Source organism: Coregonus clupeaformis, chromosome 1 (genome assembly GCF_020615455.1).
Source record: "Coregonus clupeaformis isolate EN_2021a chromosome 1, ASM2061545v1, whole genome shotgun sequence".
NCBI lineage: Eukaryota > Metazoa > Chordata > Actinopteri > Salmoniformes > Salmonidae > Coregonus > Coregonus clupeaformis.
Window position 1 is genome coordinate 49,772,723 of NC_059192.1, and position 52,786 is coordinate 49,825,508.

Genomic DNA, 52,786 nt, shown 5'->3' on the forward strand with positions numbered 1-52,786 from the left:
TGTTTCTTGCTTTCTCAAGGGACTCCATTTACCTTCCTACACTTATTCATTGCGCTTTCGATAAAATATGAGCAATAAACTTCCCTGCTTCCTCCTGTTTTCTACTGCTGTTGCTTGGGTCCCCTCTGTCATGTTGAAAGAACAAATTATCTGTCGGCATTTATAAAATTGTACCTGAAACTAGGCTACATGTCTTTTTTTTTAAAATAAGGTATGACTTTACTAGCCTACTGGCATAACACTGTGGATGGAATAGAAACGTGGTTAGTGAATGTAAAAGGAACCGCAGAAGAGTTTTTAAATATGCCTCACCCCCTTTGAATCAGCTTTTGTTTTGTTAGAGAAAAACATGCACTACTTATTATTTTATCTCACTTTTTTTTTGCACAATTAATTTAATTAGTTTTGATCACTTTACACATTTATTTTGGGATAGATCCCTGTAAATGTCATTTGCCTAATGAAGCGCGAGTTATGGAGAAGGAACATATCGTTTCAAGCAGGAGCATTTCCCTCCACGTTCACTCTCCTCGATCACCTAATGTCTATGACCGGAACCCTGGTTCCTTGTTTTCTAAGAGGAAGAGTCCGATCCCAAGTTTCTCACTTGGGAGGTATCAGAATCAACGAATAGCAAGTTCTATGGTCTATACCAGGGGTGTCAAACGTACGGCCCGCGGGCCGGATCAGGCCCGCAAACGGGTTTAATCCGGCCCGGGAGATGATTTTGAAAAACATAAATAAAAAAATAAAAAAATAAAAAATTGTAAAGTATAAAAATGCGCTGCAATTTTTCAATTAAATAAACTGCTGTTCCAATTGCGTCCACTGGATGGCGCAATAGCAATTGTGTTAAGCAAGCAAACTGTTTATACCGGGGCAGAGCAAGTAGGTCAAGCACGTGCAGCCAATGAGCTACTTTGTTTTTCCCGCGATATTTATTAAGGCTTCTACTTTTAACATTATGTGCTTTGGCATCCTCATTGCCCCAATATGTCTCTGTCAAAAAAGAGAAAAGTGGACGCAGAGTGCAGAGTGTTCCAAGAAAAATGGTCGTCCTATTTAATCACGGAATTGAATGGGAAAGCATGATGTTTGGTGTGTTCAGAGCATGTTGCAGTGCTGAAAGAATATAACCTTCGTCGCCACTATGTGAGTCTTCATGCCGACAAATATGACAACTTTCAAGGACAGCGGAGATGAGAGAAGGTGAATGAACTGTTGGCGGGTCTGAAGAAACAGCAGTCTGTGTTTACTCACAGCCGAGACATCAGTGACGCTGCAGTGAAAGCTAGCTACCTCATTGCTAATGAAATCGCAGTGGCTTCAAAACCATTTAGTGAGGGTGAATTTGTAAAAACATGCATGATGAAGGCAGCGGAGATTGTGTGCCCTGAAAAGCGGCAGGCTTTTGCAAATATCAGCCTGACAAGAAACACTGTTGCAGACAGGATTTCCGATCTTTCAGTGGATTTGGACAGCCAGTTGAAGCAAAAAGTAAAGTCATTTATTGCGTTTTCGGTTGCAATTGATGAAAGCACGGACATTACAGATGTTGCACAACTGGCCATTTTTTCATCCGCGGAGTTGATGACACATTGACCGTCACCGAGGAGTTCGTGGAGTTGGTGCCGATGACAGATACAACGACAGCAGCTGATATTTTTACTGCACTCGTCGGCGCGCTGGACAGGGTCGGAGTGGACTGGTCCCGCGCTGTCAGCCTGGCTACAGATGGTGCGCCCTCAATGATCGGGAAAAAAGCAGGCGTTGTGACAAAGTTCAGAGAGAAAGTGCAATCTGCAAATGGAGGACGTGATTTTTTGACTTTTCACTGTATTTTGCACCAGGAGGCTTTGTGTTGCAAGTGGTCATCCAAACTGTTAATTTCATCCGATCCAGAAGCCTGAATCACTGTCAGTTTGACAGCCTTCTCAGAGAGAAAGACCACATCTATGGCCTGCCATACCACACTGAGGTAAGATGGTTAAGCCGAGGTGCTGTACTGAGGCGTTTCTTTGATTTACGAGAAGAAATTGAACAGTTCATGGAAGAAAAGGGCAAACCAGTGTTAGAATTTCATTCCGCAGAATGGATGCTGGACCTTGCATTTATGGTGGATGTTACAGAGCACCTGAATAACTTGAACAAACAGCTGCAAGGGCGCAACAAAGTTGTCACGCAGTATTATGACAGCATACGTTCTTTCAAGTTGAAGCTGTCATTGTGGGAGACGCAACTTGCCGGTGGTGATGCAGCTCACTTCCCCTGTCTGAAAAATGTGTGCGCGACCCAACATGTGGCAGACATGAAGCGGTTCAAAGATAAAATAACGGGACTGTTACGGGAGTTTGAGCAACGCTTTCAGATTTATGTTTATATGTTTTTATGTTGATGTGCTATTGTTTTTAATTGTTTTAATTTTATTTGTATATTTAACCTATTCTTGACTCTGTGGTTCTTGCACTTGTTTGGGGAACAGGATTTCATTATTTTTATCTACATTTCTGCCTGAGAAATGACACCCTGATATAGTTCTGTGATCTGTGATATACTTCTGTGAATCACTGAGGCGTTGTGTGTTTGTGTGTTCTTTGTCCTCAGAACTTTCAAATAACTTGAGGTGTTTTATGATTAATAGTGATGTTGTGCTTTTGGACACTGTCCTCAGGCTCCAGCTTTATGTTTATATGTTTTTATGTTGATGGGCTATTGTTTTTAATTGATTTTATTTTATTTGTATATTTAACCTATTCTTGACTCTGTGGTTCTTGCACTTGTTTGGGGAACAGGATTTCATTATTTTTATCTACATTTCTGCCTGAGAAATGACACCCTGATATAGTTCTGTGATCTGTGAAACAGTTCTGTTAATCACTGAGGCATTGTGTGTTTGTGTGTTCTTTGTCCTCAGAACTTTCAAATAACTTGAGGTGTTTTATGATTAATAGTGATGTTGTGCTTTTGGACACTGTCCTCAGGCTCCAGCTTTATGTTTATATGTTTTTATGTTGATGTGCTATTGTTTTTAATTGATTTTATTTTATTTGTATATTTAACCTATTCTTGACTCTGTGGTTCTTGCACTTGTTTGGGGAACAGGATTTCATTATTTTTATCTACATTTCTGCCTGAGAAATGACACCCTGATATAGTTATGTGATCTGTGAAACAGTTCTGTTAATCACTGAGGCATTGTGTGTTTGTGTGTTCTTTGTCCTCAGAACTTTCAAATAACTTGAGGTGTTTTATGATTAATAGTGATGTTGTGCTTTTGGACACTGTCCTCAGGCTCCAGCTTTATGTTTATATGTTTTTATGTTGATGTGCTATTGTTTTTAATTGATTTTATTTTATTTGTATATTTAACCTATTCTTGACTCTGTGGTTCTTGCACTTGTTTGGGGAACAGGATTTCATTATTTTTATCTACATTTCTGCCTGAGAAATGACACCCTGATATAGTTCTGTGATCTGTGAAACAGTTCTGTTAATCACTGAGGCATTGTGTGTTTGTGTGTTCTTTTTCTTTAGAATTTTCAAATAAACTTGACGTGTTTTCTGATTAATAGTGATGTTGTGCTTGTACTATTTTGGACACACTGTCCTCAGGCTCCAGCTTTATGTTGTATGTTGATCGTATTAAAACAAAGAAAACAATCTGAAGTTGTTGTTTTTAAGTTATATATATACCATGATTTTTCCGGTCCGGCCCACTTGGGAATAGATTTTCCTCCATGTGGCCCCTGAGCTAAAATGAGTTTGACACCCCTGGTCTATACAAATAACTTACATTCATTTGAACTGGTAGGTACCGGGTTTCCGACATGACGTGAACGTGGCGAAATTCCTACCTGTCACGTGCGCACCCCATACCAAACGCTGCCTAAAAACTATTTCCAGGTTGGGAAACGACATATTACAACTGGGAAGAAACGCTATCGATAGAGGAGCGGTAAAACAGTGAAAAGGGGGAAACCCTGTAACACTAGAGGTAAGAGTTATCAGGCCGCATTATTTCAGCTATCCGCAGCCCGCTAGCTAGCTACTGAGCGAGGCAGGCTCCGTTGTTGGCAAGCTAGTTAGTTGAGGCAGGCTTGCCATGTCAAAACGGGCCCCTGCTGATAATGAGGTAGTCTGTAGGTAAACTTGTTGTGTTGGAGTTAATCAGCGACATTGGCAGCCACAACTGTTCACAGTAAATATGAGGAAAACTTTCGTGTTTAAAAAGTAGAGCTGACTAACCTCCCAACTGATGCAATCAGATGTTTCAAGTTCAAAGTTAGCTAACGTTAACATGCTAGCTAACGGCAGCAGCAGCCAGCGTTTACATTTGCTCTACCGTCGTTAGCATTTGGAACTGCTAGCGAACTAGCTAGCTAACTGTCACTCAATCGCTTATGCAAATGATTCAAACGATGTTCGTAACTAGCTAACATTATTTAGATAGCTGGTTTAGCTAACAAAATACTTAACGGTCTACGTATGTGTTGATAGTCGATATTATTGTTCAACACGTGACTTGCTGAGGTGGCTAGCTACAGTAACCAGCTAGCTGGCTTTAATGTGGCGTCATTTCGCTAGCTACCTTCGCCTTGAAAAAGGGCCGTTCAAATAACTCATAGTTAAAATGAAAGTTTATGGAAATATATAGCTGTCTATAGTTGTCCATACACCAATGGCTTTATGTCTCTCCTCAACAAGGATAAATGTTAAATGCATCTCTCAACAACTAAGCCTTCATTGGCTGATTACAGTATTTGCCCATCCAGTATCTCACTCTGATTTGCATAGTCTTAATGGCTGACTCAAAATTACTTTACAGGTGCACAACTAACAACGTACAGCCAGCATAATCTCCCCCCTCTTTTATATGCAAAGTATCACCAGCGAAAGTATATTACAATGAGGTCTGACGAGGCCTAGTGGAGCTGAGACTAAGGCTGCATTTCCACAATGTCTCCATTGGTGCATCTCGATACAGTGTAGCTCAGTTGGTAGAGTATGGCGCTTGCAACGCCAGGGTTGTGGGTTTGATTCCCACGGGGGACCAGTATGAAAATGTATGCATTCACTACTGTAAGTCGCTCTGGATAAGAGCGTCTGCTAAATGACTCCAATGTAAATGTAAATATATTGATATTATTCATTCTTTATATTTTCCTTACAGTGATCATGGTAGGCGAACGCCGCAATGGGAACCTACTTGTCCAGCTGGGCACAAAGCTGCAGGCCTATCCAGAGGAGTTGATCAGGCAGCGGCGGACTCACGATGGCCAGACAGAGTACTTGATCCGCTGGTGCCTGCTGGCCATAGACAACGGTAGTGGCTCTGGTGGAGGGGGCAACGAGGCAGGAGGAGGTGGGGGAAGCAGTTCAGGGGTGGGTGGCTCCAGCGGCTCAACTTCAGGCGAGAGCAAGACGGAGAACATCCTGATGTGGATGTCAACGGAGGATGTCTACGCCAACTGCCCCACGCTACTGGGCAAACGCAAGGCAGACACCCAGCGGCCCCTCCAGGAGGAGGAGAGGCCCAGTGGAGAGTTCCCTACTAATGTCACCTTTGACGAGGTGGAGCTCTCAGACATGAAGGACGATGTTAAGAACTTGGTCACGAGGGCCCGCAAGCAGATGGCCAAGAAGAGCGACTTTGCCATCAGCATCACACACACCATCCACGTGCTTAGTGCCTACGCCAGCATCGGCTCACTGGTGGGCGTCTTCAAGGAGACTGGTGCCCTGGACCTGCTCATGGAGCTGCTCTGCAACAAGGAGCGACAAACCCGCCGAAGTGCTGGGAAGATGCTTCGGGCTCTGGCCTCTCATGACGCAGGTATGGGTTTTTTATAGTTTCATTCTTAGACTGTCCCAGTGTCAGCCATATAGGAAACGACAGAGTAGAGAGACTGAGGCTGTGATAAGTGGTTTTAACACATTTCCTACTGATCACCTTCTTTTCAAGATCACTGACTGGACAGAAAAAGCAGCCTTACTGGTAGGCTAGGCAGGGTTTCTGCCCTGTTGCTTTCACGTAGACTATCCTTTACTAGGGTCCTATAAAATCTGTAATTCAACTATATTAAAACATTTATTGAACTTAGTAGGAAATCAATTAAATGTATTGAACTTATTAGAACATTAATTAATTTGACCAACTTTCTGAAACAGCACAGGAATGTGTGTTGCACGTGTATGTCTACATTATGTAGCCTTTACCGATGATGCTAATGAGCACCTTCTGGTAAAGATGGAAAGGCTTTCTCAATTAAATGTTAACTACACTGAACAAAAATATATAAACGCAACATGTAAAGTGTTGGTCCCTTGTTTCATGAGCTGAAATAAAAGATCCCTGAAATGTTTTGGGTGCACAAATTTGTTTACATCTCTAAGTATTTCTCCTTTGCAAAATAATCCATCCACCTGACAGGTGTTGCATATTGAGAAGCGGATTACAGTATGATCATTACACAGGTGCACCTTGTGCTGGGGACAAAAGGCCACTCTAAAATGTGCAGTTTTGTCACACAACACAATGCCACAGATGTCTCAAGTTTTGCGAGAGCATGCAATTGGCATGCTGACTGCAGGAATGTCCACCAGAGCTGTTGCCAGATAATTTAATGTTAATTTCTCTACCATAAGCCGCCTCCATCATCATTTAAAAGAATTTGTCAGTATGTCCAACTGGCCTCACAACCGCAGACCATGTGTATGGCGTTGTGTGGGTGAGAGGTTTGCTGATGTCAACGTTGTGAACAGAGTGCCCCATGGTGGGGTTATGGTATGGGCAGGCATAAGCTACGAACTCAATTGCATTTTATCGATGGCAATTTGAATGCACAGAGATACCGTCTTCCGCTAGTAAAAGACTAATCAGATTCAATATTCAGGGGTCGCGTTAATGCAGGACTGCCTATCTTGCTGCGCTTTTGTAAATGCAGATCTAAAAGGCTGCTTATTGCAAATTCTGCTCGGCTTCAGTTAGGGTTCACTCGAAATCATGAATGTAGAAGGACTAATTTCATGCTTCAGTTGCAGTTCTCCACTTGGATGAAAATATATTTGCACTCTTCATTGGATCTCCAGACAGCACTCTGACTGTGTAGGCTACTTTTTTACAGTACCTTCCTCCTGTGTAGTTTTTCTCTGGTTGCAAGTTAAAATTAACTTCAAGCTAGATATTAGGAAATGTAGCTGGCTAAATTCTTTCTAATTATAAACATTAGAAATATGAATGCCATGCATTGTTTTTGGAAAAATACCTTGCTCTAATTTACTTGTGTGGCTGTTAGCTAAATAGCGTTGCACTTCTGCTGTCATCTGATAAATGATTTTCTGTCAAATGTGTTGCACTAATGTATTTTGTGTGAAGAAATACTAGTTGAATGCCCCTTATCAGTCTATTGAAGCCAAAAAACACTGACTGTCAATATGAAACGCCGGTGAAATGGTTTAAAAACATATATTTTTTTTTTTATGGTCTGCGTTTTTGAATAGGCATGTTTCTCAATGCTAATGAGACCCCTGGTATTTGTGGAATGGAGGGGACTAAGTTGCCGTAACTTCCGAGAACACAAACACTTCCATCTTACATAGCGTGCTAGTGAGGGACGGAGAGGGGGGGGGGGAAATATAGTAGGGCTGGCCCCAACAAAAAAAAAAATCTTGGTTGACAGTCGTCTGTTCTTTCGCACAATTGATAGGTCAACATTTTATTACCTATTTTTCCATATAGACACACCCTATGTTTTTAATAAAATCAACTATGTAAACTACTGCGCTTGTATGATGCTTTAAGCGTTATGATTAAAAATGAAGACACAAATTACTCAATGGGGAGCCAGAGATCAATATAGCCTAACCAGAAGAAAAAACCCTGTTCCTGACCCCTCGCCCGCTGCTGCTTGCCTTCTGTCGTTTAGTCTCCTGAAGTTGCCGGTAATAGGCTACACCAGCGGTCGACAACCTTTTCCATTTGGAGGGCCAATTTATCATACCATTTCTACTGATATCTGTGCCAGTTATGATTTTCATATTCACATTTTCATGGAACAGTTTCATTTTAATTTATAATAGTCTTCAGTACAGTAGAATATTTTTTCCAGAAAATCACATTGTAGGATTTTTAATGAATTTATTTGCAAATTATGGTGGAAAATAAGTATTTGGTCAATAACAAAAGTTTCTCAATACTTTGTTATATACCATTTGTTGGCAATGACACAGGTCAAACGTTTTCTGTAAGTTTTCACACACTGTTGCTGGTATTTTGGCCCATTCCTCCATGCAGATCTCCTCTAGAGCAGTGATGTTTTGGGGCTGTCGCTGGGCAACACACTTTCAACTCCCTCCAAAGATTTTCTATGGGGTTGAGATCTGGAGACTGGCTAGGCCACTCCAGGACCTTGAAATGCTTCTTACGAAGCCACTCCTTCGTTGCCCAGGCGGTGTGTTTGGGATCATTGTCATGCTGAAAGACCCAGCCACGTTTCATCTTCAATGCCCTTGCTGATGGAAGGAGGTTTTCACTCAAAATCTCACGATACATGGTCCCATTCATTCTTTCCTTTACACGGATCAGTCGTCCTGGTCCCTTTGCAGAAAAACAGCCCCAAAGCATGATGTTTCCACCCCCATGCTTCACAGTAGGTATGGTGTTCTTTGGATGCAACTCAGCATTCTTTGTCCTCCAAACACGACGAGTTGAGTTTTTACCAAAAAGTTCTATTTTGGTTTCATCTGACCATATGACATTCTCCCAATCCTCTTCTGGATCATCCAAATGCACTCTAGCAAACTTCAGACGGGCCTGGACATGTACTGGCTTAAGCAGGGGGACACGTCTTTGTTACTTTGGTCCCAGCTCTCTGCAGGTCATTCACTAGGTTCCCCCGTGTGGTTCTGGGATTTTTGCTCACCGTTCTTGTGATAATTTTGACCCCACGGGGTGAGCTCTTGCGTGGAGCCCCAGATCGAGGGAGATTATCAGTGGTCTTGTATGTCTTCCATTTCCTAATAATTGCTCCCACAGTTGATTTCTTCAAACCAAGCTGCTTACCTATTGCAGATTCAGTCTTCCCAGCCTGGTGCAGGTCTACAATTTTGTTTCTGGTGTCCTTTGACAGCTCTTTGGTCTTGGCCATAGTAGAGTTTGGAGTGTGACTGTTTGAGGTTGTGGACAGGTGTCTTTTATACTGATAACAAGTTCAAACCGGTGCCATTAATACAGGTAACGAGTGGAGGACAGAGGAGCCTCTTAAAGAAGAAGTTACAGGTCTGTGAGAGCCAGAAATCTTGCTTGTTTGTAGGTGACCAAATACTTATTTTCCACCATAATTTGCAAAAAAATTCATTAAAAATCCTACAATGTGATTTTCTGGATTTTTTCCCCCTCAATTTCTGTCATAGTTGACGTGTACCTATGATGAAAATTACAGGCCTCTCTCATCTTTAAGTGGGAGAACTTGCACAATTGGTGGCTGACTAAATACTTTTTTCCCCCCACTGTATACTTGGGGTCATTTTCTATTTGGAAGACCCATTTGCGACCAAGCTTCAACTTCCTGACTGTCTTGAGATTTTGCTTCAATTTATCCACATAATTTTCCTTCCTCATGCTGCCATCTATTTTGTGAAGTGCACCAGTCCCTCCTGCAGCAAAGCACCCCCACTGCATGAAGCTGCCACCCCCGTGCTTCACGGTTGGGATGGTGTTCTTCGGCTTGCAAGCATTCCCCTTTTTCCTCCAAACGTAACGAAGGTCATTATGGCCAAACAGTCTATTTCTGTTTCATCAGACCAGAGGACATTTCTCCAAAAAGTACGATCTTTGTCCCCATGTGCAGTTGCAAACCGTAGTCTGGCTTTTTTATGGCGGTTTGGAGCAGTGGCTTCTTCCTTGCTAAGCGGCCTTTCAGGTTATGTCGAAATAGGACTCGTTTTACTGTGGATATAGATACTTTTGTACCTGTTTCCTCCAGCATCTTCACAAGGTCCTTTTGTTGTTCTGGGATTGATTTGCACCAAAGTACGTTAATCTCTAGGAGACAGAACGCATCTCCTTCCTGAGCGGGAGAACGGCTGCGTGGTCCCGTGGTGTTTATACTTGCGTACTATTGTTTGTACAGATGAACGTGGTACCTTCAGGCGTTTGGAAATTGCTCCCAAGGATGAACCAGACTTGTGGAGGTCTACAATTTTTTTCTGAGGTCTTGGCTGATTTCTTTTGATTTTCCCATGATGTCAAGCAAAGAGGCACTGAATTTGAAGGTAGGCCTTGAAATACATCCACAGGTACACCTCCAATTGACTCATGATGTCAGTTAGCCTAGCAGAAGCTTCTAAAGCCATGACATCATTTTCTGGAATTTTCCAAGCTCTTTAAAGGCACAGTCAACTTAGTGTATTTAAACTTCTGACCCACTGGAATTGTGATACAGTGAAATAATCTGTCTGTAAACAATTGTTGGAAAAATAACTTGTCATGCACAAAATATATGTCCTAACCGACTTGCCAAAACTATAGTTTGTTAACAAGAAATTTGTAGAGTGGTTGAAAAATAAGTTTTAATGACTCCAACCTAGGTGTATTTAAACTTCCGACTTCAACTGTACATTCATATTATTAATTTTAGCTCTCTGTGTACATCCAAGGGTCAGCCGTGCTGCCCTGTTCTGAGTCAATTGCAACTTTCCTAAGTCATTTTTTTGTGGCACCTTACCACGCGACTGAACAGTAGTCCAGGTGTGACAAAACTAGGGCCATTAGGACCTGCCTGGTTGATAGTGCTGTTAAGAAGGTAGAGCAGCGCTCTATTATTAAATACTTCTCCCCATCTTAGCTACTGTTGTATCAATATGTTTTGACCATGACAGTTTACAATCCAGGGTAACTCCAAGCAGTTTAGTCACCTCAACTTGCTCAATTTCCACATTATTTATTACAGTATTTAGTTGAGGTTTAGTGAATGATTTGTCCCAAATACAATGCTTTTAGTTTTAGTCTTAAATAATTCTAACTTATTCCTTGCCACCCACTCTGAAACTAACTGCAACTCTTTAAGTGTTGCAGTCATTTCAGTCGCTGTAGTAGCTGACATGTATAGTGTTGAGTCATCCGCATACATGGACACTATTGCTTTACTCAAAGCCAGTGGCATGTCATTAGTAAAGATTGAAAAAAGTAATGGGCCTAGACAGCTGCCCTGGGGAATTCCTGATTCTATCTGGATTATGTTGGAGAGGCTTCCATTAAAGAACACCCTCTGTGTTCTGTTAGACATATAACTCTGTAGCCACAATATAGCAGGTGGAGTAAAGCCATAACACACGTTTTTCCAGCAGCAGACTATGGTCGATAATGTCAAAAGCTGCACTGAAGTCTAACACAACAGTCCCCATAATCTTTTTATCATCAATTTCTCTCAGCCAATCATCAGTCATTTGTGTAAGTGCTGTTCTTGTTGAATGTCCTTCTCTATTAGCATGCTGAGAGTTTGTCAATTTGTTTACTGTAAAATAGCATTGTATCTGGTCAAACACCCTTTTTTCCAAAACTTTACTAAGGGTTGGTAACAGGCTAATTGGTCGGCTATTTGAGCCAGTAAACGGGGCTTTACTATTTTTAGGTAGCGGAATGACTTTTGCTTCCCTCCAAGCCTGGGGGCACACACATTCTAGTAGGCTTAAATTGAAAATATGGCAAAGGAGTGGCAATATCGTCCGCTATTATCCTCAGTAATTTTCCATCCAAGTTGTCAGACCCTCATGGCTTGTCATTGTTGACAATACATTTTTCACCTCTTCCACACTCACTTTACGGAATTCAAAATTACAATGCTTGTCTTTCATATTTGGTCAGATATACTTGGATGTGTAGTGTCAGCAATTGTTTCTGGCATGTCATGCCTAAGTTTGCTAATCTTGCCAATGAAAAAATCATTGAAGTAGTTGGAAATATCAGTTGTGTTTGTGATGAATGAGCCATCTGATTCAATGAATGATGGAGCGGAGTTTGCCTCTTTTCCCAATTTTCATTAAAGGTGCTCCAAAGCTTTTTACTATCATTCTTTGTCATTTATCTTTGTTTCATGGTGTAGTTTCTTCTTTTTATTCAGTTTAGTCACATGATTTCTCAATTTGCAATATGTTTGCCAATCGGTTGTGCAGCCAGACTTATTTTTCATTCCTTTTGCCTCATCCCTCTCAACCATACAATTTTTCAATTCCTCATCAATCCACGGGGATTTCATTTTTTGGTGATTTTCTTAATGGGTGCGTGCTTATTAGTAACTGGAATAAGCAATTTCATAAATGTGTCAAGTGCAGTGTCTGTTTGCTCCTCATTACACACCACGGACCAACATATTCTTTACATCAACAACATAGGAATCACTACAAAACTTATTGTATGACCTCCCTTATACACAATATTAGGCCCAGCCTTTGAAACTTTGGTTTTCCAAGATATGGCTACTACATTGTGATCACTACATCCAATGGATTTTGATACTGCTTTCAAACAAATGTCTGCAGCATTAGTAAAGATATGATCAATACATGTTGATGATTTAATTCCTGTATTGTTTGTAACTACCCTGGTAGGTTGACTGATAACCTGAACCAGGTTGCAGGCACTAGTTACAGTTTGAAGCTTTCTCTTGAGTGGGCAGCCTGATGAAAGCCAGTCAAAATTTAAATCACCCAGGAAGTATACCTCTCTATTGAAATCACATTAATTTCACACATGTTATCCAGATACTGACTGTTAGCAGTTGGTCTATAGCAGCATCCCACCAGAATGGGCTTTAGGTGAGGCAGATAAACCTGTAGCCATATTACTTCAACAGTATTTAACATGAGATCCTCTCTAATCTTCACAGGAATGTGGTTCTGAATATAAACACCACCATTGGCATTTCTATCTTTTCTGTAAATGTTATAACCTTGTATTGCTACCACTGTATCATCAAAGGTATTATCTAAGTGAGTTTCAGAGAGAGTCATAATATGAATGTCATCTGTTACTAGCAAATTATTGATTTCATGAACCTCGTTTCATAAGCTACATATGTTAACGTGGGCTATTTTGAGCACTTTTCTTCTGGGATGCTTACTTGTTTTTATTGCTTTACTGGGAAGCTTAGCAGCAGTAGATGTGCTCATGTTCTTTATCTTAGTGCAGGGTGAGCTGTACACAGTGGACTTCCTCCTCGGGCACACCGGCTCAGTGCTAACAGTATAACTCTGGTTCTTAGGCACATGATTACTGCATACAATAGCTGTAGATCAGCAGAGGCATTCAGGGCAGTTAGAGGGACATAGTGTAGACATTACTGTGAATTGCTTACTTACAGTGCATTTATTTTTAATAAAAAAAGTAAAACAACAACAAAAAAGGGTTGAGAAAAAAAGAGCAGAAGAAAAATAACAGTAGGAAGGCTATATATAGGGGGGTACTGGTGCAGAGTCAATGTGCAGGGGCACCGGCTAGTTGAGGTAATTAACAGAGTAGCAGCAGCGTAAAAAGATGGGGTGGGGGAGCAAATAGTCCGGGTAGCCATGATTAGCTGTTCAGGAGTCTTATGGCTTGGGGGTAGAAGCTGTAGAGAAGCCTTTTGGACCTAAACTTGGCGCTCCGGTACCACTTGCAGTGCGGTAGCAGAGAGAACAGTCTATGACTAGGGTGGCAATTTTTAGGGCCTTTCTCTGATACCGCCTGGTATAGAGGTCCTGGATGGCAGGAAGCTTGGCCCCAGTGATGTACTGGGCCGTACGCACTACCCTCTGTAGTCAGGATGCTCTCGATGGTGCAGCTTTATAATTTTTTGAGGATCTGAGGACCCATGCCAAATCTTTTCAGTCTCCTGAGGGGGAATAGGCTTTGTCGTGCCCTCTTCACGACTGTCTTGGTGTGTTTGGACCATGATAGTTCGTTGGTGATGTGGACACCAAGGAACTTGAAGCTCTCAACCTGTTCCACTAAAGCCCCGTCGACGAGAATGGGGGCGTGCTCAGTCCTCTTTTTTTTCCTGTAGTCCACAATCATCTCCTTTGATTAAAACCCACATGGACTACGATATAATCGATTTCAATGTCCTCACTTAGTAGATTTGGGAGCAGCTTAGTAATGTCATTTACTCTACATTGTTTTTGCACCAGGAACGGTCACATTTCTTACCATAGAGCTGCTCAAAATCACAGCCGACGAGGAAATCCGCCCACTCCCACGCTTCACAGGATGCAGGCCTCCGACAGATGGAGAAGCCCAGCTCAATCCAGAACAGGGACGGAAGGTTGCCGACTTCGAAATCGTAGTAGGCACTGTGGACGCAGACACCCCCAGCGACGAAGGTGCAGGAAGATCAGGCTCCAGGATGGTGAAACTATTCGTTTTTTGTATCCGCTCCGGGCCTCTCGTTGGAAGTGTAGACTGCTTTGTGGGAGATCATTGTCTTCGGCTTCCACGGCATGTGACATGCAACCATCGTTGATTGCCTTTCTCCTCATGCTGTGCTCCTTCGACAGCGCAGTCAGATGGGGGAGCTCCGGGCAACACCCTGGCCAGTCGGATAACGACAAACGACAAGGCAGAGATTTATCCAACAAGCGCGAACGCAGTCCAGCCACCGGTGTAGAAAATGTAAACATTCCACTCTGCGTTTCCCCCCGTTTCTTACATAGACTGGCGACTTGCCGAGGATTATAGGCTTGAGGTGGCTTCCTTGATCACGCAAGTAAACCACTCAGAGTGATCCGGTTTGTCCCGAAACAAAGCGTAATAGATACAGCTCCTACAGCGCTGGAACCGTTTATTTAGTTCTCCGTTGCAAAACTCATATGGTACCAACTTCGTTAGCTTGATGGCTAGCAGCTTAGCGTCTCTGAAAACGATCAATATTTATACATTACTAGCTCAAACACTTCATCTGCAAAAATGACCAGATAATTATTGGATGATGGCGATTTCAGAACCAAAGTGTGGGGGATACAAAAATAGGCTGTGTGTTTTTCACAGGAGGCGAATGTAGCTTGTTTTTGTCTGCCAATCATCAGTGGCACTAGGCTCTGGCTGTGTGTGTGTGTGTAGCTTTGATTAGCCAACCCAGCTAACTAGCTTCTCTTCTTGGTTCGATGCAGTCAACACGAGTACTATGTAATCAGATTGGATGATAAATAACCTAGCAGCTAGAAATTACTAACTAGTACAAGTGGGCTTGGTTGCTGCCCTCTCTTCCTCCTCGTGCTACTCAGCCACAGTCACAAACACAGCACGGCCCCTCCCCCGCCTGGTGCTAGCTCAGTTTCCCTCTCCTTTGGTTCGTGCATTTAAAAGCTTCAGTTAATAACATAGTTTTTGCTATGTATTGTCTGCTGCGTCCCTCACTCGGATCGGAGTGGGTTTGGACTTGACAGGGTCTATACAGGGCTGGGTCTGGTTGTCCTCTGGTCCGTTCGGACTGGGTCTCCATGTTTAAAACATTTAATTTATTCAGGTAGGGTCCAGGGAGGAAAGCTTGTTGGACCTGAGAAGACCTCTAATCTTAGATATGTATTGGATCGTCTTGAAAGGGAAAGATGCACATCCCTAATAATAGGTCATTAGGTATGTGTGATATTAATAAAGGTTAAAATATATTTTTCTGTGAACGTCATTGACCTAAGTAATGGTGTTTCTGCACGACTCGTAGCCTTATTTGGCCAAGAGGGGCTTGAATTCTGGATTTAGCAATGCAGTTTTTCAACTGGTTAATCTTACCTTTGGCTCATGGCTTTAGTTTGCGTAGCATTTTCTATTGTCAATGACCGACCAATGCTTCCCATTTTTGATTTTGAAGGTGTGAGTCTTTGGGTAATGGTTAGCCTAACTATGGGCTGTCGTACTTGCCCTTTTGTCATGACATGAATACTCTGTAACTTGGAATTCTGTGCAACTAGTCCGGATGTGAACCCGGACCAGTTACACCTGTTTCTTATTAATTTGAATAAACTGAATGCGTGACATGGGCTAAGTCTGTAGCAGTTGACAGGTATGACAGTTGGCCAGTGACAATTCACTGATGCAATGACAATCTGTACAATCCAAAACACTGAAAGATTAGTGGTACTGGTAATGCCTTGTACCAGGTCCCACCAAGCATTTCTTTACCATGTTTTTTTTTGGAGAATTTCCCCAGTTGTAGAGCTGTTGAGTGTTTCTCATATGCGTCATGTAATCAATGAATGGTAAAAAAAGAAGGGCCTACTCAAGAGGCCACGTCAGACCACCTTGGTTGATTGGACTGTTTGTTTTAAGGTTTCTAAGCAACTGTTTGCTGGGGAGGAAATTGATAAAGGGAAAGAACGTTCATTGAATTGGTTTGTTGATTGTTATCGTAGGCTACTTTTTATTTTATTAAGCCACTCACAATTGACCTTAAAAAAAAAAATATATATATATATATAAAAATCTGCTCTACTGTCTTGTGTAGAATAACACAATTATAGTGTACTATTGCCTCTCGGTTGCTGTACTTTTTGAAATCCCACTCCTTGGGCCATGAGGGTCACAAACCTTGTGTACTCTTAGGGGAGTCACATCTATCAGGAAGGGCTGAGACCTTTTGACATGGCGCTAAGGGCAGCTCTGCATTCCTGTCTTGTTTGTTTGTTAGTTTGTTTTCATATCGGAGTTTGTTGAGGAAATGCTTGAATGCAAAGGACATCTCTTCTTACCCCGGCTGTGTTTACAAGTTTGCTGTATTCAGAGGTGAATTGGAGCTGGTATGTTTGTAAAGGTGTTAGCTTTGTCAGACACTTTTCTGCACTTAAAAACACATTTGTACATGTTAACATGGGATCCTTGTTTTTTTTCTTCATTTTGTGACACCTCTAAGTACTATTACCATGCCATGATTTTAGAGTAGGGATGTGCATCTTTCCATTTCAAGACGATTTGATACGTATCTGGGCTACGATACTGGAACGATTTTAGTTTGAAACAATTCTGTTTGATTAGAGAACGATTCTATGCTATTCGATACGATGCACAAACATTTGTTGTATAAACTCTTATTTTCCCTTCTAAATGTAAAATCTGCTGCTGATGGAGCTCATGAGCTGACTTCTGTGTGTAAATTATGTACAGTGCATTCCGAAAGTATTCAGACCCCCTCCCCCTTTCCACATTTTGTGACGTTACAGCCTTATTCTAAAATTGATTTAATATTTTTTTTCTTCAAATGTATAAAATAAAAACATCACTTAAGTATTCAGACCCTTTACTCTGTATTTTGTTGAAGCAGCGATTACAGCCTTGAGTCTTCTTGGGTATGACGCTACAAGCTCGGCACATGTATTTGGGGAGTTTCTCCCATTCTTCTCTGCAGATCCTCTCAAGCTCTGTCAGGTTGGATGGGGAATGTCGCAGCACAGCTATTTAAAAAAAGGTCTCTCCAGAGATGTTAGATCGGGTTCAAGTCCGGGCTCTGGCTGGGCCACTCAAGGACATTCAGAGACTTGTCCCGAAGCCACTCCTGCGTTGTCTTGGCTGTGTGCTTAGGGTTGTTGTCCTGTTGGAAGGTGAACCTTCGCCCCAGACTGAGGTCCTGAGTACTCTGGAGCAGGTTTTCGTGAAGGATCTCTCTGTACTTTAAGCCGTTCATCTTTCCCTCGATCCTGACTAGTCTCCCAGTCCCTGCCGCTGAAAAACATCCCCACAGCATGATGCTGCCACCACCATGCTTCACTGTAGGGATGGTGCCAGGTTTCCTCCAGACGTGACGCTTGGCATTCAGGCCAAAGAGTTCAATCTTGGTTTGATCAGACTAGAGAATCTTGTTTCATGGTCAGAGTCATTTAGGTTCCTTTTGGCAAACTCCAAGCGGGCTGTCATGTGCCTTTTTACTGAGGTGTGGCAACTCTACCATAAAGGCCTGATTAGCGGAGTGCTGCAGAGATGGTTGTCCTTCTGGAAGGTTCTCCCATCTCCACAAAGGAACTCTGGAGCTCTGTCAGAGTGACCATCGGGTTCTTGGTCACCTCCCTGACCAAGGCCCTTCTCCCCCGATTGCTCAGCATGGCCGGGCAGCCAGCTCTAGGAAGAGTCTTGGTGGTTCCGAACTTCTTCCATTTAAGAATGATTGAGGCCACTGTGTTCTTGGAGACCTTCAATGCTGCAGAAATGTTTTGGTTCACTTCCCCAGATCTGTGCCTCGACACAATCCTGTCGTCTTGGAGCTCTACGGACAATTCCGTCGACCTTATGGCTTGGTTTTTGATCTGACATGCACTGTCAACTGTGGGATGTTATATAGTCAGGTGTGCGCCTTTCCAAATCATGTCCAATCAATTGAATTGACCGCAGGTGGACTCCAATCAAGTTGTAGAAAGATCTCAAGGATGATCAATGGAAACAGGATGCACCTGAGCTCAATTTCGAGTCTCCTAGCAAAGGGTCTGAATACTTATGTAAATATAAGGTATGTTTTTTTTTTTTTAAATACATTTTCTAAATTTTCTAAACCTGTTTTCGCTTTGCCATTATTGGTTATTATGTGTAGATTGTGTGTGTGTGTGTGGGGGGGGACAATTTAATCAATTTTAGAATGAGGCTGTAACGTAACAAAATGTGACACTGGGAGAGGAATTCTCCTTTCAACAGGACAATAACCTACAACACAAAGCCAAATCTACACTGGAGTTTGCTTACTAAGAAGACCATGAATGTTCCTGGAGTGGCCAATAAGCTTGGCCGGTATACCGGGGTATTTCGAAAAAGCCACAGGATGGTTTTACAATACCGTCAACTATTTCTATGAAGTTTTTCAAGAGATTTGAATAATTTGTAGCAACTTTTTAAGTTAATACCTGAAGTCAACTTGTGCAATACATTAGGAGATAAAGCATATTCTGTTCTTAATTTCACCGGTCACATTATGAAGCTTACCATAGTTCCCCAGAACAGTTCAGCCAATCACGTGTTTGTAAATAGCACAACGGGAGAAAGCGAGCTGGTGCGTCCATAGCGTTCTATATCTATCGGCAAGTCTCTGTTACACTTGTATGCAATTTCCTACTAAATGTTTGCCATCAGATACGGTATCTTTTAATGGCTTTCTGCCAGAAGTCAAAGAGCTCTGGATGAGTTCTGTACAGCTGCCATTTCTTCCTTGTGCTTCCTACTAGTGTCCCCCCCCCCTAGTGGCCAAATTAGTTGCCTTAAATCTGCTTGAATATCTATGGCAAGATTTGAAAATTGGTGTCTAGCCATGATCCAACACCTAGACAGAGCTTGAAGAATTTTGAAAAGAATAATGGGGAAATATTGCCCAACACCAGTGTGCAAAGCTCTTATGAGACTTACCCAAGAAGACACAACTGTAAATTGCTGCCAAAGGTGTTTCTAACATGTATTGACTCAGGGGTGAATACTTATCTAATCAATGTATGTTTTTATTTTTCATTAATCTAAAAAAAGGTAAAATTTTTCTTCCACTTTGACAGAGTATTTATGTAGGTTGATTACAAAAATGACAAGTCCATTTTATTCCCACTTTGTAACACAAAATTAGGAAATCCATGGAGGGTGTTGACTTTCTATAGGCAGGAGTGGCTTCGGGACAAGTCTCTGAATGTCCTTGAGTGGCCCAGCCAGAGCCCGGACTTGTACCCGATCGAACATCTCTGGAGAGACCTTTTTTTAAATAGCTGTGCAGCGACGCTCCCCATCCAACTTGACAGAGCTTGAGAGGATCTGCAGAGAAGAATGGCAGAAACACCCCAAATACAGGTGTACCAAGCTTGTAGCGTCATACACAAGAGTACTCGAGGCTGTAATCGCTGCCAAAGGTGCTTCAACAAAGTACTGAGTCAAGGGTCTGAATACTTGTTACTTAAATACTTTTTTTTATATATTTTTTTTTATTAAATTTGCTGAAATATATAAACCTGTGTTTGCTTTGTCATTATGGGGTATTGTGTGTAGATTTGAGGAGGGGGGGGACAATTTTAATCAATTTTAGAATAAGGCTGTAACATAATGTGGAAAAAGTCAAGGGGTCTGAATACTTACTCCGAATGCACTGTATGTATGTATGTATGTGGGACAAAGGGGGTAGTCATTCAAATTATGCCTACCCAAATTCACTCAAATCAAATCTTGTCACATACATACAGTTTAGCAGATGTTATTGCAGGTGTAGCGAAATGCTTGTGTTTCTAGCTCCAACAGTGCAGTGTGTATCTAACAATTCACAACAATACACACAACCTAAAAGTAAAAGAATGAAATTAAGGAATATTTAAATATAATAAATATTAGGATAAGCAATGTCGGAGTGGCATAGACTAAAATACAGGAGAATAGAATACAGTATATGCATATGAGATGAGTAAAGAAAAAATATATGAACATTATTAGAGTGACTAGTGATTTCAAGTCTATGTATATGGGGCCGCATCCTCTAAGGTGCAGGGTTACGTAACTGGGTGGAAGCCGCCTAGTGATGGCTATTTAACAGTCGGATGGCCTTGAGATAGAAGCTGTTTTTCAGTCTGTTGCCGTACCAGGACCCAGTTGCACAGGGCGGGGTTCAGACCCAGGGCCCCGAGCTTAATGATGAGCTTGGAGGGTACTATGGTGTTGAATGCTGTGCTACAGTCAATGAACAGCATTCTTACATAGGTATTCCTCTTGTCCAGATGGGATAGGGTAGTGTGCAGTGCGATGGTCCTCTGTAGCTCAGCTGGTAGAGCACGGCGCTTGTAACGCCAGGGTAGTGGGTTCGATCCCCGGGACCACCCATTCACAAAATGTATGCACGCATGACTGTAAGTCGCTTTGGATAAAAGCGTCTGCTAAATGGCTTATTATTATTATTATTATTATTATTATTATTATTATTATATTATCGTCTGTGGATCTATTGGGGCGGTAAGCACATTTTGAAGTGGGTCTAGGATGTCAGGTAAGGTAGAGGTGATATGATCCTTAACTAGCCTCTCAAAGCACTTCATGACAGAAGTGAGTGCTACGGGGGCAATAGTCATTTAGTTCAGTTACCTTTGCTTTCTTGGGTAAAGCAACAATGGTAGACGTCTTGAAGCAAGTGGGGACAGCAAACTGGGATAGGGAGAGATTGAATATGTCTGTAAACACTCCAGCCAGCTGGCCTGCGCATGCTCTGAGGACGCGGCTAGAGATGCCGTCTGGGCCGGCAGCCTTGCGAGGGCTACTCACGTCGGCCACGGAGAAGGAGAGCCCACAGTCCTTGGCAGTGGGCCGCGTCGGTGGCGCTGTTATCCTCAAAGCGGGCGAAGGGGTTTTTGCTTGTCGGGAAGCAAGACGTCGGTGTCCACGATGTGGCTGGTTTTCCCTTTTGTATTCCGTGATTTGTCTGTAGACCCTGCCACATATGTCTCGTGTCTGAGCCGTTGAATTGCGACTCAACTTTGTCTCTAAACTGACGTTTTGCCTGTTGGATTGCCTTACTGAGGGAGTAACTACACTGTTTGTATTCGGCCATATTCCCAGTCACCTTGCCATGGTTAAATGCAGTGGTTCGTGCTTTCAGTTTTGAGCGAATGCTGCCAGCTATCCACGGTTTCTGGTTGGTGTAGGTTTTAATAGTCCACAGTGGGTACAACATCTCCTATACACTTCCTAATTAACTCAGTCACCGTGTCCTTGTATTTGTTGATGTTATTCTTGGAGGCTACCCGGATCATATCCCAGTCCACGTGATCAAAACAATCTTGATGCGTGGATTCCTATTGGTCAGACCAGCGTTGAATAGTCCTTAGCACGGGTACGTCCTGTTTTGAGATTTTGCCTATAGGAAGGGGGGAGCAAAATGGAGTCGTCGATCAGATTTGCCGAAGGGAGGGCAGCGGAGGGCCTTGTAGGCATCCCGGAAGTTGGAGTAGCAGTGGTCGAGTGTTTTAGCAGCGCGAGTACTACAGTCAATGTGTTGATAGAACTTAGGTAGCGTTTTCCTAAAATTTGCTTTGTTAAAATCCCCAGCTACAATAAATGTGGCCTCAGATTTGCATAAAGTCCAGTGAAGTTCTTTTGAGGTCCGTCACGGTATCGGCTTGAGGGAGAATATACACGCCTGTGACTATATAAACGAAGAGTATTCTCTTGGGAGGTAATACGGTCTGCATTTGATTGTGAGGTATTCTAGGTCGGGTGAACAAAAGGACTTGAGTTCCTTTATGTTATCACAATCACACCGTGAGTGGTTAATCATGAAAGGAACACCCCCGCCTTTCTTCTTCCCGGAGAGTATTTTATTTCTGTCTGCGCGATATACTGAGAACGCAACTGGCTGTATGGACAAAGACAGTAGATCCCGAGAGAGCCATGTTTCCATGAAACCGAGTATGTTACAATCCCTGATGCCTCTCTGGAAGGAGATTCTCGCCCTGAGCTCGTCTACTTTATTATCCAGAGACTGAACAATAGCGAGTAATATTCTCGAAAGCGGTGGATGGTGTGCACACCACCTAAGTCAGACTAGAAGTCCACTCCGAATACCTCTTCTCCGCCGGCTGTGTTTTGGATCAGCCTCTGGAATCAGTTAAATTTCCCTGAGGGGTACGAACAAAGGATCCAATTCAGGAAAGTCGTATTCCCGGTCGTAATGCTGGTGAGTAACTGCCGCTCTGATATCCAAAATGTATTTCCGGCTGTATGTAATAACAGAAAAACATTCCTGGACTAATAATGTAAGAAATAACACACACAAAACAATATACTGCAAAGTTGTTTAGGAGCTAGAAGCAGAACTTCCATGTCCATATAACTTATGTGAGTTGTTAAGCCAAATTTTACTTCTGAACTAATTTAGGCTTGTCTTAACAAAGGGAATGAATGCTTATTAAATTACTATTTCAGTTATTGCATTTTTATTGAATTGTCAATTTGTAGAATTTTCTTTAAACTTTGACATTATGGAGTATTTTGCAAAGGACAATGACAAAATTACAATTAAATATATTTAAATCTCACGTTACGCAACAAAATGTGAATAAGTTCAAGGGGGTGTAGACTTTCTATAGATACTATATGTAGTCACCTGGGCTCAGCCATAAGGGAGACTAGGCATCTACCACCCCTTTACCAATATCAGATATGTAGCCTATTTTTCTTTTTTTGTCCCCCCCCCCCGCTTTGGTTCAGAAATCAGCATCACGCGCTAATTACCTTTATCATTAATGCATATTGAGCTAGTAATGTATCAATATTTATCGTTTACAAGTTAGCTATGACATAGCCAATGAATTTGTATATGTGTGTGTGTGTGTGTGTGTGTGTATGTGTGATATATATATATATATATATATATATATCTACCACCACCGTTCAAAAGTTTGAGGTCACTTAGAAATGTCCTTGTTTTTGAAAAAAACATAACATGTCTAACATAACATCAAATTGTTCAGAAATACAGTGTAGACATCGTTAATGTTGTAAATGGCTATTGTAGCTGGAAACGGCTGATTTTTAATGGAATATCTACATTTATCAGCAACCATCAGTCCTGTGTTCCAATGGCACGTTGCGTTTGCTAATCCAAGTTTATGATTTTAAAAGGCTAATTGATCATTAAACCCTTTTGCAATTTATGTTAGCACAGCTGAAAACGATTGTGCTGATTTTAAAGAAGCAATAAAGGTGGCCTTCTTGAGACTAGTTGATTGTCTGGAGCATCATCAATTGGGGGTTCGATTACAGGCTCAAAATGGCCAGAAACAAAGAACTTTCTTTGATCCTCGTCAGTCTATTCTTGTTCTGAGAAATGAAGGCTATTCCATGCGAGAAATTGCCAAGAAACTGAAGATCTTGTACAACGCTGTGTACTACTCCCTTCACAGAACAGCGCAGACTGGCTCTAACCAGAATAGAAAGCGTGGGAGGCCCCGGTGCACAACTGAGTAAGAGGACAAATACATTAGTGTCTAGTTTGAGAAACAGGCTCCTCACAGGTCCTCAACTGGCAGCTTCATTAAATAGTACCCGCAATACACCAGTCTCAACGTCAACAGTGAAGAGGTGACTCCGGGATGCTGACCTTCTAGGCAGAGTTGCAAAGAAAAAGCCATATCTCAGACTGGCCAATAAAAATAAAAGATTAAGATGGGCAGTCTGAGATATGGCTTTTTCTTTGCAACTCTGCCTAGAAGGTCAGCATCCCAGAGTCTTTTTTGGCTCCGTTGTCGCCGCTGATAAGGCTTCCATGGTAGGGGAAGTTGTCGACATACTCAAGCGTCTCTCCACTGATGGTAATTGGTGGTGGTGGTGTATTAATGCATATGTCTTGGGTCTTCTGTATGTTCAAATGGAAACCAGTCTGTTTAGCATGCATGCTGAGTCTGACTACTGGAGGTGGATGTATTTGGATGATATAGAGGCCAGATCATCTGCAAAGTTGAGGTCTTCTAGATTAGAGAAGAGGGTCCACTGGATTCCTCAGGCATGGTCAGATTGACACATTACCCAGTTTATGGTAACATGAAAAGGATTGGAAAGAGGATGCAGCCTTGTCTGACACCAGACTTAAGTTGAAGTGACTCAGTAAGAGCACTATCAAGGATGATGCTACATTCAAATTGTTCATAGAACTTCCCAATGAGGTTGACAATCTTGGGTGGTATTCCGTAGGCTCCAAGGATTCTCCATAAGCTCTCATGGTGAACACTATCCAATGCCTTCTTGAAATGAATTAAGTTGGTCTAGAGGGGTGCATTCCACCTGAGGCATTGCTCGATGTTGTGCAGGGCAAAGATCTGGTCGATCCATCTTCCTTTGCGGAACCCAGCTTTTTCTTGTCTTAGTTTGTCATCGACAGCAGTGTCAATCCTTTTTGAAGAGTTTTCTGCAGAAGATTTTGCTGGGGATGGAGAGGAGTGTTGTCACATTCACTGAGGTTTCCTTTCTTTGGCAGTTTGACGATAAGTCATTTTCGCCAGTATTGTGGTATGATATCGTGCTCCCAGATCTTGCGAAAGCGATCAGTCAGCACCTTGTTAGCTGTGTTGACATCAGCTTTAAGTAGCCGTTGTCTCCGGTAGCTTACTTTTCTTACACTATTTTCAACCGCGCATAGATAACGACAATAGCAAATTACATAGGCTTTATTATTTGAATGACAACCTAATATCACGCAAGCCATTTTAGCATTTGAATGATGAAATGCATGTGTAACTCTGTTTTTATCGCACTGCTTTGCTTTATCTTGGCCAGGTCGCAGTTGTAAATGATAACTTGTTCTCAACTGGCTTACCTGGTTAAATAAAAAAATGTGCCGCGCAGATGTGCAATATCAGGAACAGGCCGCCTACCTCGCGTTGGGCACAGTGCGCAGTTTGACTAGGTTACTGATACTGCCTGGGGTTGTTCGGCATGCAAAATGACTTGGTTAATGACTCAACATTTGCATGCAGTTCAACACTGAAGGAGAGGACGAATCAGTTGTCACAAGATAAGTGGTATTTTTGCAATGTAGAATGTAATATGAGCAAAACAATTTAGTGAACTGGCGATTCGTAACATTGGAATACATTTTCTGACCAATGTATTCTACACTTGGATCGGTTTGGGTTACGCGGACTGATGCACATGTATCTTACACCTATTTGAGTCATTACATCCCTATTTTAGTGTATGTCTTGGAAGTGCAAATTGAGTGCAACTGAACAGGGTTGTTAATCAGGTAGCTGATTGTAGCTCAGTTGGCAGAGCATGGTGCTTGCAACGTCTGGGTTATGGGTTCGATTCCCACGGGGGGCCAGTATGAAAAATGTATGCACTCACTAACTGTAAGTCGCTCTGGATAAGAGCGTCTGATAAATTACTAAAATGTAATGGTATGTATGTATGTATCTGCAACTCTCCTGGGACAGTGGTAACTACCTCATTAGACACTAGGTGTCATGACAGACCCAGAACCAATCAAGACAAAATATAGTGTCCACCTAAAATGATAATGGTGCTCCTGTCTTCCCCCAGGGAGCCGTGCCTATGTGCTCCTGTCCCTCAGCCAGCAGGATGGTATTGAGCAGCACATGGACTTTGACAATCGCTACACCCTCCTGGAGCTGTTTGCGGAGACCACCTCCTCTGAAGAGCATGGCATTTCTTTTGAGGGGATCCACCTCCCTCAGGTAGCTACCAAATCGCATTCCATGTCTCTGTACAGTACTCTTACTTACCAATGGATTCCTACATGTACCTCTAGATCAAACCAGTGAATTACCTGTCGCTGAGATGTAATGTGACGTTTCCTCTGTGTGCTCCAGATTCCAGGAAAGCTGCTTTTCTCCCTGGTGAAGCGCTACCTGTGTGTGACGTCCCTGATGGACAAGCTCAACACAGCAGGGGTGGAGTCGAGCTCTGAGCGGCAAGATGCAGCAGGCTCCTCCTCAGGGACAGGCCACCAGACAGAGAACCTGCGTGTCCAGCGAGAGTTTGAGTTCACCATGGCCATGGCTAACCTCATCTCTGAGCTGGTGCGCGTCATGGGCTGGGACCGCAACCGGCAGCCGCCACAGTCCAGCGGCCTGGACCAGGGCAGCGCCTGCGGGGAGGACCAGGAGGACGAGCCGCCCCGCCGTATGGTGCGCTCCATCTTTCAGCCCCGTTTCTCTGCCTCTGCTTCTGCCTCTCCTGTCGCTGCCTCCTCTAACATGGCAGCCGCCACACCACCCAAGAAGAAGACCGGCAACGGCTTCAAGACGCGCACAGACTTCGCCAGCCGCTCGGCTTACGTGGAATACGTGCAGGAAAACCTAAAGAGCGGCATGCTGGTCCGTATGCTGGAGGATTATGAGGAGGTCAGCGCTGGTGATGAGGGGGATTTCCGCTACAGTAATGACGGCTCGCCACCAGTGCAGGTACAAAATATCACACCTTGTATCAGCCTTGACTGTATCAGCCAGCACACAGCACAGGCTCCTGAGATTTTAGTTAGGGATGAGTGACGACGGATTTGGTAAAAACTTTATTAACGCTGTTAGATCAGATTTGCTGTAAAGTGATTGACTTATCTGCTTGTTTTTCTGGGCACAGGTGTACTGGACCTCCCTGTCTCGGACTTACTGGGTGCACTGGCACATGGTTGAGATCCTGGGCACTGGCACCAGTGGACAGGGTGAGAAAGACGCCCAGGAGAAGGCCTCCTCCCTGACTGAGACCATCAAGCTCACGGCTGGTAAGAGAAAGTCCCCTGCACCCACAGACTCACACTCATGTAAGTGACTTTCAACAGTAATGCGGCTCCGACGCGTCAAAGCACACAAACTTTGAGCCCTAATGCACACGCAGGTTATTCTGTAAATTCATCAAATTGCCATTTAATGTTGTTTTATTAGAAACTGTATAATATTGTTGGTGTTGTCTTCCCTTGTATGCAGTGAGTCAGACATTATTCTCCAAGCCTCCTGGTGGGCTGTACTCGTTGCCTTACCTGGCTGAGGGGCTGCAGTCTGATGGAGCCACCCTGAGCAGGGCCGAGTGGTGGGAAGTGCTCTTCTTCATCAAGAAGCTGGAACCAAAGCAACAGCAGGAGATCAACAACATCCTGCGTCAGCGCCTCGATGAACAGGCAAGTGCCCATCACAAGGGCTGTGGCGCTCATGAAATTGTCATGCAAAAGACTGCTGGTCTCAAGGTAATTGACCGTTAATTAACATTAACATGTTTAGCATCTCCAGGCTCCACTCATACAAGCATCTGATGCGGGCCTTTTAATCATCTACATTTTAAAAAAGTCTAGTAAATCAATTTAATGTACACCATCACAATAAATTCATTATTTTAGTCAGGTCTAAAGAAACATTATGATGTGAAGAAAATGTATTTCAGAAGAACAGAATATGAGTTGGCCTACTGTATGTTATTTGGCTATGCACCGTGCCATAGGCTTGTTAATTTAGTAGACAAGATATGCTTATAAGTCCTGTGCCATTTTATTTTATAGTATGAGGAACATATTTGAATTTAGCTGAATAAAATGGAATGGGTATTTTTCCCTTTCCGGTGCGAGAGTGCGTGCATATGAAGTGGCTATGTTGAGTGTAAGTGATCATTTGAAACTATATGCTGGATTTAGTTATTTGTCAACTTTAGTTGTGAATGATACAAACCTTAGAATACCTTAGAAATCACAAGATGTATGAGCTGCATGATGCGACTATAGGCTATTGATTTGAGAAAGTCCCCCAAAACGTTTACGCTCTGTTCCTTGCCTCAGGCTGCACACGCTGTTCTCTCAAGTGATCATATTTTCACCCATCAGACTATTCTCAATTTAAACTTGTCTTTACTAATATGTAAAATTAGTTTTGATTTTGAATGGCCCATTATCAAATGGGCAAGACAAAAAAGACATGTCATCCGTATGCACTGGAATAGCAAATGGAGGCCACTTTCCCACGAGTATGTTTTTCACTCATGTTGGGTAGGCTACTCCGGTAATTTCGCTGCGCCACAGGTGTTATTCCACCCAAACTCTGTATGCCATGGGCTCTCCAACCCTGTTCCTGCTTAATTTGGGAAACCAAGGGAAACCTGTTCAGGAACATCGATAGTTACATGTTTTCACAACGAAACATATTTCATTAAACTGACAGGCCCTCTCTCTGCACACTGGAGAAAGGAATGAAGGAGAGAGGGGAAGAGATGGAACTCACGGTGGTGAGAGATTACATTTACATTACATTTTAGTCATTTAGCAGACGCTCTTATCCAGAGCGACTTACAGTTAGTGAATACAATTTTTTTTTTTTTTTTTTTATACTGCTTTCTTCAAAGTGTTCAATCACAGTGAGGTGAGTTTTAAAAGCACATACTGTTTTGATGAGTGATTTTTGATTGCATTTGCATTGATGTTAGAGGGACAATAGAGCCCTGACTACCAGGCCATTAGCCCGATGATCGTTAGCGATTTGTGTAGGCTACTACTAATTCATGTCCAGAGTGCCGAAGAGGAGATTAGTGACTCAGCGGTCATGTAGAATTGTATTGCAGTCGTGACTCAGGACTGCCAGTGTCGTGGTAATAGTCACCTCAACAGCCCTACTCATCACTCCCCCCCATCTTTAATTCCCTCACTCTCTAATCTTCTCACTCTTCCTGCTCTTTTCATGACGCTCAGCCCCCATGGAAGTTGAGAGTAGATTTCATGTTTTTGCCTTGCCTCTCTCTGCTCTGTCAGATGTCAGACGTAGACGAGGCCACTCTTATCCAGCTGTCGGTGCCAGGCGAGGTGGCCCGGAAGCTGCTCCACTACCTGAAGCAGACCCTGCAGAACTCTTGTCTGTGGGACCTGCTCTGCTCCCATGCCTTCTCTAAACACTACCTGCGTCGCGGTGGGGGAGGCCTGGAAGATGACGAGCTGCTGCCCGATGGCTCCCTCTGCTCCTCTGGCCTGGGAGGAGGACGGAGCAACTCCTCATCTGATGCCACCGCTGCCTCCTCTTCCTCCTCTGCCATGGGCTCATTGTCCAAGAAGCCCAAGAAGGAGATTCCTACAGACTATTGCTCTGACACGGAGTCTGAATTGCCCATGGAAGATGAGTCTAACTACCCAGAAGACCTGGAGGAAAAGATGAAAGGTGTGGCAGTCTGTGTGTGTTTGAACTTTGTTTGTTTTTGTGGTTGGCAAACTACCTCTAGCTGTAGCCAACACCTTTTTCCAGAGAAAGACAAGTGAAACCATAAACATGCCCAAGGATACAATGGTGTTTTTATTAGCACGCACTGCAGCCTGATTTTAATTAATGACAGCCATTCTTGCTGTTCATGCTTTGCCTTGTGTTTTCCCCACCAGTGTTTAACAACCCCAAGGTGCAGGGCAAGAAGACAGCCCTGGAGAAGCTGGGGGAGGTGGTGGACATCATGAAGAAGAGTGGCTCAGATTCAGTCCAGCAGCTGGCTGGGATCAAGTTCATCATCCAGGTCCTAGAGGACGAGGGGCCCCAGGAGAGAAGCACCCTCAGGACGGACGCTGTCCAGACCATCCGGTAAGGCTGCTGCCTGCACACTTCCATTCTCATAGGGTCACATTTGACCTCAAACATTTGTCCTCCAACATGATCTTTAACCTTTGTTGTCGTCCCCCCAGTGATAAAGTCCTGAAGCTTTTGGTTGAGATGCTGAGTGGGCAGCCCAAGGAGAACGTGGTCAGCACCCTGCGTCTCACCCGCGCCCTCATGGTCAAGTACGAGTGGAGGGTCTCCTTCGCCACTGAAGGGGGCGTCAAAGCTATCCTCGCCTGTATGCAGGAATACCCCACTGTCCCACAGGTCCAGCAAGTCGCCCTGGCGGTGAGTTCTCGATCACTTTATTTTTCTTTTCTTTTTTTACTCCCGTTTGTTTTGTAATCTAGCTAGTTTTGTAATGAAAGAGCACGTTTTCTAACAGTTTTAGGGGATGACACGTCATGACAACTCTGCAGCTGTGAAGGAGTAGCTGTCTATCATGTTTCTATCCACACTTTACACAGTGTGTGTGTGTGTTGGTTTCTCCCCTCCGCTCTAGACTCTGATGGTCATCACAGGCGCCAGTAAGCATGACCTGGGAAGTATGAGCAGCTGCTATCTTCCTCTCTCCGAGTCTGGCACACCCATGATGCTCGGGGTCTTTGCCAGTATTGGCTCTGCCACCGCCGAGGGCTCCAAGGGACTGCTGGCTGCAATCCCCGCTGGCATTGAACTGATGCTTAACACACCTGGGTATGTCTTTTACACCCCGACTGGCTCTCAAAGGGAATGTTAACATGCCCAACTCCACTGTTTCCTGTGATGACACCTGCTATATCACAGTGGAGGCTAAGGGATATCTGCGGTCTCTCCTACCAGGTGTATGTTGTCGGTGAGGAACGGTCTGTTGGTGATCATCATGCTTATCTCCAGTAGTAAGAGTCTGGCGGAGCAGCTGGTGGCCTGTGACGTCAGCACCGTGCTGAAGAAGTGCCTCGCAGCTTCGCGGCCAGTGAATATGCTGGCCATCATTGCCCTCAACCACATCTCCATGGTCCACAAGCTGGAGAAAAAAGGTGTGATTTCACTGCTCGTCTGAACACACTCCTCAAACAGTGCCTTCCGGTTATGTGTAGAGGTTCCTAGCTGGCTGGTTGCACATAAGCTTTTTCTGCCATGCCTCTTGCATTCCTATGATAGATCCTTCTTCCCACAATAAATGATAAAGATGTTATTGTGGTCTTATGTCCCAATGGGGACGAAGAAGATTAAGTAAATAAATTCTGTTCTGGATATTTCTTCCAGAGTCAAAGGATGAGTTGGACTTCAAGGACACAGAGCTGAAGATGCTGGTGGTGAGCCTGAAGGAGATGACTGCAACCAAGGAGGTGATCCTGACTCTGGAGCAGCTGCTGTGTGACGACGCCTCCCAGCTAGAGGAGGAGCGCAACCAGGTGACCCGCAGCCGAGAGACCTACCAGGACCTGGTGCGCCTCATGGACCAGCACCGAGCCGACCGGGCCGCGCAGCTCTCCATCCTCAGGTGAGACGGAGGTGGTTGTTGTGCTGCCTACCAACAGGGTTTAGTTGTTGGAATGTCATGTCAGTGCCTAGATCCTGTCATCGGTGTAATGAACCTCCAAAGGGCGTGTAATGTATGTATGCAATGCATGTATTTTATTTTTAATCAGGTTCTCATTTTCAATGGTGCCCTGAGGACAACAAATGTAATACAACCATTTGTATATTCTCTCCTGTAGAATATTGAACAAGTTCTTGGACAATTACCAGGAGGATCTGCTTCCATGGCATGAGAGCATAGAACCATGCTTGTCTTCTATGACCGCTTTCATCAATGACCGTGAGGTAGGAAAGATCCTCCATGATTATGAACTCCAAGGCGCATAGGTATAATCCTATATGTTTCTATTTTAGGTACGTATTCAATTAATGGTCATGTAATTGACACAAGGTTGTTTCGTCTAGGTTGTCCAGCTGCTCATCCGCTTCCTGTATCGCCTGGCCTCTGTGAACAAAGACTATGCCGTGGTGATGTGTCGTCTGGGCACAAAGGACGCCCTGGTCAAGGCGCTGGACAAGCACAGTATCAACCTGCTGATGGTCACAGAGCTGCGGGACTTGATCACAGACTGTGAGAAGTATGCCAGTCTCTACAAGAAAATGACCACCAGCGTTCTGGCTGGTTGCATACAGGTTTAGTACAAATTCTACTGTCTTAACTATTCAGTCAGTTACAAGACTAGGTTTTTATATTGTAATATTCTCCATTGTTTTTTTTAAAACTTGTGGTTCTTTGAAATGTTCCTTCAAAAGGGGGTGTCACATTTGGCTTGCAAGTGTCATGTCACTCTGTCTGTTGCTAATAGCTCATTTGTAATCTGTGCTGTCCTTTCTAACCAAATACAGATGGTTTTGGGCCAAATAGAGGAGCATCGGCGAAGCCACCAACCAATCAACATCCCCTTCTTTGACATCTTTCTGCGCAATCTGTGCCAAGGTATGTATGTATGTATGTATGTACAGTGGGGGGGGGGAAGTATTTAGTCAGCCACCAATTGTGCAAGTTCTCCCACTTAAAAAGATGAGAGAGGCCTGTAATTTTCATCATGGGTACACGTCAACTATGACAGACAAATTGAGGGGAAAAAAATCCTGAAAATCACATTGTAGGATTTTTAATGAATTTATTTGCAAATTATGGTGGAAAATAAGTATTTGGTCACCTACAAACAAGCAAGATTTCTGGCTCTCACAGACCTGTAACTTCTTCTTTAAGAGGCTCCTCTGTCCTCCACTTGTTACCTGTATTAATGGCACCTGTTTGAACTTGTTATCAGTATAAAAGACACCTGTCCACAACCTCAAACAGTCACACTCCAAACTCCACTATGGCCAAGACCAAAGATCTGTCAAAGGACATCAGAAACAAAATTGTAGACCTGCACCAGGCTGGGAAGACTGAATCTGCAATAGGTAAGCAGCTTGGTTTGAAGAAATCAACTGTGGGAGCAATTATTAGGAAATGGAAGACATACAAGACCACTGATAATCTCCCTCGATCTGGGGCTCCACGCAAGATCTCACCCCGTGGGGTCAAAATGATCACAAGAACGGTGAGCAAAAATCCCAGAACCACACGGGGGGGACCTAGTGAATGACCTGCAGAGAGCTGGGACCAAAGTAACAAAGCCTACCATCAGTAACACACTACGCCGCCAGGGACTCAAATCCTGCAGTGCCAGACGTGTCCCCCTGCTTAAGCCAGTACATGTCCAGGCCCGTCTGAAGTTTGCTAGAGTGCATTTGGATGATCCAGAAGAGGATTGGGAGAATGTCATATGGTCAGATGAAACCAAAATAGAACTTTTTGGTAAAAACTCAACTCGTCGTGTTTGGAGGACAAAGAATGCTGAGTTGCATCCAAAGAACACCATACCTACTGTGAAGCATGGGGGTGGAAACATCATGCTTTGGGGCTGTTTTTCTGCAAAGGGACCAGGACGACTGATCTGTGTAAAGGAAAGAATGAATGGGACCATGTATCGTGAGATTTTGAGTGAAAACCTCCTTCCATCAGCAAGGGCATTGAAGATGAAACGTGGCTGGGTCTTTCAGCATGACAATGATCCCAAACACACACCGCCCGGGCAACGAAGGAGTGGCTTCGTAAGAAGCATTTCAAGGTCCTGGAGTGGCCTAGCCAGTCTCCAGATCTCAACCCCATAGAAAATCTTTGGAGGAGTTGAAAGTCCGTGTTGCCCAGCGACAGCCCCAAAATATCACTACTCTAGAGGAGATCTGCATGGAGGAATGGGCCAAAATACCAGCAACAGTGTGTGAAAACCTTGTGAAGACTTACAGAAAACGTTTGACCTGTGTCATTGCCACCAAAGGGTATATAACAAAGTATTGAGAAACTTTTGTTATTGACCAAATACTTATTTTCCACCATAATTTGCAAATAAATTCATTAAAAATCCTACAATGTGATTTTCTGGAATTTTTTTCTCATTTTGTCTGTCATAGTTGACGTGTACCTATGATGAAGATTACAGGCCTCTCATCTTTTTATGTGGGGGAACTTGCACAATTGGTGGCTGACTAAATACTTTTTTTCCCCACTGTATGTATGTATGTATGTATGTATGTATGTATGTATACTTTTAGCTGACTCGCAGCACAACTAAATACCAGCCTCGCAAAGAAATGGTGCCAAAATAAATCATGTCATTACTTTTGTATTATTTCTTCATTAAATCAAGAAATTAATACTGGTAGATTATTTACTTTAACCAAACATCCCTTAAGTTTTTATTTAGCTTCTGAAAGTAGAACTTGTCTTAAACTGACCTGTTGACTTTTTGTCGTACTTTGTCTGTGACCATTAACAGGATCTAGTGTGGAACTCAAGGAGGACAAGTGCTGGGAGAAAGTGGAGGTTTCCTCTAATCACCATCGAGCCAACAAGCTCACTGACAAGAACCCCAAAACCTACTGGGAGTCCAATGGCTGCACAGGTTCCCATTTTATCAACATCTACATGCACAAGGGGGTGGTGATTAGGTACGTCCACACATCACTTTGGCCATACAAAGGGTTTAGAATGTTGGAATGTTTAATCTTGATATGTATGCAAATTGCACAACATGTAAAGACAATTGAAAATGAAGCGCACCTGTGTTGCTCACTTTTACCTTTCCTGTATACCGAAACTTTTGTTATTACCTTGTTCTTGCGTCTGTGGATTATTATGCTAGACCGCATGCTTTATCTTAAACTGCTGTGGTTACCTCAATGACATTCATATTTGTATTTTTTTATTTATTTTTACTGTAACTATTGAGAACTTGCTGTAAGTGCATTTTTCTATTTTTCTTGTTAAACTCAGGCAATTGGCAGTGCTTGTGGCCAGTGAAGACTCCAGCTATATGCCTGCCCGCATGGTAGTACTTGGAGGAGATGACCCCACAAACATCAACACAGAGCTGAACACAGTAAGTAGCTGTATAGGCAGACAGGAGTAGGAAACCTTTGGAAGTAGGTTTTATTTACGATCTTGTCTTTTTAAGGTTTAAGCCCCTCACCCACCCAACTCTTGTTTTTACAGGTCAATGTGCCTCCTTCAGCCAATCGCATTGTGTTGCTGGAGAACATGTCCCGCTTCTGGTCCATTGTGCAGATCAGGATCAAGAGGTGTCAGCAGGTGGGCTGTGGAATCATGAAAATTTGAATTTCAGATTACTTCCTGAATTTACATGGTATTGATCCCAACCCTGGTCAGCAGGGAGTCTCCTTTTTACGTTTTGAACCTGCTCTTCCCACCAGGGTGGTATTGACACGAGGGTCCACGGCTTTGAGGTGCTGGGGCCCAAGCCCACCTTCTGGCCCGTGTTCAAGGAGCAGCTCTGCTGTCGCACCTACCTCTTCTACACCACCAAGGCCCACACCTGGTGCCAGGAGATCCTGGAGGACAAGGCCCAGCTGCTGCAGCTCTTCAACAAGTAAGCCTGTCTCTACTATACATGCTACTGCAAACTACACTGACCCCCAGACTGCGCTAACCTGGCCTGGTGTGTGTCGGCAGACTGAACAGTGCTCTGCGACATGAGCAGATGTTTGCTGACCGCTTCCTGCCCGATGCCGAGGCAGCGGAGGCTCTGGGACGCACCTGCTGGGAGGCCCTCATCACCCCCATCGTACAGAGCATCACCATCTCCGGTAACTTTCGGAGTCTGTCTCACTCTCTCTGTGTCTCTCACTCACTTCCTGCACTTCAGCTAGCTTCTGTCAGTCATACATGTTCATCAACTATGTTGATTCAGGCAGTTGTAGTACGAATAACTTGCTTCTCTCCTCCACTCCCACAGAGACCCAAGTCCTCAGTCCCCTCTCCTGGCTGCTCAGTGAGTACCTGGACAACGCAGAGTCAGCCAGGCGCTGCAAGAGCCGGGCCGCCATCTTCAACTCCCGCGTCCGTCGCCTCACCCACCTACTGGTCCATGTGGATACCAGCAGAGTGGACACAGAGGAGCTCAAGCCACCCATCAAGTGCAGTGAGTAATCCTGTAACGCTATACCTTACCACTCATTTACTTCTGATAAACACTCAAGGCTGCTATGAGTCTTTTCTCTGTCCAGCTTCTCAACCTTCAGAATAGTGAACTGACAATTATTGCCCCTAGAAATGGGTGCGGAAATGCTACTGGAATTGCCAATCAAAATGAGCTGCGAATAAATCTTAGTAGACTAGATTTTGCATGGTAGTATAATATTTGGAAATGCAAACGTATTGATACTTTACTTATAATATTAGGTAGAAGCCACCCATCAAGTCTTCCGTATTTCTTTTGTTTTCAGAAGGTATCAACCGAAGCAAAGATTTAAAGAGTAAGTAACAGTTTAGAGGCTAATGTACTACATTTCGTTTTAAGTTATTCTTCCAGCTCAATGGCATCCCCATTTTTATATAACTAATGACTGCGACATTCCGCTTTCCCCCCACACGCAACCCTCCAGTTTGAATTGAAAATGATCAGGATGATGTGTTACTCATTTGTTTCTTTGTTGTTTTTTGCTGCAGATTCTTTTTACCCTGATTTATCTCAAACCTTTTGTTTAGAAGATAACTGAATTGTCATTTTCTTTCAGATGGAAAAGAGGGAAAGAACAAAGATGCAGCCACTGTCTCCTCTTCCTCCTCCTCCAACTCTATCAAGCCGAAGGTGAAGAACACCAGCAGTATTGCAGGGATAGCACTGTGTTGGCAGGGCGTTGTACAGAGACAGGTAAGCCACTCGTATGTCTCTAAAAACACTGAGGCCCATTATAAACCTACTCTGATCTAATGTCCTTGAAGTAAGTTGGAGTAGTAACTCTCAAAAATAAAAAAAAGTTTGAGTCAAGATGGCATCACTAAATGAATCTTTGGCAGGATTTCAAAAGCTGGAACTCATAGATAAAAAAAACTAAAAAAAACTTGAGTGATGACTTAATCCATGTTTAACAGGTTAAGAAGTTTTTGGACTCTACGTGCAGCCTGCCAGACTTTGTGGAGCGCTACAGGAACATGTACCTCCGTCTGAAGAATGCCATGGAGGAGCTGTTTGGCCAACAGACAGCGTTTGTGCTGGCTCTCCGCCACGGCTTCTCTGCTGCTCTCCTACAGCTCTCCATCCTCACCGCCATGCACGTGAGTTATACTAGATGACCTGTACTCAATACTACTTAGGTCATATTAGGGCACGCAACGGAAAACGGCAATAGTTCTTCCTCGTTCCAGTCATTTTTCTTCTGTTTGGTGCCTAATGAACGTGACCCGGCAGTGCACCTGTAACACATCTATTCTCCAGATCACTGCTCTTTGTGTAGGTTGAATTCTCCATCTCTGTGTTTGCAGGTGAGCGAGCGGTTTGCCCAGTACATCGACTTGATGATCCAGGAGAGTGGAGTGGACTCTGGCAACGTGGAGACTCTTAATCAGTTACAGCAGTTCCTAGAACCAATGCTCTTCCTCTCAGGCCTGGAGCTGGCCAACACCTTTGAGCACTTTTACAGGTAAGGCCACATTTCTATCCCTGTAGTTGTTAAGGCCAACCTAAGACCATGTATCATTCATAAAAGGACCATATTGTAGCATAGTCTCGAGTCTCAATCCATCTCGTTTCCTCCTCCACAGGTACTACCTGGGTGACAGGCTGCTAGGCCAGGGCAAGGTGTGGCTGGAGAGTGCTGTCATAATGCAGATAGGCACCTGCTTCCCCAACCGCTTCCCCCAGCAGATGCTGAAGAACCTGAGTGAGTCTGAGGAGCTGCAGCAGGAATTCCACCTCTACCGCCTCCAGCAGCTGGACAAGACCCTTCAGGATGTTGATGAGGAGGTAAGCAGAGGATGAGAAGCAGTATTGTATCAGGCCCTGCAGTGTTTTTTCCTTTTCCTTAAAAAAAAATATATAGCTGATGCTCGTTTCCAAAGCAGCATACACATATTTCGATGTGATATGGGCTCATGGGAATCCAACCCATAACCATAAACAATTTTTGTCCTTTGCTGTGCTACAGATGATGGATGATCAGCCGTCGGAGCCTGATGAGGAGAGTGAGGTGAAGGTGCTCATCCTGTCTCCTCGCTGCTGGGCTGTTTCCTCCCCCTGCTACATGGACAACCATAGCAGATACTTCCCCAAGCAGCTTTGCACCTACCTGGCAGAATTCACAGACTTCTACTCTAACAGTCAGTCCCCTTCTGTCGTCTGTCTTTTCAAAAAGTTTGGCTGTATGCAATAATTTTTGTTTGCCTCATTGATGTATTTTTAATATTTCTCATAAGTGACCAACCGCCGCAATTCGGTATTGTGTAGCAAAATTTGAAATTATGTTTTTTACATTGGATAAAAGTAGGGACTACAAAATGGTATCATACACTACAGTTGAGGAACAATGGGAAAGTAATCCTGCTTTAAAAGTTGATAAACTTTTGAGAAAATGGCCCTTGAATGTTTTGGTGCACGTACTGGAGAGCTCTTTGTCTACACCCATTCAGCATCGTTCACACCCTCTTAAGCCTTAGCCCCACCCATCTCTTTTAAGGATTCACATGTGAGGCCATGTGCTAAACAGAGTGAGTAGTTTAGTAAACAACCAAAGATTTCAAGACAGTGTTAAAAGAAGTAAAAAAAATCCATGTAGAAAAACACTTATCTTGGCCTATATCCTAATCTGACTTCGGTGCAGGTCATGTTCTTCACATTACCGTCTCTGGTAAACACACTATCAAATAAAATCTGTTTATTTGTGACATGCACAGGGTACAGAAGGTGTAAACGGTACAGTGAAATGGTTACTTGCAATGTTCCCTCTAATTTCTTCCGGCACTGAGCAAATTTCAGTTCTGCTGAGCGCAAACTTGAACGTTGTGAAAATTCTGTGCAACTTCCAGTTCATGTTTACTGTGAACACTGAAGCTGTACCTGCTTTAAGTTAGTGGCCTACCATCAAAAACGATGGAGAAAATGCATCCCATAACATTTTAACATAGAAATAGCTGTTATATAATTCAGCCTACAGTAGCAGTCAATGTGTGGTGTTCAATGTAAGCCTACATTCCATGAGACTTAAAAAAACAACAAAAAAACATACAGGGCTTGACATTAACTTGTTTATCCACTTGTCCTTCAGACAAGGTGACTGAAAATGTTGTTGTGGTGTTTGATGCAAGAAACCACTTTACAAAATAAAAGGCATTATTATTCGCATACCATTATTACATAGAATCAGACAAATTATGCTAACCTCTGCCTATTGGCTACTCTCAAAATACAACACTGCCCCTTTAAGACAAAAAAAGCTCTTTACCTGACTCGCTTTTCAAAGATGTCAAGAAATGTACACGTTTTGTTCTCTTGTAGGAAGCAATCACTCCCCTATTGCTGACTACAATTGAACTATAACTGGGCTATTAACTCACTAACTAGCAAAGGATATGAACAAAATGTGCACACATGGCTACATGCAGCTCTCGCTTTGATCTCAAAACAAGTACATCTACTCATGACCGCTCATGCTGTAAACACAGTCCAGTTCAAAGTAAATGGCACAGATCCATACAGTGGGGAGAACAAGTATTTGATACACTGCTGATTTTGCAGGTTTTCCTACTTACAAAGCATGTAGAGGTCTGTAATTTTTATCATAGGTACACTTCAACTGTGAGAGAGAGAATCACATTGTATGATTTTTAAGTAATTAATTTGCATTTTATTGCATGACATAAGTATTTGATCACCTACCAACCAGTAAGAATTCCGGCTCTCACAGACCTGTTAGTTTTTCTTTAAGAAGCCCTCCTGTTCTCCACTCATTACCTGTATTAACTGCACCTGTTTGAACTCGTTACCTGTATAAAAGACACCTGTCCACACACTCAATCAAACAGACTCCAACCTCTCCACAATGGCCAAGACCAGAGAGCTGTGGAAGGACATCAGGGATAAAATTGTAGACCTGCACAAGGCTGGGATGGGCTAGAGGACAATAGGCAAGCAGCTTGGTGAGAAGGCAACAACTGTTGGCGCAATTATTAGAAAATGGAAGAAGTTCAAGATGACGGTCAATCACCCTCGGTCTGGGGCTCCATGCAAGATCTCACCTTGTGGGGCATCAATGATCATGAGGAAGGTGAGGGATCAGCCCAGAACTACACGGCAGGACCTGGTCAATGACCTGAAGAGAGCTGGGACCACAGTCTCAAAGACAACCATTAGTAACACACTACGCCGTCATGGATTAAAATCCTGCAGCTCACGCAAGGTCCCCCTGCTTAAGCCAGCGCATGTCCAGGCCCGTCTGAAGTTTGCCAATGACCATCTGGATGATCCAGAGGAGGAATGGGAGAAGGTCATGTTGTCTGATGAGACAAAAATAGAGCTTTTTGGTCTAAACTCAACTCGCCGTGTTTGGAGGAAGAAGGATGAGTACAACCCCAAGAACACCATCCCAACCGTGAAGCATGGAGGTGGAAACATCATTCTTTGGGGATGCTTTTCTGCAAAGGGGACAGGACGACTGCACCGTATTGAGGGGAGGATGGATGGGGCCATGTATCACGAGATCTTGGCCAACAACCTCCTTCCCTCAGTAAGAGCATTGAAGATTGGTCGTGGCTGGGTCTTCCAGCATGACAACGACCCGAAACACACAGCCAGGGCAACTAAGGAGTGGCTCCGTAAGAAGCATCTCAAGGTCCTGGAGTGGCCTAGCCAGTCTCCAGACCTGAACCCAATAGAGAATATTTGGATGGAGCTGAAAGTCCGTATTGCCCAGCGACAGCCCCGAAACCTGAAGGATCTGGAGAAGGTCTGTATGGAGGAGTGGGCCAAAATCCCTGCTGCAGTGTGTGCAAACCTGGTCAAGACCTACAGGAAACGTATGATCTCTGTAATTGCAAACACAGGTTTCTGTACCAAATATTAAGTTCTGCTTTTCTGATGTATCAAATACTTATGTCATGCAATAAAATGCAAATGAATTACTTAAAAATCATACAATGTGATTTTCTGGATATTTTAGATTCCGTCTCTCACAGTTGAAGTGTACCTATGATAAAAATTACAGACCTCTACATGCTTTGTAAGTAGGAGAACCTGCAAAATCGGCAGTGTATCATACTTGTTCTCCCCACTGTATATGGCAATGGTCTATTTGCATATAGGCCTACTATAGCTCTGATTGTTTATGCCACACCGGTCTGTGTAAAGTACGGGCTGAGTAGTGCGTGTCAATGCAATAGAATCCTACTCCGATATGTTCTGCCTACAAAATAATTTTGTTTTGTTTCGGTATGTTGCATTGAACTTGGCTAATATTGCGTTGATTCGATCACAGTTGCCACAGTAAAGGGAAATGTTGATAGTGTTAACAGGGAAAACTCTAGAACAGTGGTCACCAACCTTTTCTGAGTCAAGATCACAGAGTCAAAATGCAAGCTGAGATCTACCACTCAGAATTTTATTTTTTACATGACTTAAAAACATAAGCCTATGCAACATTAACCAATTAAAAACAGTACAGTAGCAATGAGGTTTGTGCAGTAAGCTATAGGCCCAATCCATTATCACCACATATTGGCTTTGTTTGAATTGCCCTGCCAATGAATGCATTGTTGTTCAGGGCATTTAAAAAAAAGTACATTTCAAAATTTGAGGTAGGCTATATGATCACATTGGTAATAGATCAGTTTTATTACTTACATTACATTTACATTTTAGTCATGTGACGCACAGCTGAGTGAGCATACATTTAAGTAATTGGCTTTTATTTTTATTTCACTGGGCTGATGGTGCCTGCATCTGAAGGGTTTTTTACGTAAATGTTTGGCGATCGACAAGGAATGCCTTGAAGATTGACCAGTTGATCGCGATCGACAGGTTGGTGACCACTGCTCTAGAAAGTTGAGTGAAGTTCAATCTCGTGCTTCTCTCTGTTGGCGGATATTTCTGCGTGGCAATCCCGGGGCTACTGAAGGAAATGCTATAACCAGCCACATCTAGCTAAGTGGATGAGTCACTATTGTCTAGACATGTACACATGTTCATGAAATACAATAGATGGTTGTAATCACCCCCAGACACACCTGGCTAACTTGATGGGTCATGTAATCATCTGGCGAGGTGGAGTCTTGTTTAGCTGAACAATGAACTGGCATAATACAGACATTGTCATAGCTGTAGTATGAATCCGCAGGTAGCTAAAGCCAACCAACTAGCTAGATTCAATGTTAGCTAGCTAACATTAGGCTATAACTAGCAATGCAAATGGTTTTCTGATTTGAATAATATTACTACACAGATCATACATGTAACATTAGCTAGCGAGCCAGCAAGCTAACGTTTGCTAGCTAACAGTACGCGTTAACTTGCAATGAAAACAACTTTCTGACAAAATTAGAAACTTATAATATCTGAAAATGTAGCTAGCCTCTTACATGGATGAACGCTTCACAGCATACTGGAACCATTTAACTCCATTTAGTTTGTAGCTACATCTTGTTTGGCCAGTGTTGTCAAGTCACTCCCGTTCACACTGACCGTGGCGTGTGCAGAAAGTAGCCCATTACTTTTTACAACTGATCTGATAGCTCTTGCTAAGTTCACACTAACAGCTTACAGACGGTAGGCAATTAAGGTCACAGTTATGAAAACTTAGGACTCTGAAAAACACCAAAAGAAAGATGCCCAGGGTCCCTGCTCATCTGCGTGAACGTGCCTTAGGCATGCTGCAAGGAGGCATGAGGACTGCAGATGTGGCCAGGGCAATAAATTGCAATGTCCGTACTGTGAGACGCCTAAGACAGCCCTACAGGGAGACGGGACGGACAGCTAATCGTCCTCGCAGTGGCAGACCACGTGTAACAACACCTGCACAGGATCGGTACATCCGAACATCACACCTGCGGGACAGGTACAGGATGGCAACAACAACTGCCCGTGTTACACCAGGAACGCACAATCCCTCCATCAGTGCTCAGACTGTCCACAATAGGCTGAGAGAGGCTGGACTGAGGGCTTGTAGGCCTGTTGTAAGGCAGGTCCTCAACAGACATCACTGGCAACAACGTTGCCTATGGGCACAAACCCACCATCGCTGGACCAGACAGGACTGGCAAAAAGTGCTCTTCACTGACGAGTCACGGTTTTGTCTCACCAGGGGTGATGGTCAGATTCGCGTTTATCGTAGAAGGAATGAGCATTACACCGAGGCCTCTACTCTGGAGCGGGATCGAGGTGGAGGGTCTGTCATGGTCTGGGGCGGTGTGTCACAGCATCATCGGACTGAGCTTGTCATTGCAGGCAATCTCAACGCTGTGCGTTACTGGGAAGACATCCTCCTCCCTCATGTGGTACTCTTCCTGCAGGCTCATCCTGACATGACCCTCAAGCATGACAATGCCACCAGCCATACTGCTCGTTCTGTGTGATTTCCTGCAAGACTGGAATGTCAGTGTTCTGCCATGGCCAGCGAAGAGCCCGGATCTCAAAAACCATTGAGCACGTCTGGGACCTGTTGGATCGGAGGGTGAGGGCTTGGGCCATTACCCCCAGAACTGTCTGGGAACTTGCAGGTGCCTTGGTGGAAGAGTGGGGTAACGTCTCACAGCAGGAACTGGCAAATCTGATGCAGTCCATGAGGAGATGCACTGCAGTACTTAATGCAGCTGGTGGCCACACCAGATACTGACTGTTACTTTTGATTTTGACACCCCCCACCCTTTGTTCAGGGACACATTATTCAATTTCTGTTAGTCACATGTCTGTGGAACTTGTTCAGTTTGTCTCAGTTGTTGAATCTTAAGTTCATACAAATATTTACACATGTTAAGTTTGCTGAAAATAAACGCAGTTGACAGTGAGAGGACGTTTCTTTTTTTGCTGAGATTATCTTTCAAAAACAGTGCGGTAGAAAGCACTATCAACACATACTGAACAGCTCACGTTATAGACCGAAACATGCTAAATGGCAGACCAATCCAAACTCATCTCCTGGCATGTCCAGCCCATACGTTATCTCAGCCAATCATGGCTAGTGGGAAGGTTCCTGTCTCTTTCCGTGGCTAAACCAACTAGGCTCGTAATTTTAACAATTGTATTCGTATTTACATATGAAATACAAGTTTGTTATTAAGGCACATGAAAGTTCATGTTCCAGAAGCCATTTCTGCCAAAAAAACGTATTTTGATAAAACATTTGTTTACATTCAAATGCCTCTCCTGTGAAGTAGTGATGTGCGACAAATGCCTAGTTTCCTGAAACAAGTCACATATGCCAAAATCTCACCAAGTTCCATCAGAACCAGTCCGTTACAATGGCATGTTTCAGAACGAAAGTGCTAGAGGCTGATCGGTGTGTGATGTGTGTTTGTCTGCAGGCCAGTGCATGTACAATCTGACCCACAGTAAGCCCCGGCGTCTACAGTGGACCTGGCTGGGCCATGCAGAGCTGCACTACGGCTCCTGCACTCTCTACGTCTCCACCCTGCAGATGTACATCCTCCTGCAGTTCAACCACCAAGCGGTAACTAGATGGGGGGGGGGGAGAAAGAAACACAGTGCAATGCACTATGGGGAGTTGAATTATTACATTTTCTCCATTTGACAATGGGCTGTTGTCTCTGATATGACCTCGTGTTGTCTTTTATTTCAGGATGTATCTGTGGAGGCTCTTCAGCAGGCCACAGGCCTCTCCCCGACAATGCTGGCTCATGCTCTGTCTCCCCTCACTGTAGAGAAGGGCATTCTCACCCAAGACAGCCCCGACAACAATCTTGTGAAGGGTGAGGTCCTGCTCTTTGTCTTCCCCTCAGAGCCTTTCACAAAGATTCTATGGAACTATTGTTGATCCCTGTAATCCATCTGATTTTGTGACATTGTATTTACAAAAAAAAAATGCTGACAGACTCCTCCTCCTGCATTGTTCTCCAGTTAGATTTAATTTGAATGACCATTTGAATTTACTGTTGGCATTTGTTTGTGGAGTTGCACTGAATGTATTGTTTTGTCCTCTGCCCATAGGAGTCCTGAGATTGAACAAAAAAGCTCTGTCTCAGAGTTTGGAAAACCACAGCTACTGCTACCTGCTGCCCAAGCAGACCTACTTGAATGTGGACGAGGATGCTGCCCGCTCGCTGGAGAGGAAGAGGAACTTCATCTACTGCCTCATCATCCAGATCATGAAGGCTGAGAAAGAGATGCACATAGACAATCTGGTGTTCAGAGTAAGGCCATGTTCCTTCCCCATGTCATTTCTCATGTGACCAATGGAGATCCTCAGCTGATCCTATGTATAATATAATATGCCATTTAGCAGACGCTTTTATCCAAAGCGACTTACAGTCATGTGTGCATACATTTTTTTTTACGTATATGTAGTGGTAGCATAAACGTATATCCCTCCATGGTTCAGGACCAGCTTTATTTGATGTGCCAGACACTAGCAGCTGGTGTCTTATGTACCTCTTTTCTCCCTTGTCCTCCATCAGGTGTTGGACACGTGTCAGAAACGGGAGGCGACTCGTTCCCCGGGCTCGGTTCGTTTCAGCTGCAGCACTACAGACGTGCTGTCCTGCGTCATGCACGTCATCAGCAAGGGCTACATCAGGCGCAACGAGGACAGCCCCCACATCGTGGAGTTCCTGCCCGAGGACCCCTCCACTCCCCAGAAGGGCCAGGCGCATTTCTCCTTCAGCAAGGCTGAGCTGAAGAATAACCCCAGCAGCAGCAACGCTGACATCAGGTGTGCGGATGAGCCTTGACCTAGTGGGGGAAAGGTTTTTAATGTGGCTGGCTGGTGTGGCCTCTGGGGTGATTCTGTATCTTGGGAATAGTTTGGTTTTTGAATTGTAGGGAAGGAGAGTAGACTATACTAACAGGCCTATTCCATTTATGTCCGACTGCCTTAGGCATCGGATAAATGCTTTAATAAATAATCAATTGGGTTGAGGTCTTCAGCCCTGATGTTACAGCACTTATTTGTGACATATGTTCTCGTTCTGTCCTAGTTGAGCTTTTAAATGCACTTTGACCTAAACTGTGGCTGCATGGCAATGCCTGGCAATGTCAGTCATTTCATATTCAGGATGACCACTGATGCTGTTCATCTAAGCCATTACTTTCCAAGAAACCCATGGCTCTCTAATACTAAAACGATAAATGCAACATAAAAATTAACTAGGCTCTTATGCAATATGTTCAGAAACAGTCAAAATATGCTAGTGAATGTTTTATTAATATAAATAAAGAAAATTGATCAACTTTGAACCATGTTTGTTGCTTTCTTATTTTGTGTGGTTATGAAATAGTCTAGAAATGTTGTGTGGGGTGAGATCTTTTCTAATGAAGATTTCAAAATTAGTCAGTCTTTGTCATTTAAAATCACACTTACTACTAACCTGATGGCTATAAGTTTTGCTTTTCATAAGGATGTTATTGTGACTCACTGTTTTAAATAAAACGTTTGTTCTCTGAAATGAGAGTAATTCCAATGTAATCATACTAAACTGTGACCCCCCCACACTTTTAAGAAGTTAAGATTTCCATAGTTGTAAGTTATCTTGTGACCCACTGTGTCTCCTCCTGCAGCCTGGAAGGCATCATTGCAGCCCCTCCGAGTGCGGAAGACGGGGTCCTGGAGGCTGTCCTGTTGTCTATGGGCCGGACCATGAACCAGGAGGAAGTCCGGCAGCTGATGCAGCGCACAGTCCAGCAGGTCTCTGGCACTCTGAGTTTGGACCTGGACCGGGCTGAGCACCTGCTGGTCCACTGCAAGTGGAACGTGGATGTGCTGATCCAGCGCTACACAGACGACCCAGACTCCCTGGTTTTGGCTGCCGGGCTAAAGGGCCGGAACCCCCAGCCGCCCCCTAGCCCCATGGCCAGCTGCCCCGTGTGCTTCATCTCCCATACAGGGGAGGCAGAGCCCGCCCCCACCCTCTGCTGCATGCACTACTGCTGCCGGGTCAGTCACCGTACAGATTTTTCTACCCCTTTTCAAACTTTACATTTGTTTAATCTTATATTGATACTTGAATTCTTAAAAGTCTAAGCTGTTGGGGGGGGTTCTAAGCTGACGTGGAATTGTTTTAAGCTGGTCATACTATGGATCATTTAGCTATTTGATTTAGAATTTTAGGACCCCTTCAGGTATAAAATAAAATATTGATTTGATAAAATATTGAATTTGGCCGTTACTATTCTAGCCCAAAGAAACGCGTTGAATAACACATTCATAAATGGCAAAAAAAAGACAGTAAAAAAACAAATAATAAGAAACAAGATGTACACATTTAACCCCTTTTTTGGGTTGGCACAAAAACTACCTTCAAACTTCTATTCATTTTTTTAAAACCGGTACCGGTTACTTTCAGACGAGTCCTGTGACCCTTTCCACAGTGGGGTCACATTAGTTTGTAGCCCAAATGGTTTGGACGCTACAAACAGAAGTTGGCACATCAACAGTACTGACTTCAGATGAGTCCCTTGACACTTGTGGGGGTCGGAGACCACCATTGTGTTCGTGAAAGTCTCCCCTTTCCAGAGTGGTCATAGTTTGTAGGTCAAACCGTTCGGACGCTACAGACGTTTACGTGAGAATAAACTCTAGGGGGTTAAGGATGAATGACACTGTACTTATGAGTCGGAACATCTTCTCCTAATTAATGTGTACAGTTCGTCAAAGGACTCTCATTTGATGATGATTTATTTTTCCTTCCTACAGTCTTGCTGGCATGAGTACCTCACGGCCAGGATTGAGCAGAACCTGGTGATGAACTGCAACTGTCCAATCACAGACTGCCGTGCGCAACCTACTTCTCGGTTCTTCTTCAACATCCTGACCGACAAAGACACTATCGCCAAGGTCTGCCCCCCCACCACCCCCACACAGCTCAATGAGAGCAACACTTATATAAACCCATAATGTTACATCACATTAGTCTAGTTGTCATATGAAGGGATGGCTCAGTTTAGCATGGAAATTCAAAAACAAACATTTCTGTCCAGTTTTACGTTTGTTTGCTGATCGTGAGTTTAGAACAGCAGTACCTATCCATTCGCTGAGCCCCTCCGCTCCTGTACTCTGTTCCCCCCCAGTATGAGAACGCGCTCATCCGGGGCTACGTGGAGTGCTGCTCCAACCTTACATGGTGCACCAACCCCCTGGGCTGTGACCAGATCTTGTGCAAGGAGAACATCGGCAGCATGGGCACCTGCTCAAAGTGCTGCTGGTCCTCCTGCTTTAGCTGCAACTTCCCAGAGGTTAGCACTGAGCTGTCATACAGTACAGAGCTTCCTGTCTTCTTTCTCATTTATTTGTTATAGGGCTTTAGTGAAGATTTTTGGGTGTATTTGTAATATATTTTTACTTCAATGGTATTGAATCAGAAATCCATATTTGTATCGTTAGTGATCAAACTTGGTGTAGGGTAAATCTGTCTATACATATTTGTCAAGAGACTCAAGCAAGCACAGAGTACAGCTTTATGATGATTTCTTAACCTCCACTATCTGCCCCAGGCTCACTACCCAGCCAGCTGCAGTCACATGTCCCAGTGGATGGACGATGGTGGCTACTACGAGGGTATGACCATGGAAGCCCAGAGTAAGCACCTTGCTAAACTCATCTCCAAACGCTGCCCCAGCTGCCAGGCCCAGATAGAGAAGAACGAAGGCTGCCTACAGTAAGTATAAAGCCACTGGACCCGTTTTAATCCTCAGCCCTGTTCTGTCGATTTCCATCAAACCATTTCAAGTTTTACCCAGAAGTATGTTGTAGGGATTTATAGGCATCACTTTTACTGCCACTGTGTCTACATTTTTTTCAGTATGACCTGTGCCAAATGTAACCATGGATTTTGCTGGAGGTGTCTCAAGCCATGGAAACCAACCCACAAAGATTACTACAACTGCTCTGCTATGGTGAGTCCATATGACTTGATTAAATGAAGTTTGCGCTTCATAAGATTTAGTACAAATGCAAAGGGTTTCCATGAATTGCAGAGTATTTATTCCCCTTTGGTATGTGATATGAACATCCATGTCCAATCTAAACCTACTACATACTTTAATACAAAACTCTGTAATAAACAAAAGCTCTGTTGATTTCCAATGCAGTGATACACATTTTTTTTGTCTGCAGGTGAGTAAAGCAGCAAGGCAGGAAAAGAAGTTCCAAGACTACAACGAGAGATGCACTTTCCACAACCAGGCCAAGGACTTTGCCATCAATCTGGAGAGCAAAGTCTCCTCCATCAATGAAGCCCTGCAAATGAAGTCATTGACGTTTGTTATTGATGCCTGCAAAGTCCTTGCTCAAGCTCGCAAGGTAAGAGGAAGTAAACGAATAGGAAAAGAACCGACTAATCTGTAGCGACGTTGAAGGAATATTGTGTCTCTTGTGTTATAGAGCATTTTGAAAATGTCAATCACCATGTGATTTCACATACGAGCAGGGGTGAAAGTAAGGTGGTCCGGTACTGCGTCCCGGCAAAATAAATAGTGGGGGTACGTCGTACCGGTAAAACGTGAGCCTATCACAATTCATACAACATGCCCAAAAAACTATAGGCTATTACACCATTATTTAACATTACTGCATGTCAGCCGCATGAGAAATTAGCGAATTGACTGGAAACCGAGTGGTATACGCTCCAAAATGTAACTGTTCTCCTGTGGTTTGAGGAGAACAGTTACATTTTGTGAAGGCGGAGATGAGTGGCCGAGACCGAGGCACGCGTGGACAGCAGTGGCTGCATCAATTCAGGCTACATGTGTTGGCCTAATGACAATCGCAGAATGTCATTACAATACACGCAGGTGTTTTTTGGATGCTGAAATTATTTTGAGTGGACGAATGTGCGCTGAGCCTAAAGGAGCGCCTTCGTAAAGTGATCGTTTAACAATCAGATGAAAACATCATGACTAGTTGTGTTTATGCCACATTAAAAGCCATAGGCGGCATGTCCATAAGGCTAGGGAGAGCTAAGCTTTCCCTAAAGTAAATTTAATTAAATTGCCAAAAGTGTATAGCCTAATTGGCGTACTCCTGTCTATAAATAAATAAATAAATAAATAAATAAATAAAACCATTCAAAATAGGCTACTACACCAGAAAGCATGATTTGGCCACAGAGGATCATTAGCAACTTTTTTTTTATTTTTAAGCTGTGGATTGTTTTAAATCGCATAGCCTACAGTCGAAGGACCCGCAATTTGGGCAGCGCGTGCTGCAAATACCAAATATATGATGGAGTTTTTATTGATCTGTTTGCTAGTGTCCGCAGAGTAGGCTACCCTGTAATTTTTGTAGTATAACAAAAAAAGTGTGCGCTCACTTGGGTGTCCCGTACCGGTAAGAAATTAAGTCTACTTTCACCCCAGCATACAAGGTTGTTAGTATTCAAAAAAATATCCATATGACTAATATGGACCTCTTGCCTGACTGCCATGTAGGTGCTGGCCTACTCGTGTGTGTACAGTTACTACAACCAGGACACAGAGAAGATGGATGTGATGGAGCAGCAAATGGAGGCCCTGGAGCTTCACACCAATGCCCTACAGATCCTACTGGGTAAGACCTGCAGGAATTTTATAGGAAAATCATTGTAAGATTTTGTCAAGGCAGATTGCTTTTGAGGATGTTTCAAGCATCTTGGATAAGTTATCATTGTTGGTGTGTTTCCCCCCCCAAGAGGAGACCCTGTTGCAGTGCACTGATCTAGCGTCCTGCGTTAGTCTCCTGAAGCCTGAGCACCTCAACACTGGCTTGGAACTCATCCGCCGCATTCAGGAGCGTCTGGTGGCCATTCTACAACACTCGACCCAGGTAGGGACTTGCGCACACACTCTGAAGAGCAGAGCACAAAGTATGGTGGTAATACTTACTGGATGCATTGTGGTCCAATCAACAGCAAATCATGAGGGTTTCCTCCTGTCTGGTCTCTCCAAACACAGGACTTTCGAGTGGGCTACAACTCCAAAACGGGACAGGAACAGGAATCTGCTCAAGCTTCAAATCTCTCTAAGACCACAGATGCCAACAAAGCGTGAGTACAGGACATTTGGGAAGTGGATCTCCACATTACCACCTGGATCTAGTAGCATGTTTTTCCTGATTTGCTGTGCTCACAATGAGACTGGTGTTCTCTCTGCAGGGCTGGGGCCTCCGAGTCTGGTGACTCTGACAACAACAACAACAATGAGGAGGAAGGTGGAGATGAGGCAGAGGAGGATGATGAGTATGACGATGAGGAAGTCCTCGAATGGCATGAAGATGACGAAGATGACATAGACGAGGATGACTTCTTCTCTGATGACGACGAGTCCGAAAACCTTGAGAGGGATTTCAGTCCTTTTGACTAAATATCTGAAAATATTTAAAAAAGGAAGGAAATGTCAGTCAATCTGTGCAGGCACTGCAAGCACCATATAAATATATTAGAAACAGTACTTAATAAATAAACAAATATTCATTAGAGCTTTGGTAACAGGAGAGCCATGGTCTTGTTTAAAGTGAGGCTGGGTGTGAGCCTTCACATTTCCAGTCAGCCTGTTTGTGCTGATCTTTCACAATTTTTGTCCCATGCCACAACTGCAATTGTTGGATAGGGGGTACACTTACATTTTCCTCTTATTGTTTTTCAAATAGGTTTGAATTCCTAGAGCCTGTCATTATTTTTCACATGACACTGTTTTGAAGCCGATGAGGGTTCCATGATTATCACGCATAATGAAGGATCCCTGTAAGATCTATTTGGGAGGTGTGACAGTATACTTTGGAACAAAGCCCATACTTTTGTTTAATACAGATGCTGCTTTTTGATTTACTCACGCGACTGAATAAAGGGATTTATAATCCAGCACTAGGATGGCTGTCTTTAGTTTTAAGTTCATGTTTTTATATCTGTTGTATACTGACATGTTGTGTTGGCATGTCGTTCATTACCAAATGGTTTGCCTTGGTTTATTTTTGAATACATGGATATATGCCTTCCTTCAAAATGATAAAGAACACAATCAGAATTGATTTCCCTAGTGAAAGTTAATACTGTTCAATTATATTTTGTTTGTTTAGTAGCCTACTAAAGAGATCAGTTAATACATAATGTTTGAAGAGTGAAACATTTTCATGCATCTGGGTGAAAGGGCTGCAGGTGGAGAAGATTGCGAGGAAAAGGATGTAAGATATTTGGTGTGCCTGGCCACAGCCCATCTGACTGACAAATCAGAAACATGTCGCCATCCTCTAAAAAAACTCATTGCATATAACGGATTGAAAGTATCATAGCTAATGCATTATTGGCTAAGCAAAAACCTACATAATTTTTTTTCTTTCTGGAAATTAGCATTTGAAATTTGTACATGCCAATGTTCATCTGTTTTATGGGTTGAGAGGTATCTGATATCGCAACATACACTTTGCTCATAGAAGTTGACATATCGTTATTCATACTGAGCATCTTCCAAAATGTTATCTTTCTAATCTCATTGTTGAAGTTGTGTATCTTCAGCTGACTAAATAAATGCTTTTTCTGCTACCATGCTGGAGTGATTTCATAACTGTATTTGTGTTATTTCATAACTGCATTACGTGATTTAAATTAGAAGCATCCAACGAGACAACCCACTCACTGTTTTTTTTTCTTTTCTTTCTGTTTTATGAAAGTCACTTAACTAAGTAGACCAGACCAATGATTTACATATACACTAGATGATGGAAGCTATGGGGGGGTTGGTTGTTTATCAACAAAAACGACGGG

General features: G+C 43.5%; 1 protein-coding gene across 4 annotated transcripts; it reads left to right on the forward strand.

The window, feature by feature from the left end:
* Positions 1-3,848: 3,848 nt before the first annotated feature.
* Positions 3,849-52,564, forward strand: LOC121569599 (cullin-9). Of its 4 annotated transcripts, none has more exons than XM_041880692.2 (41): positions 3,849-3,994; positions 5,171-5,833; positions 25,994-26,148; positions 26,284-26,877; positions 27,053-27,194; positions 27,397-27,587; positions 29,199-29,598; positions 29,814-30,006; positions 30,108-30,309; positions 30,524-30,717; positions 30,844-31,040; positions 31,270-31,507; positions 31,725-31,830; positions 31,951-32,178; positions 32,392-32,482; positions 34,377-34,548; positions 34,874-34,979; positions 35,093-35,188; positions 35,311-35,486; positions 35,570-35,703; positions 35,853-36,038; positions 36,343-36,372; positions 36,634-36,770; positions 36,992-37,174; positions 37,382-37,539; positions 37,661-37,862; positions 38,044-38,215; positions 44,405-44,550; positions 44,680-44,809; positions 45,048-45,250; positions 45,515-45,768; positions 46,614-46,989; positions 47,749-47,889; positions 48,123-48,287; positions 48,546-48,709; positions 48,854-48,947; positions 49,168-49,353; positions 50,481-50,598; positions 50,720-50,853; positions 50,982-51,073; positions 51,182-52,564. In XM_041880692.2, exons 2-41 carry the CDS (start codon positions 5,176-5,178, stop codon positions 51,387-51,389), a joined length of 7,752 nt encoding a protein of 2,583 aa, XP_041736626.2. In that variant the 5' UTR covers positions 3,849-3,994; positions 5,171-5,175; the 3' UTR covers positions 51,390-52,564. The 4 variants fall into 4 exon arrangements, with proteins under 4 accessions (XP_041736626.2, XP_041736633.2, XP_041736653.2 ...); XM_041880699.2 differs by having other exon boundaries at positions 36,346-36,372; XM_041880719.2 differs by having other exon boundaries at positions 50,939-51,073; positions 51,182-51,273.
* The last annotated feature ends 222 nt before the right edge of the window (positions 52,565-52,786 follow it).

Excerpts from the sequence above, each read along its gene's own strand:
- LOC121569599 (XM_041880692.2), top strand. The coding sequence starts at position 5,176 with ATGGTAGGCGAACGCCGCAATGGGAACCTACTTGTCCAGCTGGGCACA. Across the intron at positions 32,483-34,376 it reads TCTGCGCAATCTGTGCCAAG|GATCTAGTGTGGAACTCAAG; the intron begins GTATGTATGTAT and ends GACCATTAACAG. Across the intron at positions 36,771-36,991 it reads AGGGCGTTGTACAGAGACAG|GTTAAGAAGTTTTTGGACTC; the intron begins GTAAGCCACTCG and ends CATGTTTAACAG.